General features: G+C 40.3%; 18 protein-coding genes across 18 annotated transcripts; 11 read left to right on the plus strand and 7 right to left on the minus strand.

Moving 5' to 3' along the window:
- Positions 1-11,202: 11,202 nt before the first annotated feature.
- EAF02_001441 (uncharacterized protein) lies at positions 11,203-12,555 on the minus strand (the record flags this gene model as incomplete). Its single annotated transcript, XM_038897489.1, has 4 exons — positions 11,203-11,881; positions 11,963-12,024; positions 12,114-12,257; positions 12,322-12,555. 4 exons carry the CDS (start codon positions 12,553-12,555, stop codon positions 11,203-11,205), a joined length of 1,119 nt encoding a protein of 372 aa, XP_038762464.1.
- Positions 12,556-14,219: 1,664 nt separating this feature from the next.
- EAF02_001442 (uncharacterized protein) lies at positions 14,220-15,140 on the plus strand (the record flags this gene model as incomplete). The annotated part of the gene is made up of 1 exon (XM_038897490.1): positions 14,220-15,140. The coding sequence occupies one exon, from the start codon at positions 14,220-14,222 to the stop codon at positions 15,138-15,140; it is 921 nt and encodes a 306-aa protein (XP_038762465.1).
- An 8,966-nt stretch (positions 15,141-24,106) lies between these two features.
- Positions 24,107-26,444, plus strand: EAF02_001443 (uncharacterized protein). Its single transcript, XM_038897491.1, has 3 exons — positions 24,107-24,489; positions 24,546-24,866; positions 24,917-26,444. The coding sequence occupies exons 1-3, from the start codon at positions 24,464-24,466 to the stop codon at positions 25,164-25,166; spliced, it is 597 nt and encodes a 198-aa protein (XP_038762466.1). The 5' UTR covers positions 24,107-24,463; the 3' UTR covers positions 25,167-26,444.
- A 1,860-nt stretch (positions 26,445-28,304) lies between these two features.
- On the plus strand, positions 28,305-29,324 carry EAF02_001444 (uncharacterized protein; the record flags this gene model as incomplete). The annotated part of the gene is made up of 1 exon (XM_038897492.1): positions 28,305-29,324. One exon carries the CDS (start codon positions 28,305-28,307, stop codon positions 29,322-29,324), a length of 1,020 nt encoding a protein of 339 aa, XP_038762467.1.
- Positions 29,325-30,188: 864 nt separating this feature from the next.
- On the minus strand, positions 30,189-33,315 carry EAF02_001445 (uncharacterized protein; the record flags this gene model as incomplete). Its single annotated transcript, XM_038897493.1, has 3 exons — positions 30,189-30,239; positions 30,475-32,300; positions 32,370-33,315. 3 exons carry the CDS (start codon positions 33,313-33,315, stop codon positions 30,189-30,191), a joined length of 2,823 nt encoding a protein of 940 aa, XP_038762468.1.
- Positions 33,316-33,619: 304 nt separating this feature from the next.
- On the plus strand, positions 33,620-36,204 carry EAF02_001446 (uncharacterized protein). Its single transcript, XM_038897494.1, has 4 exons — positions 33,620-34,215; positions 34,267-34,395; positions 34,459-34,869; positions 34,920-36,204. The coding sequence occupies exons 1-4, from the start codon at positions 33,976-33,978 to the stop codon at positions 36,021-36,023; spliced, it is 1,884 nt and encodes a 627-aa protein (XP_038762469.1). The 5' UTR covers positions 33,620-33,975; the 3' UTR covers positions 36,024-36,204.
- Positions 36,205-36,354: 150 nt separating this feature from the next.
- EAF02_001447 (uncharacterized protein) lies at positions 36,355-36,806 on the minus strand (the record flags this gene model as incomplete). Its single annotated transcript, XM_038897495.1, has 2 exons — positions 36,355-36,435; positions 36,510-36,806. 2 exons carry the CDS (start codon positions 36,804-36,806, stop codon positions 36,355-36,357), a joined length of 378 nt encoding a protein of 125 aa, XP_038762470.1.
- Positions 36,807-37,332: 526 nt separating this feature from the next.
- Positions 37,333-39,000, plus strand: EAF02_001448 (uncharacterized protein; the record flags this gene model as incomplete). The annotated part of the gene is made up of 4 exons (XM_038897496.1): positions 37,333-37,743; positions 37,799-38,286; positions 38,365-38,460; positions 38,520-39,000. The coding sequence occupies 4 exons, from the start codon at positions 37,333-37,335 to the stop codon at positions 38,998-39,000; spliced, it is 1,476 nt and encodes a 491-aa protein (XP_038762471.1).
- Positions 39,001-39,397: 397 nt separating this feature from the next.
- On the minus strand, positions 39,398-40,408 carry EAF02_001449 (uncharacterized protein; the record flags this gene model as incomplete). Its single annotated transcript, XM_038897497.1, has 3 exons — positions 39,398-39,723; positions 39,784-40,198; positions 40,262-40,408. 3 exons carry the CDS (start codon positions 40,406-40,408, stop codon positions 39,398-39,400), a joined length of 888 nt encoding a protein of 295 aa, XP_038762472.1.
- A 444-nt stretch (positions 40,409-40,852) lies between these two features.
- Positions 40,853-44,204, plus strand: EAF02_001450 (uncharacterized protein; the record flags this gene model as incomplete). The annotated part of the gene is made up of 5 exons (XM_038897498.1): positions 40,853-41,334; positions 41,659-42,559; positions 42,613-42,747; positions 42,903-43,030; positions 43,085-44,204. The coding sequence occupies 5 exons, from the start codon at positions 40,853-40,855 to the stop codon at positions 44,202-44,204; spliced, it is 2,766 nt and encodes a 921-aa protein (XP_038762473.1).
- An 874-nt stretch (positions 44,205-45,078) lies between these two features.
- Positions 45,079-47,150, plus strand: EAF02_001451 (uncharacterized protein; the record flags this gene model as incomplete). Its single annotated transcript, XM_038897499.1, has 5 exons — positions 45,079-45,287; positions 45,368-45,630; positions 45,692-46,078; positions 46,131-46,977; positions 47,057-47,150. 5 exons carry the CDS (start codon positions 45,079-45,081, stop codon positions 47,148-47,150), a joined length of 1,800 nt encoding a protein of 599 aa, XP_038762474.1.
- Positions 47,151-47,821: 671 nt separating this feature from the next.
- Positions 47,822-48,379, minus strand: EAF02_001452 (uncharacterized protein; the record flags this gene model as incomplete). Its single annotated transcript, XM_038897500.1, has 1 exon — positions 47,822-48,379. The coding sequence occupies one exon, from the start codon at positions 48,377-48,379 to the stop codon at positions 47,822-47,824; it is 558 nt and encodes a 185-aa protein (XP_038762475.1).
- A 699-nt stretch (positions 48,380-49,078) lies between these two features.
- Positions 49,079-51,202, plus strand: EAF02_001453 (uncharacterized protein; the record flags this gene model as incomplete). The annotated part of the gene is made up of 2 exons (XM_038897501.1): positions 49,079-49,198; positions 49,253-51,202. 2 exons carry the CDS (start codon positions 49,079-49,081, stop codon positions 51,200-51,202), a joined length of 2,070 nt encoding a protein of 689 aa, XP_038762476.1.
- Positions 51,203-57,216: 6,014 nt separating this feature from the next.
- Positions 57,217-58,733, plus strand: EAF02_001454 (uncharacterized protein; the record flags this gene model as incomplete). The annotated part of the gene is made up of 3 exons (XM_038897502.1): positions 57,217-57,304; positions 57,349-57,521; positions 57,624-58,733. 3 exons carry the CDS (start codon positions 57,217-57,219, stop codon positions 58,731-58,733), a joined length of 1,371 nt encoding a protein of 456 aa, XP_038762477.1.
- Positions 58,734-60,340: 1,607 nt separating this feature from the next.
- Positions 60,341-62,036, minus strand: EAF02_001455 (uncharacterized protein). The gene is made up of 3 exons (XM_038897503.1): positions 61,572-62,036; positions 60,594-61,450; positions 60,341-60,541 (listed from the first exon to the last, which is right to left on the minus strand). The coding sequence occupies exons 1-2, from the start codon at positions 61,807-61,809 to the stop codon at positions 61,059-61,061; spliced, it is 630 nt and encodes a 209-aa protein (XP_038762478.1). The 5' UTR covers positions 61,810-62,036; the 3' UTR covers positions 60,341-60,541; positions 60,594-61,058.
- Positions 62,037-63,942: 1,906 nt separating this feature from the next.
- EAF02_001456 (uncharacterized protein) lies at positions 63,943-65,956 on the plus strand. Its single transcript, XM_038897504.1, has 2 exons — positions 63,943-64,183; positions 64,254-65,956. The coding sequence occupies exons 1-2, from the start codon at positions 64,066-64,068 to the stop codon at positions 65,816-65,818; spliced, it is 1,683 nt and encodes a 560-aa protein (XP_038762479.1). The 5' UTR covers positions 63,943-64,065; the 3' UTR covers positions 65,819-65,956.
- A 407-nt stretch (positions 65,957-66,363) lies between these two features.
- Positions 66,364-66,753, minus strand: EAF02_001457 (uncharacterized protein; the record flags this gene model as incomplete). Its single annotated transcript, XM_038897505.1, has 2 exons — positions 66,364-66,522; positions 66,619-66,753. The coding sequence occupies 2 exons, from the start codon at positions 66,751-66,753 to the stop codon at positions 66,364-66,366; spliced, it is 294 nt and encodes a 97-aa protein (XP_038762480.1).
- An 888-nt stretch (positions 66,754-67,641) lies between these two features.
- Positions 67,642-69,109, plus strand: EAF02_001458 (uncharacterized protein; the record flags this gene model as incomplete). The annotated part of the gene is made up of 4 exons (XM_038897506.1): positions 67,642-67,684; positions 67,736-67,875; positions 67,953-68,953; positions 69,046-69,109. The coding sequence occupies 4 exons, from the start codon at positions 67,642-67,644 to the stop codon at positions 69,107-69,109; spliced, it is 1,248 nt and encodes a 415-aa protein (XP_038762481.1).
- Between the last annotated feature and the right edge of the window lie 881 nt (positions 69,110-69,990).

The following is a 69,990-nucleotide window of genomic DNA, read 5'->3' on the forward strand; positions in this document are numbered from 1 at the left end:
AATTAGAAGAACACTAAGCATTAGATTTATCAGATTGAATATTACTCTTTGATAAGGTATTACGAGGAGGCGGTTGTATATCGATTAATAAGATTAATAAAGGTTAGGGACTCTCTAATAAAAGAAAAATATAATAAAAGAATATATTGGAATTATTAAATATGAATTTAAGGAAGGGGAATTATCTCTTTTTTATAATTATATCGATTTATTAAATTCTCTCAAAATCCATTGAATTCCATTCAATTCTATCTCCACTACAAAATGTTGTATACACGGATCGATTGAATCAATTAATATAAATACGCAACCATATAATAATCAAATGACTCAAGCCTCTACGATACAACAATTCGAAGGATTAATTCCCTTATTCGAATATCATTATTTTCTTATAAACGTTTCTAATCAACAATACAACTCACTCTTTTCGTTTCTTGAAAAATCATATACTTTATACATCTCATACTTCTTTATCTGATAATAAGCCTACCCAGCAAATAAAATCACAATAAAATATCGAATAAAACACTTAACCAACACTTACACCACTCACAACCAGAAAAAAATTTTCTTTATTTGTATATAGATTCTCAATATAATCATCAAAGCATTAAACAATCTAAGGAATATATTACAGAATTCACTATATAGTGTAACTTACGGTATTAATCCTAATACTTCTCCGGAGTATTTATTCCTATAATTACTAAAAACTATTTCACTTAGTTTTATTTGTGTACCCTATATATTTAATTAAACAATTCCATTACTGATCAGGGTATATAAAGCAGGTATGATCCTTATGATCACACCTGAAGTCAATCTAGTTTATTATCACTCTATGTATCTATTTCCTGATCAAAGTGATCATTAGACATAGCTATTACCTCCGTGATACTTTATTAAAAAGATTATTACTTTTTAAAAGTTCTTTAATAGTTAGGATAGATCTGAATATAGAATTCTGAGTCGGTGATTAATTGAGTGAGTTTGTTAGGTATGTGTAAAAGTTTCTTGATATATATAATTGCCTGCTTATTAGATTATATTTTTATAGGGGCAAGGGGCTAGTCTAAATACTTTAGATTGTTTATAATATATTTAAAAAAAAATGATATGGTTTCTTAGTGTTGCTATGTCACGAGAGAATATGCCTATATAAACCCAATTAGCTTAATGCTATCGGTGATATCACTTTTAGCGTGATATGCTATATAAGCAGTCCAGCTTGTTATTTTGATAATCAAATTGTTAATAGTAAGCAGTGTAGTCACTATGGCCTGTTTTTATAACTATTAGTTGATATAAGATTGCTTTTGGTAGAATTAGTTCCTTTAGCTTCTCTGTACTGTATCTAGGAGATCACTCCTTATAGCTAGCGGAGAGAGAGGAGTTCATCTCTTCCTACCAGGTAGATTCTGTGTATAGGCGCTTCTGACGAACAATTGTTCAGACCCCACTGATTGTTGATAGCTTGTCGATTGCCTGGTCCATGGGCCCAATTGCGCCTGCGTTTGCTAAGCGATATTATCTAAATAAAAGTTATAGACATTTGATCTTAAGAAATAAGAATTAGACTACTTATTATATATAATCTCGTATAGTTCAAAGATAATTATCGTCTTCTCTATCTTACTATATAGCTCTAATAAGTAAGTTAGTTAAGAGTTTCTATTAATTAATTAGTTTAGATTGAGTCTAGTTATCTTAATTTCTTCTAATTAAATCAGATGTTATATAAATTCGATTAATAGGAAAACAACTTTAGTATATTAATTTCTTTAGAAATCTAATTAATATAAGAAGTCTCGTTCTATAGAATCTAGATGAGTATTTCTATACCTTATATTCAGCTATAAGTTCTTAGTTCTATTTCACTTATAGATTAGATTTGATTACTTATACTATTATATTAAATATACTTATTAAGTTCTTATATTAAGTTATAGTTATATCGAACTCTTACTAGTTTCAAAACTAATATATAATATAACTCTTTCTGAAATACATCTTAAGGATTATTTTTTTTTTTTTTTATTTATTTATAGTCGTTAGTACTTCAATAACTAAAGCTACATCAATTTCATGATATATATATATGGACTCGATTCAATCTTACAATACCATGATACCGTTAATATGCGGTTGTGAACAATCTGTCGCGCCACCGAGCACATCGGATCACAACCCAATCGCTCCAATGACAACAACAACAACCATATCGATAATTGAAGTAAATAGAGATAGCGATATATAGTCTATTTATAAAACAATAACCGATCAATTCTATAAGAAAAACGGAAAGCGACAAGTAACCCTAAAGATCGCAAGCGCGATCGATGTGTACATTAAAACCTTAAGCAAGATAGAACTAAGCTATACTGATGCGCTGAGGTTTGTGTACATCGATGGCATAATCAAGACTATAAGACAAGCTGGGCCTACACAGAGAATCCCTACACCAATCACAAGAGCAACTCCAAAGAGAACTGTTAAATCCTATACTGATACACTCAAGACTGAGGGGGCGCCTCAGATACTGAAGGGCATTAAAACGAGTATGCCCAAAACGACGGAGACAATACAGGAGTATAAATAATGGGAGCAAAACAGTTGCACAATCCTTATAAAGATAGAAAGTAAGTAACAAATGATTGTTAATAATCTTTTCAAACTATGACTAAAGATTATAAAAACAATTCCTGGATTAAGACTCGAACTAATCCCCTCACTTTATTATAACAAAACAGAATGGACCCTGGAATACAAAACGCTAGAGGAATACAAGAACCTTTTGTGAGATGAAAATCGTATACAGCTGATTATCACGCTTAATATAGATGATGCTCAAGCTGCGGAGACTTGGTACAACTATGTTGTACTTTAGGTTCCTTATAACATACTGGGCGCACTTATAATACTCCCAGATACAATTATCTGAAAAGAGATTAAAGTGCAGATAGAAGAGGAACCAATGTAATATAGAGTTTTTAAGTACAGGGTAAACCCTTTTATAGGGAAAGCCAATTGGATTGTTAGTTTCAAGAAGATAGTAAAACTATTCCGGTTATTTAATGTTAGTGAATATTCAAAGCCCCTTGACAGATTGCAACGCCCTCAATTATAACAATATTCCAACAAATGCTAGCTATATTATAACCTGTATGTATATTATCGCTCGGCTCGCTATTCTAGATACAGCAAACTGACTGCTAAATACATCGACGGAAAGATCTATAAGCAATGCCAAAATGATACTCAATATACGGGATACCTAGAACCCTTCCGATCCGTATACAGCAATTACCCAGCAGCACTACGATCAGTCAATGGAAAACTGATCAGGTTTATCTATCGACAAGTGAGAGAAGTCAGGACTGCTGGCTGAAGGGAGATTCAGGAAATATGTAAGGGAAAGGCACCTACTCTAATGCCAGTCAAATAGTTTCAAGTAGTTATCTTCAGACCCCTTGTACCGGGGGCTTGTATTACTGTCTATAAGAATGAATGGCAATTGGTGGACCGATTATCCAAACAGATCCGATTAGGAAAAGACTCCTTCAACAATCCGATTCATACTCCGGGCTGTAATCCTCCATGCTGTATTAATAAAGGGGTAAATTATAATATAATAATTATAACTGAAAAAGCCTTTTCACCTTCTAACTCTAAAATGAATAAGGAGAGTAAGTCAAACACTAACGAAACTGTTTACCATCTTTATATAAGTTGTATAATTAATGTGAACTCAATAGGGGAAAGGGGACTTATGATTGTGTGGGTGAATGTGGGGTGCGGACACTCCAATCATATTATCCTTCTACAGGTTACTGGAAAGGCTGATATAAATATTATCTGTATCCAAGAATCCCGATTGTATAATAATTCAGCAACCCAAAATCATGCTGTATATAATCGATATCAGCTGATCAATATCTGAAAAGCGGCTGATGGCTCTGAATATAGGCCACGAGTGATTACCTATATATGAAAAGGAGGTAACTTAAAGGTTAAATAAATAAGGCAAATTGAAAGTAGGGATCTATTTTGGATCAATGTTAACAAGTATTTAATCCTCAATGCCTACCAAGCCCCACTCGATCCGCTGATAATAGAATATATATTTAGACTAGAGATTATTCTAGGGATTGGTATAGTTATTAGAGGTGATTTCAATGCTAAGTATAATCTGTGGGAATCTAGAATAGCAATTGTCAACCAAAGTGATACACTTGCATAATGAGTTGCCGAACAGGAAATAGAATATATCGGGACTCCTGATGCCCCTATATATACAAGGGGATACATTCTGGATCTAATCTTTCCAATCTGATTATTGCTACAATAATGATTGATAACAATCTGTATAATGGCTTCGATTATATCACTCAAGTTATTACTATCTTGAATAGAGGAACCTCTGAATATGAGCAAATGTATATCCGGATACACAATTCAGATTTACCCTATCTAACAGGTATAATGGCCAACCGCTTAATAAACCTTTAGAACCCGGACCTCCGATCTATTTACGATATTGATAAACTGATCGCTAGACTCACAAGTGCACTGAGTGTTTTTATAATAGCTATAGGGCAGAAAGGCCGCAAACCCTACCGATCATCCCTATAATAAACCGACGAATATAAGGAGGCATATTGAATATATACACAAGTCAGGAGAACTAGAATTGCTAATAAAATGATAATTGCCCAGCAGGACTTACAAAGAATTGTACAAGCATCAAAACAAGCCTATTGAACTAAACGCTTGAATGATATATAGAACAATCAGAAACTATATAAAGTTATAAACTAGCACAAACTAACCCTAGAAGCAAGCTTCAAGACCCTTTTTCTGGTAATCGAAGGCTAGGAGATTACTGATATTAAAGAAAAAGCCAAAGTACTCTTTATAACAATACTCGATCGCTTTAAAGTATCAGATAATCTATAGTACAACTCTCTACAGAAACAGGGCTGCCAAACAACCTTATCATAAAAAAAAACGATCATTGCAGAGAAAGTGGAAAAACATATAATAGGAATCAGGAGCACATCACCCGAAATCGATTGGGTAACCGTTTACCTCCTCAAGGTGTGCTGATCTAATATAAAGAGTATAATACATAAGATTTTCACAGCCTGCCTTAGGTTTAACTATTACCCTAACAAATGGAAACTTGCTGAAATAATTATATTACTTAAGGTTGGTAAGAAGAACAGAATATCCCCGAGATTGTGGAGATTGATTATATTGATATTGTATATTGAAAAAGAACTAGAAAGGTACATCGCCAGTTAAATTGCATGAATGGCTATGAGATATAACGTTATTAGCCTTCAGTATTGCAGAGCGCTATCGAAAAGAGCTGGTATTAATCTTATAGCTGTCTTCACTTATAATGCTGAACTTGCTTTAGTAACTAGCAAAGTGGTTATACTAGTAATAATGGATGTATAAGGCATTTATAATACACTCCTTAAAAGATGGTTCCTATAATGTATAAAGAAGCAGGGTTAGTCTATAGCGCTCTTACAATTCGTTGATTTATTCCTGACTGGGAGATATGTGTGTATAAGGCTTGAGGGGATTATAATATAGGATTTCCTGGTTGTATATGGTATCCCCTAGGGATTGCTATTCTCCTTTATTCTGTATACCCTCTATCTTTCTGAGCTTTTTAATCAAGATAGAGTATAGTGTTTCGGATATGCTGATGATATAGTTATATATCACACATTTAAGGACCTATTTACAAATACATATATGCTTTGTTGAACTATTCGATATATCCTACAATAGGGAGATCAGAATAAGGTCTTTTTCGCTTCGAAAAAGTTTGAGCTATTTTATATATCGAGGAAGTATAAAATTGCAAATCTGGTTATAAGGATAAATCGGAATCTAATTATTATACCAACCCCTCTAGGGCTTATCAATAGAGTACAACCAACCTTACACTAGCTTGGTGTCTTTTTTGATTGATGTCTAATGTTCCTATAGCATATCAAAACACACACCGCGAAAGCTATACATGTTGTATCCCACATCCAATCAATAGCTTATACAACCTATAGACCATCTACAGCCTGCTTGCGAAAAGCGATTATTACCTATGTACTCCCTATCGCCCTCTTCGGCTCTGAAGTATAATTCGATGGGCTATACAAACAATGCCCAAATGCAGGCTATGTTTCGATCAATACCAGGATCAAGAAATATATCAATCTAGTCAGCAAGACGATTCATAGTGCAGCATGGGGAGCTTTACCTATCTACAAAACGATCTCGACGATCATACTCCTTGTAGAAACTGGTCTCCTAGCTGGAATTGTTGTACTAGAGTAAGCCAGACTGAGGTTTGCGTTTCGGCTTCAGACAATGGATGCACAACATTTACTTGTAAATCGATTGAAGCTATGTATTAGGAAGAGAGAATAAAGCATAGATACTCTAAAAGGTCTCAATACAAAACTGCAAAAAATGGGATAGGCAATCCCTGTCACCAAGTATCCCAGACTTTTACAGCCTCATTTCTTTTCTGAATGCTATATCGATTCAACAAATGGTATGAATAAAGAGGATGTTGCAAAAGCATTCAAGGAATAATAGGACTTAATCCCTCAAGAAGATTATTCTGTGTTTTCAGATGGGTCTGAATAATATAACGAATATGGTTACTGTGTGGGGTACAGCTTTGCAATCTATTGTGGTAAGTAACAGATCGATATTGGCTACGGTTGTATACACGAATAGTTGCATGTTTTTGATGCTAAGGCAATTGGTGTGTGGCGGGGACTAGAATATCTCCTGAGCATTATTGATTACCCCTACTAGGGACGAATATGGTTATGTATTGATAGCATCTCAGTAATCTGGGGAATGTGAGGAAGCACTATTACCTCCTTTCAATAGATATACTATAAATGCTATCAAGCGATGCAATATTACAATATTGTAATCAAATGGTCCCCTGGGCATACTGAGATTGAAGACAACGAGGCAGCCAATCGCTTCACTGATTAGGGCACAACTGGGCCACTTGACCCTAGCCCATCCTGCCTTCCTACAGTCAGCAGCTCCTGTTTTGTTTTATATGCCAAATGTTGGCATTCCGAGAATAGATGGTGGAAGGAAAAAAGGGGCCTGATCTCCGAAATATACAATACATAGAAACCGATATATGATATCTCGAAGCCGGAAAGCCTCAAGCTCCTTTGCGAGGTACTACACAGACTTATAGCGATACAGACTGGATACAATGATTTTGCAGTCTATTATATTAGATTCAATTACAAAAATAATATAAATATCTGTATATATGGGATTGAGAAAAGCCCATTGTATTTTTTTCAATGTTTAATCAATAATCAGATGTACAGCAATTAACCGCTTGTATTAAATCGACTTCGATCTAAATAGGATGTGATAGTATATATTAACTGTATTCTGCAAATACAATATAGCTTTACTAACCTTCTCATTAGATCCAGATTCTATATTAGGATATACTCAAACTACACAAAACTATGCGAATTCCAACCTGCTCCAATACCCCGAGGATAAGCTCTCCACCCCAATTAATCTAAGACCTACATCGAATAGTTATAAGCACTCCGAGCGCTTTCCTGATCGATAGCGATCGACCTAATCATCCGTCAACACCCAAATGGTATACAAAACAAAGCCCTCTAAAACAGAATCACAAACCCTTAGACAAAACAGTTACAGAATTGCCATGAGCAATACTGAACAGGGGAATACCAAAGGCAACAAGCCTCTGATTAGCTAACATTACACTACTATAAGCAGCTGAAATGCTAGCAGCCTGTAGGCCCGCTTTTTAGTACATCTAGAATACCCCTTGGGAGGTCAGATATTAGACGTTAATCACTATAAATAAAAATAAATAAATATTTATTTATAGTGATTAACATCTAATATCTGATCTTCTGAAGGGTATTCTAGATGTACTAGTAAGCGGGCCTACAGACTACTAGCGTTCTAGTTACTTATAATAGTGTAATATTAGTTAATCAAAGATTTATTGTCTTCGGTGTTCCCTTGCTCAATATTACTTATAGCAATCCTGTGATTGTTTTGTTTAAAAATTTGTGATTTTATTTCAAAGAACCTTGTTTTGTATATTATTTAGATATCAACAGATAATCGGATCGATTGTTGTTGATTGGGAGTACGCTTGGAATACTTATAGCTAATCGATGCGGATCTTAGATAGATTAAAGTGGAAAACTCATCCTTGGGATGTTGAAGTAGATTGGAATTCGTGTGGTTTTGTATAGTTTGGATATATCCTAATATAGAATCTGAATCTGATGAGGAGATTAATAAAACTATATTATATTTGCAGGATACGATTAATATATATTATTGTATTTTATTTGAATCGAAATCGATTTGATATAAGTAACTAATCATTGTATATCTGATTATTGATTGGGTATTGAAAGAAATATAGTAGGCTTTTCTCAATCCTATATATATAGATATTTATGCTATTTTCGTGATTGAATCTAATGTGATAGGCTGCAAAGTTATTGTATCCAGTTTACATCGCTATGAGTCTGTGTAGTACCCCGCGAGGGAGCTTGAGGCTCCCCGGCTCCGAGGTATCATATGCCGGTTTCCATGCGTCATACCATCTTAAGGATTATAGTTATCTGTAATCTTTATTGTAAATTACTTAGATATTAGAAATAGTCATGAGAATAATAGACGAGGGTAGATTATTATTGTTTTTAATAAATATTATGTATATCACTTAATACTATAATACGATAGAATACTCTCATATCTAAAAATCACACTTGTTTTACTCTTATAACTCTTAGATTCTATATAGATATTATAATAGCATTTACTTCAAACTAATAGAATCTGTCTATTTTATATTAGATTCTATAAAGAGACTAGATTCTAATTATTTCAGATTATATTCAATCTAAAAATCTAACCACCTGTTTATATACAGGAAATAACAAGTCTTAAATAAGAGCTATAAAAAACTAAGCTCCTTCGCATTTGTTTATATCGTAGGTCATGAGCTAGTATATGAGTATATAGTATATAAGAGGGAATAGACTAATATTAGTCTATTATGGGAAGCTGGCTCGTATTAACAACTAAATAGCTATGAAACACGTGATTTTCATGAAACAGTATATGATATTCTTATTTTCTTTTTTTTATATTCGAGGGGGAAAGGCCTTATTTTATGCTTTTTCCTACTAATCTAGCTTTTCACTTTCGTTTATTTCTCGTAGATCTCTTCCTAATCCGGCCATTCCATCAAATAAAGCTTTTCTTTCTTATTCCTTATTCGATTTCGCTAGTACTATGTCGATCTTATTACGAATGGATTGAAAGAACTAATAAAGAGCTAATAAAGAATTGATTTTCAGGCCGTTCTGGGCTAAGAGCTCTCTTAAGCGACGATTATGTGATTTGATCATGTGATCCTGTGATTCGCTCTTAGTATACTATATGAATATAGAACTATATATATAAAAAGATATATTATTATATTATTTTTTATATAAAAACAATAGTTTAATTAATACAATATAATGTCTAATATACGTAATCATTCATTACTCTTATCTTAGTTTAAGACTAACTTAAACTAAGCAATTATTCTTATATAAAAGATGAAGAGATCTCTTGAAAATCTCTTTTCTCTTTAGCTTTCTTATTCTAGTTCATTTGATCTCTATAATATGCTCTAGTATATAATCGTAATATATGATACCTAATCATTTAAATTCAAATTATCTACTTATATTTATATAATTCTATACAAAATCTATTTGTATCGGTTTAAGAAGGATACGAATAACGTAGAATTTAAAACATAGGCTCTGATTATTAGAATATATTCTGTCTGAGGAGCTAGCTAATTATAGAAAGAAGTAAGTTTTAAATAAGTCTTACTATGAGACTATGTTATATGGATATATATATAGTAGTAAGCTATCAGGAAACAATCCCTGATACTGTGCCTTTTGGACAGATTGCGTGTGTGGCGTAGTGGTAAAGCTTACAACTCCTATTGTATCCGCTTACGTAAACAGACTAGCTCCTTTAATATAGACTATAATAAGTTGAGATTATTCTTTTAGTTCTTATTTATAGAATTTTAAAATCTATTATAGAATCTAAAAAGTATAAAAGTAAGATGTTTTTCAATTTTAGAGCATGAGAGTAATTTATCCTATATATTTTGAGGCTAATCCTCTCGCTTGATATTTTGTAATGATCAAATAACTTGAAGTTATTTACCTTCTTTTATACAATTTTCTATCTTCTATAGATCTAAAATCAATGAGACTTAATTTAAAGAGTGTAAACGATCTCTATTCATTACGTTCAAAAGAGGAAGATCATTTCTAATACATTAATACTAATATAATAAAAAATTGAATAGGATTGATAATAAACAAGTTTTGAAAATTCTATTCTATAGGAGATGTAAGATTAGATCAATGAGAAGTAGGGATTTACTAGGCCGGAGAACTGAGGATTATAGAGTAGAGATATAGAGAGAATAGAACAGTAGTATCTTTTGATTATGATTATGGAAAATTCACTTGTACATAAGAAATAAAAATAATACTATGGATTTCATCTGATTTTGTAACCTGACTGCTCATTGTTGAAGTGATTACTGACTTCTGTACAATATATTCAATCGAGATTATTGTCCTAGTTACTAATACAGAGTTACTTTCTCGTTGACTTATCATAGCCATTATATAATATGTACTTGGAATTTCTCATTTAAGAAAGAAAAAAAAGTCTAGGAGAGGATAAACGAGGATAGAATCTCTTTCAAATCCAAGTTGAAGTTAAACAATGGAAATCCTAGAATATTCGGTCTAAGACAACAAAATGTTGATATCTAAAAGTAAAATTGTATATTTGTATAATCTAAGACGAGATCGTAGTCTCGAAGTATCACTCATGCTTGCATCTCTAGACATCTCTTTGCTTTATATCATACATAGTGAAGAGAAACTAAAGTATACAAAAAGAAATTCCCACGGCACAAGTATCCGGTAAAGATCCATGTTTAAGGTTCACTTTAGACAACGAGAAGCTCACCGTTATTCTGTGTTCCAACGCTCCAAGCCCGACCCTTCAAATTCAAACTAAAAATGATAAAATGGCTACAGTTCCTTACCCTTGAGTAATATAGTCTTCCCCTCCCGTGATTAGATGCTCCAAATTTAGCCTCGCACTCCGAACGATCATACTTTTCATTCCCTTTTCCTTTGTACCTTGCGCATCTCCCTTCTTCAAACTATTGACACTACTATCCTTGTCCATCAATTCCACCGGTTTATAATGTTGAAATAGTTGAGGTTCCACTGAAAAACATTTCATGTCTAAATACCCATCACGACAAAGAGACGCAAGTGCATTATCGACAGGAAGATTATTACCGCCTTTTACCGCAGCCATGAGAATCTTCTGAGCTCCACGATAGGAAACTGCATAGCCCAAGGTACATTTAGGAGCACCAGCTTTATGAACTATACGCGTCTTTTCGGGATAATCTGCGAGGGTTTTAAGATATGGTTGAGAGGATTTGAGAGCAACGGTTTCGTCATTGTCAATTCTGTAGAGCTCGTCCTTTTTCCCTTTGTGGAAAACAGAGGGAAGCTCATCACCACAGTGACCTGGCCATAATACGTCCCAGTCATCACCGTATGGGGAATGTTGACGTTGAGAAAGTGGGATGTGTGATAGAGTGCGGATTCCCTTGGCGAATTCGGGGAGTTGGGTTCGAAGCCGGATATCCCAGTCAACGTCGTCTTCCATAATCAATGCTGAGGCAAGCTTGTTTTCTACGATTCTGTGTAATAGTCATGAGGATTAGCATCGAATCATTCGTGTGCTCAAGCAATCAAACTGATAGTAGATAGTATATACATACCTCCGTATCACATTCATGTGACCCCGCCAAGGACCCATCGCCCCTCCATTCAAAAAATGTTCCTAGGTCAAAGCGTCAATCCTTAGTTCTAGTCCCCTTGTCCCAATGTGTAGTAAGTATCGGGTGCTGTTGTAGAGTATATTTCACATACCGGCGGCTTAGCCTTATCGACTACTTCATCGCCTTTAATTCCATCTACAAATTCTACCTCAAATCCCGTCAGAGAAGCAGACAATACAATCGCATCCCGTTTGTCTGAATGTTCGCTCAGCCCTATGACCACTACTTTCTCAAACTAGCCGGTTATTGTGTTAGCAAGCTATTTCGCCCAATAAAAATTGGAGGAGGGTGATATTTACACCAAGCGTCGCATTACTGGCTCGACCTATCTCTGAAATGGTGTCGGCCGGTATAAGCTTCTTATCGGAAGTGGCGGAGACGTAGTTGCGGCTATCTGAAGATGACTTATCTGAGTAGTCTAACCATGTTGAGGATTTTGGTGATTCCTGGCGAGTTTGGAATGAGATAAGAGTAATGAACACGAGGGCGACAAGCACGCCAAGAAAACAAGGGCGTGAGCTTCGGGGAATCATGACTGTTCTACTATTCCATAGGCCGATATTGGTTATGAGGGGTACATAAGATGATGATTATCGAAAGGTTACATTGGAATGGGAGTACGCAATGTTGAAGAGAATAGGAAGGTCGAGGACAGACTGGCCGAACGAAATTGCCCTATTTCGTGATTCAGCTAAGGATTTTGAAGAAGGCATTAACCTTTTTGTACCTGGGCGGCTAACGGGGGTAACCCAGACGCTAATCACACCAAATGCCTATCATTTGTTCTGTTTGAAACGTGAAGCACGTGAATTGATAAATTAAAGAAGAAATATGTGATCCGGTAAGCTGGTACCGCATCAGGGGCTGGAAATTGCCATCACATTATCGGCTCGGTTAGCGCTCGCTGTTTAATGCCCCTGTCCAGTATTTCTTCGAGTCAAGGGTCCCAAATCAAGAAGATAGAAAAAGAATGATTGCAGCGTGACAACATGAACAATACAACCAATTGTAAGTGATGTTGAAAGGTCTATGCCATGTTCTGTAAAAAAAAATCACGAGGATTACTGATTCCCACGAATCTGTCTCAAAAAGCTACGAGGATTTTAGTGAAAGGAAAAACTCCAGATACTCCCTTGTAAGAGTTGGGGCCATCGCTCACCACACAGGTAACGCTTTTCCGGCTAAAATATAGGATTATTCACTTTTTTATACTCTAGCTTATTCACTATAATGAAAGACAAAATTAAAAATTACACTATAAAAATACTCAGAACTATTGGAATTACTCAAAAAAATATATCGTTTATTTTTAAATGTTTTTATAATAGTATTTTTAAAAGGTTAAAGTTGGAAATTCAAAAAACTTTGAAAAATTTGCTTATTTTGTATGGGAAAAGCGTTACAAGTTAAAAATTCTGAGTTTTTTCAATTAAAAGTTTATATAACTTTTTAATCAAAATGTTTAAAGATAAATTAGACATTTTTATATATATATAATGATTCAAATTATTCATCATCGAGTTTTTATAATTTAATATCAATAATTGAATTAATTATACAGTATTTTAGTTTATATGAGAAAACATGAATTTTGCAGGGATTATATCACAAAACGTCACGGTGTGCGGTGAGCGATGGCCATAACTCTTACATCGTCCGGGGTTGAAACAAATCCTGCAAGATGGGGTTAGTCATGTGACTTGATCTTGCTAAGACGGGGCCAATTGTATTGTGCTGTGTCTATGAGGTTCGCGCTTCACACTATCGTAGCGATTACACCGTCCAAAATTAGTATCCCTTACGATGATCTTGACAGGGTCCCGAATACCTTACACTCCAAAGTCCTTCCATGGATCGGAGATGTCGTAGAGTTTTCGTTCTCTTCAATTATTGTACTCATCGCACAAATATTCTCAAGATAGTATTGCAGTCGATGATACATTGAGAAACGCTCTTCTTTCAAAAGCATGACACAGAGTTGGACTTTTGAGGCTCCAGTCAACGTCACTGCAACTTCTCTGGTGAACCTTACGTAGGCACCTCACACGTTCAATGTCGCCAAAAATGGAGATTTTCTTTTGAATCTATGGCTTCTGCGCGCCGACTCAAAAGACAACACAGTAGTAAAAAAAATACGCACCTTTTCTTCTTGCTGGTAAGTTATACCGATTCACTTTGTGAATTAATTACTAAAATCATGAAAGGCAATCAAGATGTCTATAATTCTTTTGTTCTATGGACACCTACAGTCGATGATATCGATTTCAATGTTCCAGCCGCCGGAATACATCAGCTGGCATGGGAACATAGTTCAAATAATACAAGTCTCAATTCATCAAGCACAAAACTTGAGGCGTGGTCAAGGGGATTCCATATCATATCGCCGGTCTCCTCAAGCACCTCATCTCCCACCCCATCATCGACCTCATCAACTTCAACAGCTTTTACAACCTCAATAACCTCAATAACCTTAGCAACCTCAGCAATCTCAACAGTTGCAACCACCTCCACCACCCCGATAACCTCAACCATCTCCCAAGAACCCGCCAAACAAAGCGCCTTCCCAGCCGGACCTAGCAGCGTCCTTACCATCGGGCTAGTAGTCGGAATTGGAATCCTCCTCATAATATTATTCGCCGCTTCATTCTGGGGATTACGAAAATATCGTTGGGCAAAGAAAAACTCATCCCTCAAACTACTATCAACACCCCCCGACTCACCATCATCACCAAATTCAGAAATGTCTTACAACTCCCCATCCACCTGGATACTTAATTCAATACCCCATGAATACTACGCTACACCTACAAACTCAGCACATGGCCCGACACCACACGACTACTATTCTCCATCTACAAATCCACCACCTGGCTCAATGCCCACTCCAACACAACACGAATACTACGCCTCTCCTACAATTTCCTCACCCGACTCCTCACCGCGTGAATACTACGCTCCGCCCACAAACTTAGAACCAGTAGCTCGCGCTGAATTACATTCATACCCTGTTCCGTATCCGATTCCCGCGCCGGCGCGTGATAGGTCTATGGATAAGTTTCTACCAGGAGATGTAAAACCAGCTGAATTACCGGATAATGTTAAGCGAGTTGAGATGTAATGAAGTGTATGTGATGAAGCGGGTGGTGGATGAGAGATAGTGGGACGAGAGATATAATATGATGTATATATATAATTTGGATAATTGGGCGAAAATGAAGGAGTATCTTCCTCATGTGGATGGAGATATGGTGTGGGTATTTTTCTTCTTATGTATAAATTGGATTATGAGATGGTATTTATCAACTCTGACTAGGTTAATTGGGTTTGTTTATTTTGGTACAAGATACCATTCTGGGCGGTATTTTATGAGTGGATTGGATTATACACAAACTGGGATATGGAAAGTCGGATCGAGCATCTTAAATGAATTTCGATACTTCTTATACGAATATTGTCAAAATGATTTATACAAAATTAAAATAATAATAAATTGTAAATATTTTGAAAGCAAGTTAATGGTGATCTCTGATAATCAGATTATTGTTTTCGAATGTATATCAAATAATCTAATGAAATTCTCTTACAAGATCGTACGGACAGTAAAGTGTCTTCTCTGTATATCAATCCATTGACTATATATTTTACTTTCCATTTCATTCACAAACTTCAATCAAACATCAAGAAACTTCCTCCATATCCCATTCAAACTTCAAATTCGAAATGAACTAAGATTACAACACACGCATCCGATCAGAAACACAGTAAAGCAAACACTACATATCCATCCCATCACACCCTTTACTAACACAACAGCTCTTTCGATCCCACAACTCGTACTATCTATGTCCTCACAAAGTATATCTATCTTACAAAGCCCCGAAAGCGTTTCTTTAGAACTCCTAGTCATCTCTTATCCTTTACGCATATTCGTATTCACAGCTCACTAGAGGATTCAACAAGCTATCTATCTAATATCGTCCTGATAATCACCATCGTCTGTTACTAGTATTTTATTCTATCTTTTCTATTCTATTCTATTCTATTCTATTCTATTCTATAATCAGATTTTATCTGATCAATATATACTAAATATCCATTGAATAAAACTAAATAAATAATAAACCTACCATAATAAATTTCACTAATATAGATAGATATTTAGATATTATATCAATTTATATTACACGTCTGAAGGTAGGTATTCAATGATATACTTACAATTCTCTAAATCTCAATTACATTTAGAGATAGTTTTCTTTTATATCGAAAGCTTTCTTATATCAATAACTCACCTTCTAGTTTACGAACTCTATATAGATACCTAGATATCAAAAGTTGCGTCTCTCTTCTCAATCAATTTAATCTCATATTCATTCATTCATAATATCTCAATTCAAGTATTAATAACAAACTCGCCTTTCCATCCCACCCTTCAACCCAGTATAACCTCAATATAACTCAATCCTCAATCTCTAATCCCCAAGTATAAAATCTACAATCAGTTATATATCTATACTCATCTCCAATCTCAAATACCCCTCAATCTCTTCATTCCTATCCTTATATCATATAACTAAAATCAATTTCTTATCTTCTTTATTAAAAATCAATATAATATACGACAAATTACTCTCATACTCTCCAAAAGTCATTTAATTACTTTTATGCTTTAAAATTGAGTAATGATTTATTCTCATACTCTTTATATTCTATAGTATAGAATCTATAAAGAAATAATGTAATTAGAATCTATTCTTTTTAAACTAGATTCTATTTATAGATTCTATTTTTCCACTATAGAATCTATTCTCCTACAGTACTAGGCCACTTATACTTGACGAACCCCACTTTTATACTAAAACACATATATTTCACTTTAATATATTGATAGAAATATTGAAGATTTTTATTGAAAGAATTTATAAATCAAATTTCATACAACAACATCAAACAAGGCCCACGAGCTTATAACAACCATATCTACGGATATCCCGAAATCATATTATACAATACATACCAGCGCGATCGCTGTAGCGCTCCGAGCTGCTTGGCTCGAGAATGCTGTCGCAGCAGAATTAGAGAGGGCCGGCGAGCCAGCCGTTACCTACAGGGACAGCAGGCTCCCCGATCGATCTCGATAACCGCTCCTCAACCACTACTCCAAAAAGAGCATGGATTAATAACAAAAGTGCTGATTCCTTTTCAAGCTTATTCGAAAGCAGCCAGAATATTATTAAAATAGCTATGAAGATAGTTATTTAGAAGAAAATCGATACACAACGGAAATGCATTGCAGATAAAGCTTTAGTACTCATCAGCTTCAAAACGATCCTTGTATAGTTCGCAATGTAATTTGTGGAACAGAATCTGAGCCGACTAGCAAGAGAATTGGTACGCAGAGTACTAACAATCATCATAGATAATACAAAAGGGATCTTCAATTCGAAGCTAGCAATAGAAAGTGTAAAGCTAACTACACAAACATATGCGGGGATACTTCAAACCCTCAAAACCGCAATTGCTACTCCCTCCGGCTCAACTGTAAAAACAGGGGCTGCAAACAGGCCCAAGCAGGTGATTAGTGGAGCACCAAGATTAGAATGCATAAACAAAAAACTCTTCCTCCAATTCGACAAACAAATCAAGATGGAGTCGTCCTTATGGGGGATCAGATAGACATTAGTAAAGGCAATCCCAAAGATTGCTACTCTAGGGGCTAAAGCTATTATAGTAATAACATCCACTCGAACTGGATGAGCAGTTACAGTTTTCCCAGAAGCCCATATAGTCCTTCTTGCAAACAAGCAACAGGCTATAGCAGCTACTAAAGCTACAGATCTTGCAATCAGTAAGCCATAATATACATATATAGCACCAGGGGTCCCGATAATCATTACCAATCTTCTGGGAATGCCCACAGAGATTGGAGAAAAACAAATGAGGAAAGAAATCTGGTATCAGATAGGACTATATCCAGTACAGGTAGCAAGATCCAAGTTCAAAGCAAATAAGCAGAATCAGATCACCTGGATATTATCCTTCCAAAAATAGCCACCTCGTTGTAATCTATTCAACGAGATCCGAATATTCCCAGCAAGTAGAAGATGAGCCTTAGGAAGACACAATCCAGGGTATCAGTAATACTGTAAAAGCTGGAAATGCAAAAGAGAAGTGATATACAGAAAGTATGCACACCCGCTATCTACTTATAAGCCAACCGGGGATTGTAATCACCCAACACAATACACAGGATACTGCGAGCCCTTCCTAGCGGACTATAACAATTACCCCACCAAGCCCCAACGGGTAAACGGCAAGATAATACACCCAAATCGAAAGCAGATTCAGATCATCCAATGAGCAGGAGAGATTAGTACTATTATTACTTCAGCACCAGCAATAACAATTCAAATATTAGTGATAATACAAGGAAAGAAAAGGAAATCTAGAATGGATGCAGTCTCCCGACACAAAGATAACAGCAACTCAGAAAGCGATACTGAAAGAGAGCAAGCAAACAATATCTCAAGAAGCTCAATAAATAAAAAGCGGGATACGTAAAGTCAACATATTACTCATAGTAAAGCAATAAAGATCAACAAGAATCTCAACCTTAAAGTTCTAAATAATCAGACTATGACTAGAGAACATAATACAACAATAAAAGATCTATATAAATAAATCGAATCTGCTATCTATTGCCTGAATAAATATACGGAAAAACCTCGCACCACATACAATAATATTGCAGCGAGTATTTGAGGAAAAGATCGATATAATATATATACAAAAACCCTAAGTATTCAATACATACACTCAAACATATAACAGATATCAATGCCTATCCCCAGTGACCTCCTGAAGGGGGAACGGGATGTGTGAGGAAGGGCAGGGACGCCTATAAGTAATGATATATATCAGAACTGAGACTAGACTACAAGTGCTACAATTAGTAGGAGAGGAGTATAGAGACTATATATGGCTTTTTATAAACAGAATTAAACTACTAAACCTATATAAGGAATCAAATACCTCAGGAGTCCTGGAGATAATCCTTAACCTAATACCAACTGGGGACACAATCATTGAGGGAGATTTCAATGCTCACCACACACTATTCAAGCCAGGTGTGAATACAGCGTATGGTAACAATCGGCTCGCGGAATGGTCCAGCGATAGAGGCTTCAAGTTTACGAACATCCCGGGTCAAGCGATATATAGAGCAGGATACATAATCGATCTAGTCTTTTCCAATATCCCAGAAATATATACAGAAGTAAGAACTGATATGTATTACAGATCCGATCATAATACCCTCCTCACCATTATACAAAAAGCAAGCTCAGCACCAAGATCCTAATACGCGTATCGCATCAGGGAGGAAGATCTACCTCTGTTTCAAAGAATGGTATCAGTTAACATAGTGGGAATCAAACGGGAGGTACAGACAGCAATCACAAGTATAGCTCTGGATTGAGCTGTCGAAAACATGCAGAAAGTATTATAATAAATAATCAAAACGATAGAAAAACTGAATCAGAAGATAGAAAAATCAGCCCCCTAGTGGATACCCGACTGTACAATCGCTTGAGATGTATATCTTCGGAACTGTATAACCAATAGCAATTATTTTACAAAATATAGAGTATTCTTATTGTACATATGATAGGCTAAAAGAGGGTACTAAAGGAAATTTCTTAATAAAATGAAATCAGATTGAAACCTATATAGAATAATTGGATGATACAACCTGAGCCCTATATATTGCTCTCCACTGATTATAGTAAGTGAACACACTATTACATCGAATGAAGAAAAGGCCGAGCTACTACACTTAAAGATTCTGCAGTGCTTCAAAGTTATCGACAATCTCCCAAACTCCAGATACAATTAAAATAGGGAAAAACTATCCTGGGGGAAGCCTATCTTTATAAAGGAAATGGAATGTAACACTATAGGGATCTTGAATATATCCCCGGGGATAGACTGGATCACAATGAGATTACTAAAGGCTATCTAAACGGAAATAGGCTTAGTTCTATATACTATTTTCAACAAGTATCTACAGCTCAATCACTTCCCTATAATATGGAAGCAAGTAGAGGTAGTTATACTACCAAAAATGGGGAAAACAGATCGAACATCTTTACGATCATAGCGGCCTATCGCCCTCCTCTCCTATATTAGGAAGGGCCTGGAAAGGATTATAGCAAAACATCTAGCATGGATAGCTCTAACACAAGAAATACTTAGCCCACAATACTGCAGTACTCTTCCGAAACGATCGGCTATAGACTTAATAGTGTCGTTCGTTTACAATACAAAAGTAATGCTCAACAAAGGCTACAAGATCACAATGGTTACACTAGATGTACAAGGAATGTTCGATATTCTACTTAAAAACAGATTTTTGAGACGAATGAGGGAATAGGGGTTCCCATAGAATCTGATCGCTCTAATCGACTCCTTTTTAACCTAAAGGCAATTCAAAATTAGACTTAATAAAGCAATAACTGGCTACAGTACAATGGAATACAATATCTTACAAAGCTTACCCCTCTTGTTAGTCCTATACATGCTTTATCTCGCAGAGTTACTCCAGCAAAACTCTAAACTCCGATTCGGGTATACAGATGATATTTGTCTATACCGATTATCAGCAAGCATTCAACAAAACGTTGTAATGCTAGCAAGAGATATGAAAAGCATATTCCGTTGGGGAGCTAGGAACAAAATAATCTTTGTATTCGAAAAGATGGAGATGATCTATATAATATGGCATAAGCATTCCATTAATCCGGTATGCGAAATAAACCGCGATTATATTATCTCTCCGATTGCATCAGGATTGGTTTTACAATAGCTAGGCATATAGTTTGATTGCAAGCTCATATTCAAACAACATATCGAAACGCGAGCAGCCAAAGGCCGGAAATTGGCTCATTATATCCAAGGGCTAGCCTGGATCACAAACGGACCCCTAGCAGTATCCTTATGGAAAGCAGTGATCACTTACTTATACCTAGCTCTATTTTATAGGGCAGAGGTATAATACACAGGACAAACAAAAACCACTAAACAGCATCGAGATAGAACATTAATAGTAGTAAGCATCTGATTAAAAGGAGCGATTCTAGCTATCAATAAGATTTTATGAATAGCAATTAGAGGAATCCTCCCAGTCTAGCGAACGACCCTGAATACAGTGATAATGAAGGATAGTGCTCTCCCACCAGCAGAAATAGTACTAGAACAAATAAAATGGAGAGTAGCTCTTTATGTTCAAACTATTGATCCAAAATACTCTCTTTATTATCAAGGGATAAGAGCCACCTACTCCTCCGGCAGCAGGGAAGGCCAATTATAGTTAGCCAGAACAAAGGTCCAGGTAATCAGCCAGTGCCTTCCTTAAATTAAGGAGACGACTTTAGTAGGGCTCTATTACATATTAGGGTATTGAACAGATCCCATTAGAGGTCTTATGAAAGAGATAGTGGTAGAACAGTTTCAGGAATAGTGGAACAAGTGTATATATAATCAGATTATTATATTCTCTAATGGATTGGAATAGATCGATAAGGATAATAGGCGAGTAGGATATGGATATATTGTATATAGAGAACAGACAGTAGTATATAAAGAAAATAATGGATTACATCATAACTCTCATGTATTCAATGCAAAAGCGATCGGGGCATACCAAGGCCTCCAAGTAGTGATCAGAAATATCACTGGCATAAAATAAATGGAAATCTGTATGTATATCGATAGCATATTGATAATATAGGGAATAAGAGGTACAGCCTCTATTATATCATAATGGGCTTTCCTCAAATATCATAAACTGATGTAAACACATTCGATTCAGATCAAATGATCATTAGGCCACACAGAGATCGAAGGGAATAAGTGTGTGGATGTACTCGCTGATAAAGGGACAAGAAAATCAGCTTCAGAGCATACAAATCGACCTATAGTAAGCGGTATCCGCTTTATAGCAAAAACTGTTATGGAATCGGTAGTACAGACGTGGTGGATCAAACAGAAATCAATGCTCTCCAAACAGTATCAGAAATAGAATTTAAGAAGTACAAACAAATGCTCTAATAAACTAGAACTCTTACAAGCTACTCTCTACTGCATATTAGCGATTCGCTCAGTACACAGCGATTTCGAAAGCTATTACCGATGATTTAAATATAAGGAAGCAACGATCCATTGTTTATATAGCATATACAAATCCCTCGAGCACATTGTGTATTGCCACAAAATCCTTACGATCTATGAAATCTGGCCCCCAGATATCAGGCCCAAATACCCACCCTGCAACCGGGCGGCTCAAGAATGACTACTGAAACAGCTAATACATACACCAGTCAAGTTCGCTGAATTTATTGCTATAACAGATTTCTACAGGAGCATATGCCCTAGAACACTACCAGAAGAATAAAAAGAGGAAATGGAAATGGATTGACCGATCCAGGTGAACACAAATACAGAATAGGAGGCGATCGATATAGCAAGGCTATAAAGAACAAAATCGATATATACAATACTCTGCGCTGCATTAGAATACATATAAAAGCTACCCTTACAGAATAAAGCAGCTTTCAATCAAAACATTATATAAAAGATCGGAAAGCGCGCACAGAGGTGCTCAGAGGATTGGAGACAAAAGCGCAAGTGCGTTAGCTATCGCTTAGAAGGCTACTGAGGGTATTGAGACCTCATTTTTAGGAGAGGGGGATCATGTAAATTAGAGATTATCCCGCAGTTAGCCCAACCGTAATGCCCCCTGGGAGGCTCGCCTATACGGCCCGGTTGAAAATTACTAATAATAATAATAATAATAATAATAATAAATCAAATTTTTAATTTTAAATAAAAATTCTTGATTGAATAATATAAAGTTGGATTTGGTTTTTAGTTTTTTTGTGATTTTACTGATAAAATACAGCTAAAATACTATTGATTGATTTTCAAGCTTTTTTTTTTCAAAACAAAAAAATAATAAAAATAAATTTCCATTTTTTTTTGGAATTCTAAATAAAACGAATAAAAGAGATTAAAAGTATTTGATTGTTATTTGAATCAATTATAGTCGATTGAAATAGGTGAGTTTTAGTATAAAAGTGGGGTTGGTCAAGTGTAAGTAGTCGATGACTGTATTGTAGAATCTATCCTAAAATCAATAGATTCTATCCTCCTACTATAGATTTTAGTCTCCTCTTATAGAATCTATTCTTTTCCTATAGAATCTAGTCTAAACTGAATAGAATCTATTATAGGTTCCAAAAAGCATAAGAATAAAACAGATATAAATTTTAGGACATGAGAGTAATTAAATCGCATCTAAAGGGCATGAGAGTAACTTGTCTTATTATACAAAATTATTCAATTTGATAGATAATACTAATCCTATAATATATATTCTACACATCCCAATATAAGAAAATAAGTACTAGATAATACATATAATATTTTACCTACCAAAAGGCAAGAAAGAGACAAAGAGATACCAACGCTATGCGAAATAAATACTCAAGAAAACTACACAACTATACAACTGCACAATCAAATCCATACCAAACATACCGCCCTTTATTACGCCCAAAGACATAAAAGAGAGGCTATATACACATAATATAACAAGGCTGGGGATATCAACCCCCTTAAAGCAGCGCCCGCATTCGAAATTGGCTCGAGTCCCAAGCAGCCACATCACAGGAACCTGATAGCGGGGTATGAGGCGACCATGAAGAAACAGATCTATTGAGATTGAGGCTCAGATTGAGGGGTAATCCGACACCGAGTGGGGAAAGTTTTAGATGTTGTGTAGCCTCATGAGGTGGTAGTACCTACCTACATCTGCGTGGTAAGCTTTCACGCCCGAAAAGCCTTCCCCGTATGCCACGTGTATTGTCCGCTATAGTCACGGTTCGATTAATAATTTGTCTCAAACCTCGTATTTCAATAATTTCTGGCGGCTACAGGTGATATAGTGACGTATCGGTTTAATTCATGCCAATGATATGAATACTCATACGAGAAGCTTTCCTTCCTGAATCGTACTCAAAAACCTTCTCGCTATTCGTTGTCATCGAAAGTCTGGAGTGTCTCTCCCGTCCAACTAGACAGCCAGCATTCTGACATCTTATTCAAAACACATCCATAGCTACCACTCGATCATGCCGTTCACTTGGGATCAGGACTCGAGGTGACTTACTCGGTACTGCTGGATCAGATACGTGGACAAGTTATCTGTGTATTCTCAGACTCGTTCGGTGGCGAAAAGAGGGATAATGATGAGTGAGGGGCAACCAAGTAAACTCTCCCTGAAGTATTACTATGTCCCCTCGATATGTTAGAAAGGAAAAAAAAATACAGATACTGCTTCAGGTCTATAGTGTCTTGGGCACTTGTGTCTGATTTCACCTAACCATGACTCAGGCTTCGAAGGAGTTAATGTACTGATACTGAGTAAAGTCCCCTCCTTTGCCAGCAGTCAGCTAATATGGACTAGGAAAGACTCAGAAGAAGAGTCTGCTCGCCATCACCAACATCATCATCACCACAATCATGCATCTACATCCACCTATGCCTCAGTCGTCAACTTTGCCTCAGTCATCAACTCTGGCCCAGCCACCAAAGGCTTGACCACAAAAGCCGTTCAATCTAGGATCTCAAAGAAGTACGTTTGCCTCCGCCATGAGAGCGTCAAAATACTAACCTGTTATAGGAACGAAAAATCGGATGATCAACATCATGACCACAATATCTCTACAACTGCTTCGACAACTAGTAGTACAGTTAGAGGTATTAATCTGCCTCGTCCTTCACATCAGTATTTATATAGCAATCCCCACTTCCAAATTAGATACTGACATAAAATAGAAAGAAGAACTTATTTGCTTGCCATCACCACAGCCCGGGACAGCAACAATATGAAAACCATCACTGTGACAATGCATTTGCAATAGCATCTACTTCTGCTTCAACTACCAACAGTTCGACTATAAGAGGTGACCAATCCTCAACTTCCGAAGAAGTAATCCTCGATCCTGGGTCACAAGACGAGCAACTAGCAGGTGTTGGAAGCTGGGTGGAAGAGTACAACGATAGTTATGGTGGGAAATATCTATAAGAAATGGATTTAAGCGACGCCGAGAAGCCAAAGGAGAGGGAAAGAGAGGATTGGATTATGAAGTAGAATGATGAGATTATGGTGCTGATAGGTCATTCCTAATTTGCTATGATCCTATCATCTCCAAAGAAGCATTAGAGTAGTGGGATGAAGTATTTTGATGGCGCTGGTGGTCACAAGGTTATGACTCCTGAACGTCAGCAGCTTATCAATCAGGAAAGCTACTACTTTTCCATCACTCGGTGTGTTCACTTTGGGTGATGATGATATCTGCACTTGCTCTAGAAAACTTCACGGGTTATCCTTGACTCGATATCATAAAATGCATCAACCCAATAGAGCCAAATGAGAAGATCGAGCTAATACCTCCATGGTGAGACATGAACCAACCAACCAAGCTGTAGAGCCCACGATGTATAATTTTTCCATTGCTTCATCTTCACAAATCTCGATACCAAATAGTCATATATCTCTCCACGGAGAATCTCCACCGTGCACCCCCAACCCTCCACCCCCACGCACCTTTCCACTCGCTTCCCGTCGCATAATCCCGGGCACTTACGGTTACACATTCGACGCGGAGGAATAAATTTCCGGTGGTGGAGAGTTTTCCTGATCTGTTCGAATCTCGAATCTCGATGTCTCGAAATGTCAACACTTTCCACACACTTCAATATATTGAATTATATCGTCAAGCTCAGCAAGCTGCGGCAAAGAATGCGATATCGCATGCGTAATAGGAGAACGATAAATTATCGGAAGCATGTTAGAGTGATGAACGGATTGAGATGATTGTGGGAAATTGATGGCGCTTGTTAATGATGAATATGAATATGAATATGGGTATGGGTATGGGTATGGGATTGTGGGGAGCTAAGTTGGATAGCTATTTAATAGGTGAAAGTGGATTGGGTGATGTAGTTTGACATGTGTGAGTGAGCTTGAGCTTTGCTATTTTGGTGTAACGGAAAGAAGGTACGGTAGAATGATGGAAGGGCCGAGACTGTTTTCAGCCTTTGATATCTCCCTGCCTAGTCGAAAGTTTGATGCATGAAGGAGAGATTTTTGTCTGTCTGTCTGTCTGTCTTGGAATTTAATTTTGGAAGAGAAGATAGAGAATAATATGTGTGTGATCTATTTGTAGTGAAGTAATAGTGAAGATTGATAATGATATACCTATCTAGGTAGTGGTAATGAAAAGAAAATGAATCGCGTTGACAATCGTGTCTCATGTCTCATGTTCAAATCACGGGAGAGCGGAGACTAAAGATGCCGCGTTATCCCCATCGCAATAGGAAGGGATGTGTCATTGGGAGTGGCGACGCTAGATCATTTCGAGTATAAGCTACCCCGCATTTTTGTGAATCTCTGGTACCAAAGCAAAGGGTTGCCAAGTGAGACGATACAAGTGGAATTATGGATCTGTTTTGATATATACTAGGTATATCTAGGAGGAGTATACGAGACGAGTATGTATATATGAGGTCTGAGTGTGAGTATAATATAAGTATGAGTGTAAATATAAATAGTATAAATATGAATATAGATAGGAGTCTAAGTATAAATATAAGTATGAGTATGAGTGTGAGAGTGAGTGTGAGTAGAGACTATTAGAGAATAAGTACGAGTACTAAATATGCAACTACAAGACCATGAGATTATCTCATAGCAACTTATATTAACATCCTAAAGAGAAACATCACCATAAATCAACCGATCAAAAAGATAAACATCAATCATGTGGCTATGCAATAAGGATATGCTTCAATGATAACAAGGCTAAATTCATCGTGTTTTCTTTGTTGTCCCTGTTGTCCCTGTTGTATGACATGAAGAATCTCCGAAAACAGATAACGATGCATCAAGAAAGTACATCAGGCTGAGAGAGATCTTTCTATATCCCCCATTGGGTAGGTGAGTAGATGCTCTCATATGTATATCAGACCTTTGAAGTATCACCTCGGGAAAACAAGAAATGAGAAACCTGAACCCTGGCACTCTACTATATCAACCAACAATGTTCTAATTCGCACAGAACATCAAGAGGAGAGGAGAGAATCAACACTCGCATGAGCAGTAGCAGTAGCATCAATATTAGCATCAATATTAGCATCAATATTAGCATCGACATTAGCATCAAGACTAACTACAATCATTTCCTCCTTTCCCATGAGAGCCAGAAGAACATCCTTTACATCCATCCCAGAGCAGGTATAGCATCATCATCATCTCATCAAACTCAATCCCTTCTTCGCACCAAAAAGTGCCTTGCAGCCGCAGCCAAACAAAACAAGATTCAATCAAATCAAACCTTCGACCCCGCACCCAATAATTGATCCTACCACTCTTGCTTCACTCTCCCAAGTCGGCCAACGGGAACTCAACATCACATCATCCAACCAATGCGTTGAACCCATCAATCCTGGAATACTTATTGATCATTGTCTTGTCGTGTTTGTCTTCCGATACATTTTATTTGATTTGATTTCCCCTTCTCTCAAAGTCACCAGCTTCATTTCTCAACATCATCTCACAGCCACATCGTAAACGACGTTATCTGAATCTTGTCTTATCAGCACAGGGCTGTACACTATTGATATTGACTAGGGAGACGATCGACTGTGCATATCGACCCAAATACTACCAGCCAAGCCCACTTTCTGTCCCAGAGGTACGCGACGGTAATCCGGTTGGAAGAATCCGGTACACGGAGCATTTCAAGTGAGTAATCGATGTTTCTCTATTGTTCGATTTACTTTACCAAGGCTATCTACCTGACCGCTCATACCGATTTCGCATGCTTCTCGCAAACTTCCCAAGGACTTCGTTTGTTTCCGGACTAATGCCCCATCAATCACACGTCCGTTCATATGTTTGATGACGCCTGGGTCTTTTACTTGGGTCTATGCAAATAGTCCAATGATATGGATGAGATTCCCCAGAGCCCACAAGAATCAAGGTCGTTCTTGGATACCTATGTACATATAAACACCATGTCCCACGTCTATTCTTCCATCATGAAAGATATAGAGTCATTCGGGCTAACAATTCACGGCTGCCTACAGAGCAAGAAACCTGCTCAATATCATATCAATCTACCTTGAATTCACACACATCCCCTTTATCAAACCATCCACAATGTCCACCACCAACTCCATCAAGCAAGCTGCCGAAGCAGCGCGAAATAGAACATCAGAAGCAATCGAAACTACCAAACGACTTGCCGACTCTGCCAAAGCAGATCCCATAGCTGTCAAAAACGATATCCTCCACACACCGTTCATGCGTGCCGCTCTCCCTTTCATCAACGGAGGTCTCGCAGGCATGACAGCTACCACCGTCATCCAACCCATCGACATGATCAAAGTGCGTCTCCAACTCGCCGGCGAAGGAATCCGCACCGGTCCCAAACCCACCCCTCTATCCGTTACCCGCGAGATTCTCGCCTCCGGCAAAGCACTCGACCTCTACACCGGTCTCAGCGCAGGCCTCCTCCGCCAAGCCGTCTACACCACGGCGCGTCTTGGCTTCTTCGATAGTTTCATGACGACCCTCTCCGCTCGCTCAAAAGAAAACAACACCACCATCGGCTTCAAAGAACGCGCCGCAGCAGGTCTCACAGCTGGTGGCTTGGCGGCCATGATAGGCAATCCTGCAGATCTCGCTCTGATCCGCATGCAATCCGATGGATTGAAACCACTAGCCGAACGCAAAAATTATAAATCCGTCATCGATGCTCTCACATCCATTACCAAATCCGAAGGCATCACTGCTCTCTGGGCTGGGTGCGCACCCACGGTTGTGCGAGCCATGGCTCTGAATTTCGGACAGCTGGCATTTTTCTCCGAAGCCAAATCACAACTCAAGACACGCACGGATTGGAACCCCAAAACACAAACACTGACCGCTTCAGCCGTCGCCGGTTTCTTCGCCAGTTTCTTCAGCCTGCCATTTGATTTTGTGAAGACGAGGCTGCAGAAACAGGGAAGGGGAAAAGATCGGGTTTACAAGGGAATGGGAGATTGTTTTGTGAAGGTGGCCAAGGAAGAAGGCATGATGAGATTTTACAGAGGGTTTGGTACGTATTATGTGAGGATTGCTCCGCATGCTATGGTTACATTGATTGTGGCGGATTGGTTGGGTTTTATGACTAAGTAAGTGGGTGTGGTGTGTGTGGCTGGGAGTTGAGGAGCGGAGTGGAATGGCGAGAGGGAAGTGGGGCGCGGTGTGATGTTTGAAGAAATGGATGGGTTAATGAATGAATTTTTGGTCTGGTAGCATGGTTTGATGGATTGCTTGGGATGGAACTGGAATTGCTTGATGGGATGGAATGGAGTTACAAGTCAAGTTTAGGATACCGATTTTGGGGTTGGATTTTTCTCATTCAGCACATTTGGATCAGGTTTAGGAATCAGGGTACTCGGGATTCTTTTTAGTTAAGGTTAGGGATTCAATGCATTTCCGACTATTTATAATTACATTTATCGTCTTTTTGGTTCGTCTCCTTAATACGTTTAAAGATACTAAGTATATTTTTATACGTCTTGGAATGAGATAGAACAGGACTATTTTTAATATCCACATCGAGTTTGTTCAGGATAGATACATAAAGTATCCAAATATCAAGTCAGCTAATGTTCACATAGTACACATTATTTCGTCTAATTTCCATTTCACTATTCCATACAAATCAATCGAGATGATCAGTACAGAAAACAAAGATACCTAGATAGGTAGGTAAAATTCCCGCGATTCTCTCCACTTTCCTCGCATTCCCGCGCTCATCCAGCATCCACCAGCCGAAGAGGTATTCGAAAGCAAGAAGGCATCTATCATACACCTCATAATTAGATTCTCCATCAAATTAGACCAGCCATAGAACGCCCAGCCGCCATACTGAAATTTTTGCGCCCGCTACCTTATTAGTTGATCATTTAACATATCATATGCATGGTTTTCCTAATTGTTCGCAAATATCCCGAAATACCACCCCTTCGCCCCATATCCCAGATCGATGCCCTTTCAACCCTGCGTATCCTTGATTGCGATGAGAAGATCTGTCATATAAGTGGCCTGTTTAGATTGTATCGAATTAGTATAGTGAAAGATCAATAATTGTGAGAAAGATGCAGATGAGTATTCAGCACTATAAGTCATAAAGATATAAATTGTCTCCCCACGACCTTGCGGTCAATACGGATGAACGAAAGTTATGTGAATTTGTTTTGATAATCATGTGAGAGTTGACAGACAAAGAAAAATTTGAACCGAGACGGGAGGTTGAAAAGAAATAGAGAAAGTAGCATACCAAAATCTTATTATGCGCATAGATAGCGAATAATCTCGGTTCCACCGGCTTGAACAACCGATCAACCCAGGAAACTTCACCCTCCTTGAGAGCCGCCTCTTCTGCTTCGGTCTTACTGACATTCCTTGCCAAGTTTCGGAGAACGAGTACTGCACTGAGTGGAATACCTGCTGCATCATTATGCTCATCGACAGCTGTGAAGTGGTATTTGAAGCTTATACGAGGTGGCTGGACGATGTATGATGGCTTGTGTTTCTTAGCTGGTGGAGGACCTGAAGGTTCTTGTGATTCACGTTCGCTAGCAGGGGTACGTTTAGGAGGGAGATGAACTTTGATGTGAGTAGCGGCTTCTGAGAGCTTGGTGGCAGGAGAGGAGCGGAAGCGAGAACATGTATCCCATGCGCAAACATATTGTTGATTTGAGGTTGAATTGACGTATTTGTTGTCCGCATTAAGTTGGGCTCCAAAATGAGTTTTGAGAATATGTTGATAACCTGCTTCAGGAGTCATGTAGAATTCTCCACAGGGCTTTCCGAGATGGGTGCGCCACAAGCATTTGGTGTATGTCTCTCCTTGTAGGTCCACTGGCTCACTGCGGCATCGGATGCCTTTAATGATGAATTTTGTTACTGGTCCGTTTTGAACTTGTGCATTCGCTTTGTCGCCAAAGGTCGTGCTCACATTCTTGATAAAATCTGCAGCAGGTAGAAGTGATTTTGATGTTTGTGTAGCCAAGTAATTAAATTGTTGTTGATAGGCGTGCCACAAGGCAATTTGTGTGATGGACTCATCGGGATCTTCTTCGTAGAGGCAACGTAGCCAGCGTGAACTGCGCTCTGGTTCTTCAAACTTGGCAATTTCCAGTAGTAAATCTTGTGGGATAGGCGCAATCTCTGAAGGTGCAGGCTTTCTGTACTGAGTTCCAAGGTTGAACTCTTTTTCTATGATGCGAGCGCCATGCATAAGGAGTCGTGTCAACTGTTTGACCAGTGGCTCTGCTTTTACCTCTGTGATAAGGTAATCCACATTCTCAACAACCGCGGTGTACTGATAGAGGAAATCCAAACAAGCATGGGCAAGGTCTTCGTCATTCAGCAAGGTCCAATCAATAATGTTTTGTACAGCGGATGCTGGCACACCCTTAAGGAGATTGTTCTCTTCAAGATTCATTGATATTCTGCTGATAGCTCTCAGGGAAGTCAAGATAGCGCCTCGGTCGTGTGAATCCAATTGTGCGAGGAGTGAAAGGTAAAGAGGATCTCCGACCTCAAAGTGAAGATACTTGGTAAGCTGTTCGGCGATATCTAGCGCGTAGTGTTTTAACTCTACAACAGTGCCGGAATTGGGGAGGTTCAAGGCAATGGTGAGAAAATCTCGTAGAGGTGCAAGTTCAGATACGTAAAAGGCGTTTTCCTCTAACATTACCATATTTCTCATTGTTAATGCCGCCTCGTTGATCTGAAGAAGAGTATCACTGAATTCTTCGGTTTGAATATTATCATCAACTGGTAGCTTAGCTAAATGTTTGATTCTTTCCAGTATATCTGGTGTGCCTTCCAGACCGTTGATTGTGTCAGTGGTAGATATCATGTCGCCATCTTCTGTGTAGGCTATCTGCCAGTGAACATCGTAAAACAATGAACTGATTTCGAGCATCTTTTCTATCAGGGCTTCGGCAAGACCTGGAAATCCTTCGAATTTGTATTTGTCACCACGTTCCATGGAGATTTTAACCAGATGGTGTAGAGCGTAATCTTGCTCAACTTTGATGCCTGATCTCAGAGAACAGAGGCAACGAACGTAGATGTTGGGTCCATCAAAACCAGCTTCGCGAATCATTAGTACCCACTCTTGAGACGGAATAACAATCTCAGAGGAAACATTAGAAAACTTACTGCCGGGTAACATCATCCCCCTTGGAATTGTACTAGTTTTGGCACCTTCTGCGGCCGCAGCTGCATCTTTCAATGCCTTCTGACGTCGCGCAAACTCGATGGGGTTATTTCCAGGTGTAATTATAGGTCGCAGTGTCAATGGCATCTGGAGTCGAGGTTCGTAATTTGTAACTGCGAGAGACATATTTTCGGTACCAGAGGAAGGATTATGTGAGAAGGGACCACCAACTCGTGGCATGTGATGTTGATGCGAATGGGAGGGCGTTTGGTGTTGAGGTAAGTGGTGCTGTGGAGTTGGTGGAGGGTGGGAAGTCGCGGAGGGATGTTGTCGAACTTGTCGAGATGGTTGGGTATCGGGTTGAAACAACACCCGCTGTGGGGGAGCTTGTCGTAGACCTCGAGTCATTCTGCCTCCAGATCCAGGTGTCTCTTCACTTCCATTTCTATCGCGTACAGGTGTACCATCATCACCAGAAGCCTCCGAATTCTCTGTACCAAGCATGCCCGTCTCTCTACGAATCGAGGGTCTGAAATTGTCCATCGTCCGAAAAAGAAGCCCCCCTCCTTTAGCGGTTGTATCTTCCAGGATTTCACGGGGAGGTGGCACCTTGCCATGGTACGTTGAGATTTCATATGCGGCGAGGTATTTGTAATATGTTGTTTTGAGACTAAATGCCAGCGCAGGTAAATTATTAGCTCCCAAGTTGAAATCTGAACCAAGCTTTCTCCAGGCAAGTTTTTCATCGCTGACTTTATCGTAGCCACCGCGCTCAATTACAGTATTGTAAAGGTGCAATAGATCGATTGTCTTAGTTCCAACTCGTGGTTCAGGATCGAAATGCGTGCCTCTCTTTTCATGATAGACTCTAAGTTTTGCGATAAAATCCTCATATTCGGGAGTATGAACGATTGAGGTATCGTGGTGAATAACTCTTGGGGGCGCCATCGTAATATCCTGCCATGCGATATTTATGGCGATCCAATGGTTGTCCGAAAAGCTTCTTTTGATGCGACAATTAAATCAACGCGTAGAAATTGCGACGGCGACGCGATCGGTCGTTAGAGGTTGTGAGCTCCGGATTGATTTTTGGGTGAGAAATGTAAGTATGCCCGAAATTTAAGGTATTAATTATTCTACTTGACATGAACGCTAGGTAGAGGACCGTGCGTTGTATGGCCGAAGTTCAGTGGCCTGTGTGTGGCATGATACTTGCCATATCTCCAACTCTGAACAATCGTCCGTACCTTCACTTAATTACAACAAACTGTCTTCAGTTCAATTCCTTGAAAAACTTCAATCGAAAGGGACAACTATCTGAAAGGAATCCGATCAAAATCGGTTGATACAGGGACAGCGACACTGACATGACTACCATCCTAAGGTTGTCAATGTCACCATTGCTATCATTCAAACATTGATCTCAAACTGACAAATTCCCGTTACTGACTTCCATAGTATATATCATCCCAAAGTCCTCTATGTTACTTCTGTTCTATTCTTCCTTTCTTTCTTATCTCCCATTTCTCTATTCTTTTCTCAATACATCATTTATGCAGTCATTGTCGTTTATTTTCCCTTCAAATATCCTTAAATTCATAGTTCGAGATGTCTCGTTTCTTTTCTCAAGAGTCTCTTACTTCCTCACAATCGCAACTGAATTCGTCTATCGTTGTTCCTCTTGTCAAGTTCTCATGCTCTTTAACCAATCAAGGCGATACCACAAGTGCTCAATGGACTCACTATTCGAGAAGTGATCTTGAACTTGTGATTCAAGAGGTGCAAGTTGGTGGTTCAGGGAATGGAAGATACTTATCAATGAAAGTAGTGGCAGGCGCTGAGTATCTGGTATGTGATAAATCTCCGTGCAAGGCTTTCAATGTTGTAACACCTTTCAAGGAAGAACAGAATTTAAACGATATCGTGAGGATTTACAAGAACTTCGTTTTATCTCCAGGTAGTGAGGTTCCAGTGAGAGTAGTGGTTAAGCCTCCACTTCTCGCATTGCGATACCCAAAGCTCAATGATGTAAGTTAAGAGCGCCGCAAGTTTCTTTCTTCCCTTTCATAGCAGCTGACATTAATTCTTTAGGTTCGTAGGTTGCAATTCAGGTTTCGTGGTGACTCGGACTTCAATCAGGTTCTCAATATCTTGACAAACTTGGGTTTGACGGCAACAGAAAGTTTGTCGTCAGGGCCTGTCTTGCAATCCAGTCCACCAACTGCAGACTCGACGTCTTCGGGAATATCTAATGGATATTCTTCAGCTGTAGGTTATCTTCCTTTAACTCCAAACAGCGAATTCAAAGTTCCCATGCGGCCAGACTCAGCTAGTTCTATACTTCAGAGACCGAGTAGCTCTTATACATCCCAATCCGACAATCACCTCTACGTCAGACCGCAATCTGCCATGTCAATATCTTCATTTATGCCTCAGTCTAAACCATCTTCCGAACCACTCAATAGAGCGCAATCATTATATGTTTCTCAGTTCGAGCGAGAGGTATGTCCTGTTCTTTTCATTTTATTTAATTTGATTTTAATGTTCAATAGCAACGAAAAATTCAATCCTCAAACTCTCTGCTGAATACCTCAGATAAGGTGCCTGCAAATGGTAATGCACACGTGAATCGAATTTTTTTGCCAAAGGCCGAAGAATCCCAACGTCGGTTTTCTACCTCGCCTTTCTTCGAAACACAAAGGAAGCATTGCCTGCCCGATAGAATGACTTCGCTCTCTTCTGTCAACGATCCACATAATTCAAGAAATAAAATACTTGAAAGTGCACTAGACTTTTTCAGTCCAGTCGAAGATCGTTCACCGCCTCGTTCGACCGAGTATCCGTTCTTTGGTGCACCAGGAAAACGCCCAATATATCTTCCAGCCGAGAATGATATTTGCCTGGGCCTTCCTATCCCACCAAAGCGACAATTGCCATTTGCGACTGTGAAAGAGCCTTTAAAATCCAAATCTGTATCCGTAGCCGATACCAGTAGACCAGTTCAAGCCCCACAACAGCGAAAGCGACCCCTTGAAGAGTTCATCGGGGAAAGCACGTCAAATGGGAGTATCACGCCTGCTAAAAAGCCAGCAAAGAGACGTGTTGCAAGTCGCAAGGGTACTACGCATCTACCAGAAATTAATGACCTATCAAGTAAAGCTTTTCCTTCAAAAGACAGCTCAGCAAGTGACACCCTTGACATCCAAATGCAGACAGCAAAATCGCCTCCTCTTGAAGCCAGGAGGATTGCAACACCAATCGCATCAGATAAAGCGCTATCAAAATTGCAAGCAGAAAGAATCGAGGCTAGACAACAGTCCGTACCAACTCTAAAAATGGTGAATAGATCTACTCAAACTCAAACCTTTTCAGGTCGAGACCACACAGCGGCTCTCAAACCTGCTTCGAATATCTCTGCAGTAGACCTTCAGTCGACACGACCGACAGCCTCTGTATTACAGGACGATTTGGATCTCGTTGTGTCAAGATACAGTTCAGGCTCGCGGGTAAATCTGGCGCCAAATTACAACGATCTCCCCGATGACAAACGGCATAAAATGCTCAACGATTTTATAATCAAAAATTTAGAGAATGATGACTTTCTCAAATTAGCGGAGGATATGGATGTCTCTTGGCGTAGGATAGGTCTCACATGATAGTTGAGCTTTGTTAGGTTAGTGTGACAATGGTCAGTGGTGGAAGAAAACGGCATTTGGCTAACAGATGGATTTGATGCTTTGTTTTTGCTGGGTACGGGTAGCACAAAATGCAGTTTTAAGATTAGCTAGATATCTGTAAATCTGTGAATGATTTAACACTACAGCACTGATTATCTTCCGATAAATTTACAGAATTACATAACAATACGTAACAATACACAAAACTCCTCGTCTGTATCTGAGCCCAGCCCAAGTGTGCGCCGCTATATACTTTACATCGCGACGAACTGGGTAGTCCCAAGATCGATCAATTCCCTCAACCATCCCATTACCATTCCCCACCAATAGCGTATCGAAAGACTCGTGTAAAAACTTTCCCTCCTGTCATACTCCATACTTGGGCCGTTCCCTATACGTTTAGCGTTTATGCCATATAAGTATATATGATTGAGAGAAACCTCGTATAGTTAAATGCTGACTTACCGCATTCAATGAGACTCCTGTGAACATCAGCGTGATGAAAACTCTTTCTGCGCCATTACTTCCATTTGGCCGCTCTGCAGCAATCAAATGCCGATTTATAGGTCGATAATTTGGTATTCGATACTGATCTTGAGGCCAGGACGGGGGATTATCGACGTTCTCTGGTATATTTGAGGTATTCGGCGGTACTATCATATCATTCATTCTCCTATCGTCACCAGTGTGATGAATGTCATATTCGGCCAGTGTCTGGCGGGAAGAGATGGTAATGGGATTATCCGTTATTGTGGCCGACATCCTTTCGAAAACGAACAGAACGAAGTTATTGCTACGATAGAGACTTTTCCCTGGGAGATAATGAAAGCTATCCAAGTATTTTTCGAATTAGTCAGTGGGTGTGCGGACTGACGGGACACTACAAAAAGTTGACTCGTGGATATCTTCTTATAAATTAATTTTTATATCATAAGAATTATCACAATCATTCATTAGAAATGGAACAACCAAAATGTGGAATTTGATGTCAAACAATTGAAGAATGAATTTGTTTGGAAAAAAAATAAAGAATTGAGAAGTGTTCCGTCAACCCATGCACCCACCGACTTGTAAAACACATCATGTCTTGAGCAGTGAATCATTGCAATTTCGGGCAAACTCCTCCCCACCCTCCACATTCCGCCAACCCCTAGACCCTCCCCGCATCTCGGATGAGGAGTATTTTGATTCCCGTAAACTTTATGATATCCATACTGTATTCAATTTAAGATGTATCATTACATAACCCCAAAATAAATTTGTAACATTTTGCAGGACTGGTATCAACATGGCATCATTCGGCATAGACAATCTACGAGCATCTGTAATTGATGGTAGATCCAACAATGTTAGATACAGACAAAATGAGCTTCAGAGTCTCCATAAAGCTCTACGAGACAATGTCGACAGGATCACATCAGCAATCTCAGAAGATCTCTTCGGCCACGTTCGAAAAATCGATACTGAAGTCCTATGCGTTTTTTATCTTGCTTCTGACGTTATCCGGAGATCCTATCAAACGCTTAAATTCAAGGAATCGATAAGCAACGAATATAAGGTTGCCAATGGTATAGATTTCTTGTCGCGTAAAATTGGAAAGGGATTGGTAATCATTCGGCCGACGACGCATACAAGATTCTACTCAATCATATGTCCGATAGCAATTGCTATCGCCGCCGGGAACTGTGTCTGTTTAGAGGTACGTGAAAAGATTTCTCTTGATAGCTACGAAATATATACTGAGACATGACTAGCTTGGGGACACAACTTCAAAAGTTGATAGCATCTTGAAAGAACTGTTACCCCAAGCCTTAAACAACGACACATTTTACATCTCACCGAGGAATCTACAAGACTCCTCGATCCTTGAATCGGCACTACTAGTCGATCAAGCAAGCGATTCTTCAACCTCGAACATTAATCAACTCATCTCAAAATCGTCAAATCGAACAGTTGCAGTTGTTGATCGAACAGCAGATATTGAAAGTGCAGCCAAATCTATTGTCACTACTCGATTTTCTTTTCAAGGAACTTCGGCATACAGTCCCGATTTAGTCATCGTCAATGAATTTGTCAAAAGTGATTTTATAGAAGCTTGTACGAGACACGCGAGCAAATTCTTTTCCTCTAATAGCAGTACCCAAAGTAGACAAAACGATGGAATTTCTGCCACCAAAAAGCACTCAGGGAAGCTGAAAACAAAAAGCAAATCTCAACTTTTGGATCCAATAACTTTGTTCTTGTTGATGTTGTGGATAGGTAAATATATCAATGTCTATGCTTGTTCCCAGCAATCAAAACGTCAGCTAAGATAATCCAGGGCATCGACCATTACAGAGATGAAAATTAGCGGCTGCAACCTACTAATCATGGGAACTACAAGTTTATTGGATGCCATCATGACGCAAAAATCAAAGTGAGTTCACGAAGTTCCGTCCACGACGCTAGAATAAAGTACTTATAAAATATTTCCAGATCTCCATTACTCGCCTTGTACATATTTTCAGACCTGTCAACCGCAAAGTTTCTCGCTCAACATTTCAATGCCAGCACCAGTTACGTAAACCACATTCCACTGCACCTCCTCGTTGGACCCGCTGCTCCCTCAACACCACTTCCAATTCCTGCGTTTCACAAATATAGCGTGGAGATATTTTCATCTTCATGCCCACAATATACCGCTCTTCCGCCCGAAGATTTCTTGCTTCTTAATAAGGTTCTTGCAGGGGGATCAGAGGGTCATGAGCTTCTCAAAAAGACTCGAGAGAGTGCTGTAAAAGCACTGCCGGAAACGGGTCAGGCTCCTGGTCATGCCATTGGGTTTTTTGAACAGGGAATTTTGTTGGGTGGTGGTTTGTTTCTGTCGGTTGTTGTCCCGACTTTAGGTTATGTATCTTGGGTTGGAGGGAGGTCTGCTTGGGGCACCATTTGGAGGCTGTGGGCGGATAGAGCTTGAGTGATTTTGAGATTTGTAAATGTGAGTTCGGTTCGTGTTCAAGGATGGTTGTTTTGGACTGTCTCGTTATTGAATTCAATCTTTGGATATATAATGCGAGATAACCCCCTGTTTGCAATTTATAGCGGACTAGGAAAGAGATCTCGTTTAGTGGGTTCCATGATAGCGACGCAAAAATTCTGGAGGATACTTCCGATCAATAATAGCTCGACAATTTCCTAAAAACTGAGAGAAACTATTCTAGGATGTTGAGTATCTCAAGAATAAGCACTCATGTATAGCAGACAGTATCTAATAAAGTTGAATGACTAAATTTTCAAATTGGCGAACATACTGCATACAGATCACATAATTAAAAGAAGGTTATCATAACATTCTCTTAGAAGCACTAAGAACCCTAAACTTTACCCATTATCCTCGAATTTTCAGAGCCCCAGTCCCCAAAGGTATACTGGCTATTACACATATTCCTCAGCTCCCAGTCCTCTGCCCCCATCACAGCGGGAGTTCCCCGATCTTCAAAATCTCCACAGAGTCCTGCCACAAACATTGCCGCCATAAAATGATCATCTGTTCCATGCGCATCACGGTATTTGGGTAATTTCATCAACATTGTCACTGCTCTTCGCAATTCTGGTCCGGAGTTCTTGGTCATTGCATCTTCGAATTCTTGGCGGAATTCGAGCATTGCAGCATCTGGGGGGGATTCCATGGCGAAGTTGTCTATAGGGGGTTTGTGGTTAGCTCTTGGAGATAGGTGGTGGTAGAAGATCGATTCTGTACCTCGATACATTAACATCTGAAACCAATTATTTCGATACAAATTATGTACCGCACCTCCCGTCCCGATGAAGAGTACATCCTCTTTCCTTAACGGTCGTAGCGCAGTCCCTACCTTAGTATGATAATGAGGATCATATCGCGCGTTCATAGAGATAATAGTCGTTGGCGGGCATCCATCCGGGAACATTCGTATGAGGATTAAATAGGTATCATGGATCCAATCAAACTTATCATTGAATTTCGCTTTGAACCCATTCTTCTGCAAAAGTTCAACACAGCGAGTTGCCATGGGAATGTCAGGATTTAATTTGTATGGTACGTATTTTGAAGGGTGCACGTAGGCTACTGGAGATTTTCCGGGTGTGGGATTTGAGGCAACTTCGATTTCGTTGCCGAGAGTTGCCCAGTGTGCTCCCTAATTAGTGTTACAACTAAATACAGGATACTGGAGGGTATTCGAGGAAATTCTGCTACTGACCATCATTACCACGTGTTTTATCCCATTTGCTAGAGCTTCGTCGCCGCATTTTTTCCAATATGTTGCACTATCGGATTCTTCGCCAAGCATCATTGTGGAGCCATGAGAGAAGAAATGAACAGGAGTCAAATTCGTCGCTGGCGCCATTTGTACGGATATTGATTATTTTTTCTCGAAGCTGATTATACCATTTGTCAAATTCGACATAAATTCTGGTTGACTCGGTCGTTTATGGTTTTCTATGAATAGGGGGTGAATAATGGATATATGTCCTGGAAATGCGGACTTTGAGAGCCAAAGAAGTGGGGCCGGCATGTTGTCGATCAATCTTAGGTTGTATGAACATACCTTCTTTCCCCGCACATTACAACCTCCACTACGGCAAGTAACCGGCAGATCGCCCGCTTACACATCAAAGTACCTAAGCTTAACCTGGAAGAGGCCGCGTGGTTGTCAAATCTGAAGAGGGACACTGAATGAGATTAAAGAGATCAGATCTCTCCGTATCCAACTCCGCCTCCACCTCCGCCTCCTCCTTCAACTGTCACTAAGACGAGACGACAAGCATATGGCTCCTCTCCCGCGCCAGATATGTCGGATCATTCAACCTTTGACAACGGCAGTGATGCACTAAGCATTCTAATCGATGCAGCGAGTTCAATTGGGGCCGACCGACAAACGCATCCGGGATTCGCTCGGTCATCGCCGCCGATGCCTCCAGCACCAGCCGTGAACCAATGTCGAATATGTCAACGAACCTATGAACGAGGGGACCACCTCACTCGTCACATGAGGTCACATGAGAATTCTCGACCCTTCCGGTGTCAGCGATGTCCAAAGACTTTCAATCGCGTTGACCTTCTCAATCGCCACGTTGCCACTCATGAACGTAATTTGGGTCAAAGCCGCCCAGAGATTAGACGAGCAGAGAGAGCTGGAAAAGCATGTATAGCATGCGCAACAGCAAAGGCAAAGTGTGAAGAGCGGAAACCGTGTTTGCGATGCCGAACAAAAAATCTCGTTTGTGAAGTATCCCAGCAATCTTATAAGAAAAGATGTGTTTCGGGTGTTGCGTAAGTTTATCACTCACAAAGCCTGGAGCTTGGACACTACTCCATTGTCTTCTCCATCATCACCGAGATGTACGCTTTCCCATAATCTGGACTGCAGTCTGACAATAAAAAGCTTTAATTGTTTGGATTCAATTGAAAGATTCAGATCATCTCAGTGGTTGAGATCGATCTATTTCAGTAATCGAAAGCTTCATTATTATTCGAATATCTCGAATTCAATTTGCTAGTTCGGATTGTTGAGCAATTTAGCGCCCCCCGCCGCTTCTCTGAACCCCTTCCACAACTATTCGGAGTGACTCGATGCTGACATACTAGTCGGCATAGGAAAGAGCCACGTGACTCTAATCCGGAGCAAGACTCTCTTCCTCTAGATTCTGTGATACAACCTTCGAGCATATTAGATCCTATTCTACATAGCAATGATGGAACTGATGATTACACAACCACGAGTTCCTATCCGGACTATAGCGCCGAGAATGCAGAAGCAATACTGCAATCTTCTTTCTCCTTATCTGCACTAAACTCGGACAAGGAATCAACGGAATTCAATTTTGTTCAAGACCAACTACCTTTCGATAATCTTTCCAATGAAATGCTTTTCTTTCCTTCAACAATTTTCAACAATCAGATCTCAGACTTCAGTTTTGAGGACTTTAACTTTCAGGAAGAGAATTTCGAATTTACCCCGATGGTTCCAAAACGTCTTACAGTCGACGAGAGTACTGTCTCTGGGCCTTCACGAAAGGTCAATGATTCTAGAAGGGATGTTGCTCGAGGGCATGCAGCATTTTCCCGCTCGCCTTGGCTATGGACGCCAGCTTCAACCGATCACATTCTCAGGGATCGGGATAATTTAGCGGTTGATGAAGAAAACATATCTTTAAATCTCTCCCCTAACGGTGCAAGGCCTTATGAACATTTCTCTATAACATCTTCCTTGCGAGACAAGATGTTTCACCTCGTCTCCACGACTAACAAATATGCGAGTGGTATACCAAGTTTTCCTTCTTTAGATTTACTGAATTGTACGATTGAAGCGTTTTTCTGCCAGCAAAGCAATCAAGACGATAATTGGATTCACACCCCAACAATATATTTAAAAGATGCCCAACCAGAGCTTTTGATTGCCATCGTGGCTGTTGGATCCACTGCCATCTCCTTACCTGCTGTATGGAGAATGGGACTGGCCCTTCAGGATGTAGTGAGATTGAGTGTATCTGAATTGGTAATATCATCCTTTTGGAATCCAGGAGCCGTGCTAATTCTATTCCAACGCAGTGGGAAAGGGCTAACAGTAACACTCGAAAACTCCAGCCACTACAAGCTTGGATGCTTTCCCTCGAGCTTGGTTTATGGAGTGGGTTTCAGAGAAACATGGAACTAGCCGAGAGTTTCTCGCAACCTTTGATCACGGTAAATGATTCATCATTTTTTCCCTAAATAAGGTGTCCATTGCTTTAAGAAATTCAAATGATTCAAATTCCTCGTATTATTGAACTGTCGTTTGGACTATTGAACTCACTTGTCTGGGGAAAAGTCGAAATTAGAATTCAGGCTGATTGGTTTAGATGATGCGCCGTGGTGGAATTTTATCAGCCGCTTCAGATTCCCAGAATCTGATACCAAACCAAAATGATACCGGAAAAAGCCTGGAAGCAAAATGGCAAACTTGGGCACAAAGAGAGTCTTTCAAAAGGTATGTTTGGATACATTCATGAATACTGCAGCCGGCTTACCTTTCATTTTTGAGATTGTCTCTCAAACTGTTTCAGCATGACACTCGTGCTTCTTTAGCCCTTCAAAAACCCCCACTGATTAACTTTACGGAACTATCTTTCTCAGTACCCGCATCTCGTGAATTATTTCTAGCTGAATCTGCAGCGGATTGGAAGTCAGTGTACCTGAAAAAATCTCATTCATCGGTGGTCCCACCACCTCGCTTGATCGATATTATGCACAACTTCTGCGGTCTCGAAGATCTGGATGAACTTTGGGACGTAGATCTGTGTTATGAAGCAGCGTTGAATGGCTTTTGGGGGCAAATATGGGCAATCGGAGAGTCAACCCGTTTTCATGGTATTGATGGAAATAAAGACTCTGTTCATCGGCTATGGATAAGTACTCAGCAGCGAGAGCTTTATCGTGAAGTCGAAAACTTTCGAGATCGAATTTTAGGCAGAGCAAAATTACCTTCAGGACTTAACATCACAGCCGAATTATTTCTGCTAGCTCTGTGTGTTTCTCCTGATGAGTTACAGCGATTCGCTGGTAAATCCGGCCAAGAAGCAGCATCTCAGAGTTTGAAATCATTAGAACGATGGTATACAACGGAAAGTGCAAGGAGGGCAATTTGGCACGCCGGACAAATCTTTCACTGGGCTTCGTTGATGGCTCCGGCTCAGTTGCGGGATTTCTACACCGTTGCCGTCTACTTTGCCAGTCTTACCATGTGGGCATATGGACATCTCTCAAATAGCATCGCCCGCGAGAGTAATAATGAGACAAAGAAGACTCGCGATTCCCCTCAACCAGAGGTTAATCTTATTGGTCCCGAAAGTCGCGAGACTCGGTCATTCATATCCAGTGGTCAGGGGACGCCGATTCTAATTCTGCCACCTCGAAATTCAACGGATATCAATGCTATCGCCGGAATGTCTGAAACCGACGACTTCGATTTGAACAACGAAAATATCCGACTCAGTAACCCTAATGAGGTGCTTAAGATGGCGCGAGATCTCTATCGAAGCAACTTTCCAATTTTGGAGGAACCGCTTCCGCCTCTGGTGGAGAATTGTAGCAATTTAATGAGGGATCTTAGTTGTGTTCCCGAAAGTCGATTTTCTAGATGTGCTAGTCCGACAGAGAAATAAAAAACTGATCTGAGGCACGATGAATTGTTTGCTACTACGCTGGTGTAGATGACCCTGTTCGTTGGGTTGGGTAATGTCTTCGATAGCCCGAACTGCGATCCAACACTAAAAGGGTTTCGAATTTCAGGTTTGTTATAATTGGGGAAGACATTATTCGGGAGATGCAAATCATTTAAAGAATCCATATTTTCGACACCGTTTAGTCTTCTAGTCCATACTGTTGAAAATCTTGAGGTTTGGGAACTAACTATGTGTCTCTCAACGTGTGCTCCTAGGAGATTTGCGGTCTTTACATCCAGGAAATTTCCCGTTGGACAAATATTAGATTACATCTGTAGCTTTGGTGATTGTCAAGATCATTGTCATTCAAGCAGTGTATCAGGCAAAGCCAGTATGATGTTGTTCGTCCTTTCAGGGATTCACCGAATGCCAAGACCGTGAATCTCTCAGGAATATACGGTAACTACACTTGTTTACTCATTGCGGCAGGTGATCGTGCACATCTATCACAAATCGGACATAGATTTGTACTAAAGTGATTTATCTGCGCCATACACTGAAAAAAAAAGGGACCGGCCCAGGGTGCGTGCTTGCATGAGCCCCTGATCAGTTAGTCGCCCATAGCGTCATCCCGAATGGAATCTCGCGTCCGCCATCACTCCCCCACATTCCGCAACCTTTCCATAATATCCAGCTCGGCATTTAGCTGCAGCCCGGCAGGGACTTTGCTAACACTCGAGCTACTAGTGACGGCGATTTTAGTGATAGGAAAGACACCGGGCCCTAGAAATACAACAACTGATGTTTTGAACAAGTACATCTCGATCACCTTGGCCGAAGAAAAATATCAATCATTAGCGAATCAACATTCACGATGACCACCACCAATAAGATTAGAGATATTCTGGAAGTCATTGAAGACAAAGAGAATGGATTGATATTTGAGAAAAATGTCTCCATTCCATTGAAAGCATCTGATCTTCCAGTGAGATGCAATGTCTATAGACCAATTGCTCCAGAAGGTGCCAAATTCCCTGTCCTTGTGACATATGGACCTTATGGAAAAGACATTCCTTACGATAAGTGAGTATAGACCGTCAAGCATCCTTTCACATAAATTATAATAGAGTAAACCACGCATACTGATATTGTCGTCCCGAAAGTTTCTTCGCCAAATCCTTCAGCGAGGTAAACCCTGAGCACAAAAGTAAATATAGTGCTTGGGAAACCCCAGATCCAGTATTCTGGACTTCTAAAGGATATGTGGTTGTGAGGGCAGATGAGAGAGGACTGGGCCAAAGTCCTGGGCTCTTAGATACAATGTCTCGAGGCACAAGCGAGTGTTTCTTTGATGTTGTTGAGTGGGCATCCGAGCAACCTTGGTCTTCTGGGAAAGTTGGACTTTTGGGAATCAGTTATTATGCAGGTATGCTATACCGACCGATCAGATTTTAATCTTGTCTATTCCGTGCTGATATATCATATAGGCAGTCAATGGCGTGTTGCAGCTCGTAGACCAAAGGGTCTTGCGGCTATTATACCATGGGAGGGAATGACTGATTATTACCGTGATCGATGCAGACATGGTGGAATCCTCTCAGATGAATTCATCCGATTTTGGTGGAACAGACAAGTTACTACCAACCAATATGGTCGACCTGGACGTGCAGCTTCGAAATGGGGCGAGGATACCATTGAAGGGGATTTGGATGAAGAGACGCTTCTTAAGAATCGTAACGACCAGACTATCGATAACGTAAACAATCGCTTTTTGGATGACGATTATTACAAATCAAAAGATTTTAATCTGGAGGACATTGAGGTTCCGGTTTTATCGGTAGCGAATTGGGGAGGCATTCTGTTGCATCTTCGAGGTGAGTTCACGGATGTGAAGATTATTTTGATGGTCACTGATGGAAGTTATAGGCAATGTGAATGGCTACATGTGGGCAGGTTCCAAGTTCAAGTATCTCCGTTTCATTACTGGACGCCACGATCTTCCCTTTTACTACAAAAAAGAAGTTGAAATACAAAAATCGTTCCTCGACGCGTTTCTCAAAGATGACGATAAAATTGGCTGGTCTACCCCCGGAAAAGTCAGCCCTGTCAGCGTGATTCTTCGAAAAGGAGATGTTGGTTACAACAATGCCGAAGCAGAAACTAAACATGAACGAAGAGAAGAAACAGGATGGCCATTAGCAGGAACACAATATACCAAGTTCTATCTCACACCAGGGAAAACACTTTCCAGAGATCCGTCAACATCAAGTGCGGACAAAGTTTCATATGATGCGTTGGGAACTCTCAAAAATCCAAAGCTTGTCCAATTCACAAACGCACCATTCGAGCAAGAAACAGAAATTACCGGGCATATCACCGCACATCTGAACGTGTCCCTCTCCCCTTCTCCATCGGCAACCGCCCCAGAGAAAGACATCGACATCTTTCTGACCCTCCGCCATATCTCCCCCTCAGGCGAAGAAATTTTCTACACCGGCACAGCAGGAGATCCGGTTCCACTAACCAAAGGCTGGCTCCGAGTATCTCTCCGTAAAATTGCGGAGACCCATCCGCGGAATCTACCATACCAACCGTATCGCGAATATCGCTCGGTTGATGTTCAGGAAGTTAAACCTGAAACTAGTTATGCAGTGGATGTTGAGGTGTGGCCTACTAATGTTGTGGTAGAGAAAGGGGGAAAGATTGTTCTGGAAGTGAGTTCCGGGGATACTCAGGGAAGTGGAATTTTTGCTCATGGGAATGAGAAAGATAGGTAAGTTTCCTGTTTTGATTGATTCCTTAATCCTCTGTCGTTTAGAAGAGATACACATGTGCTGACTTTGGAATTGTAGATCTGTAGATAAGTTTGCAGGTAAGAATAACATCCATTTCGGTGATGGACAGGAGAATTTCGTCACATTGCCTATTGTGCCGTCAAGATCATAAGGGTGTAAAAATACCTAGTTGTCATATAGTATTTTAGAACTGAATGTTTTATGAACTTCGATGGTTCAATTCTGCCGTAAAAAATTGCTCTGGAGAAGCGTAGACGATTAAAGGTCAAGTGTCATTAGTCTTCCATGTTGCTGTCCGTGTATAAATCAAAATGTGCAATTTGAACTGAAGATGGAAAAGCTTATTTGCGATCTCATGTCCTCTTTTATTGAAGGCTAAGGGCCTTTTAAATAAGTTTAGGAAATGTTCCTTGGTCATCATCTATCATTTCATGAACATCTCACGAATTTGTGTCCCAAGTCCTGAGCCTTGAAGCAAAAATAACTGATATCTATGATATCCCACCGGTATTTTTCTCAATATAAGATGAGGATACTTATCGTCCAGAAGCTCCAAGATTAAGCAACAGTGAAAAATGGGTATCACATAGAATGAGTACACATCCAATTTATGAATAGCAGATTACATTGGATGAGATCAACTTGAAAGTCCATCATTGATTCACAAATCATATTATGCACAAAGCTGTCATCGGGTGGAAATCTCCTGTTCTTAATTCGATAAAATTGAAATCGGAACAATGTCCACTGATGATAAAGGTACACACAAATGTTTGTATTGCGGAACCTTCCATCATGATCAGGTTATCTCTTCACGAATCCTTAGCCACTTTTCCTCACTCCATCCATTCCACCCAAATCCTCCTTCAACTCCTTCCCATCTTCCCCAATGACCGGCTTTGCCTCAGTCAGAACATACAGCATCCTCGCCCACTCTGTCTCACTACAGTTCCTCCAAGCATGAGCCGTAGCTCTCTGCACACAAATATCACCTCTCTTCATGATCCTCTTTTCACCCCCATCCAAAACCAACTCCACTTCCCCCTCAATAACCACCCCGTAATCCAAGCTTGTAGTTCTATGCATCGGTGAGAGATGCCCAGGTTCTATATCCACAACTCGGAGAACGGTGCCTCCTGGAATGACTAGGCCTGGTGGAGAAGATAGGTAATTCGTGTAGCTTGATATGTCTTTGTTGGAGCTTATTTCTACTGGAAATTCCGAGGTGCAGTATCCCAGAAAGAACTTGGCGCCTTTCACAGCGGTCCAGGTAGATTCTGAGGATAGGGAAGAGGATATTATGGCTTTGCCATCACGGTCATGGTCGGTGATGTGTCGGGAAATGTTGGGAAGTGGACTAGGCTTTACTGCATTAACCATTTTGGCGGTTACGGAGTGTAAATTTTGATCTGGAAGGATGAGTGAAGTATGTTGAGATAAAGGCTTGGAAATATTAAGGGTTGAGTATTTTTATATGTTTTTCAAAATTGTATCGTGATATTACTTCTGTAAGGCCGAGGATAGGAAACTGGATGCGTGCATAAGTACCACCTACAGCTAAGACAAATGCCGCAAAGAGGAACAAGATAGTCCAATAATAATTTAATTAGATTCCACGCTCAAATCGAGATACTAAAAGGGCTACGATAGTCTTTCCGTGATTATTCCATCCGAATTCAGTAATTGAAAGAATGTCCGCATGTCGTTAAGGAGGGTATGTGGGGCCGAGTGGAGGGTGACGATATGAAAATTACAAAAACGAAACTGCCAGTGGGTGCGGGGCCCCATAATCGACGGTGAATCGAGACCACATACAGAAATTGGTCAGAGTTTTTAAAGTAGGCGCCAGTCACGCTACAAGCATTAAAAATAGATACCTGTATCCCGGCGGAAAAGCCAGAGAACGGACTTCCACGGACATTGTATGTCCATGAATGAGAATATACATATCTTTAATTGTCTGATTTCTCGGGATCACATTGACGACAATCATTAAATCTCACATCTAGCAATACCAAAAAGCGAGTTCACTTCCGAAGTGTTTTGATCTCCATACACCATAGAACCTCCAAATTAACGATGGCTACCAACGACAATATTAACGACCAATACAAACCTTTAAAGGTATTGATAGCGGGTGGTGGGATTGGAGGCCTCTCGGCAGCGATTTTTCTGCGGCAAGCAGGACACATTGTGGAAGTGTGTAGAAGTCCCTGAATTTTACTCAAGATACCGAGACTAACTAATAGATAGATATTTGAACAATCTCGCTTCGCATCTGAGACCGGTGCAGCAATACACGTTCCCAGCAATGTGAATGGCCTGTTAAGAAGATTTGGTATGATACCAGAGGATCATGGCGCAAATCAGACAGAGTGGGTAACGGAGTATCGACCGGATGGAGAGTTGGTATTTTCCAGAGATGTGAGGGGTCTATCAAAGGTCTTTCCATACCCTTGGCAATTGATACACCGAGTAGACCTTCATAATGCACTGAAAGACATTGCTACTTCTAAAGAAGGCAAAGGAATACCAGCAGTGCTGCATACTCGAAGCAGGGTTACGTCTGTTGATATTGAAACTCCTTCTTTAACGTTGGATGATGGATCTACGCACACGGGCGATTTCATAATCGCTGCAGATGGCATCCATTCACAGATCAGAAATTTACTGCTGAAGGATCTTCCACCCCCAGAGCCATCTGGAACCAGCGCTTTCAGATTCTTAATTCCAATCGACGATATTCGAGCAGATCCTAAGACAGCACATTTCGTTGAGAAATCTGGACAACTGCTTCTGCTATACGGAAAAGATCGAAGGATAGTTGCGTATCCATGTAGGAACAATACTTTGTTGAATTTTGTGGCAATGCATCCGGAAGAAGAAACGGAAGCTAGTTCAGAAGATTGGAGTCAAAGCGCATCTAAAGACTCCCTTTTGAATTGTTTCACTTCATACAAAGAAGATGTCCAAGCTCTGCTGGCCAAGGCTTCCTCTGAAGATATTAAACTATGGAGTTTACTGGATCACGAGGAACTGGGGAAAGAGAATTGGGTTCACGGGAAAGTGGCACTGCTCGGAGATGCAGCTCATGGATTTCTTCCACACCAAGGACAAGGCGGTGCTCAGGCGATAGAAGATAGTGCGGCAATCGGGGCTTTGTTTCCATTGGGCACTCGATCGTCTGATATTCAGCAACGTTTGAAGCTATACGTTCAAGCCATATATAATCGTGCTACACTCGTACAAGATTTTACTCGCCAAGCTACATTTCAAACTCCTCGTGGAAAACATGGAGGAAAGGTTATAGATCCCATGCAATTTACGCAAATCAACTTTTCCCATGATGCTTACGATCATGCGCATGGAATCTTGATTCGGCATTTGAACAATAACGCTCTTTATCGGAGAATGCCAATGTCCTTTGGGCCTAGCCCAGGTCCAAGACAAGATCTCAACGGCATACAACGAAAGCCCTTGGATGCGACATACAAAACAAGCTATATCACCTTTAAAACATACAAAAGCTATCTAATGACTCTTCTGCCATCCGATGATTTCAAAATTGGTACGGAGGGTATGTGGGCAACTGCCACATTCTCTGTTACACGCTTGGAAAATCTAGAGTGGCTCGGAGGTCGGGGGTACTCAATGCTGGGGTTATTTGTTCATGATATCGTACAAAAGAGTTCCTCGGGTAGCCATTCTGGTGATTCGGCTGAACTGAAAGGTGATTTCCTGCCAGTTCTGTTCGAAAATATGGCCGATCCAATCATCACTGGCCGAGAGGAGTTAGGGTTCTCGAAGGTGTTTGCAACATTGGATGAGAAAGCTAGCTCAGAATCGTCGTTCATATTGAGTGCTGGTTGGGAAGGTACCGAATTTTGTCGCCTAACCTTGGATGACTTGGAAGAGGCTCCAAATGCTGAGTCTGCTCTACAAAGTCCGGTTTTACACTATAAGGGCATTCCATCAAGTATCAAAAAGGGACAAGATGCGGAGTACGCGACAACTTATCCTTCAATACCGACAGCGGAAGGAGAGAGGAGATGGAAGGCTGGGAAGGCGGAAATTGTATTCACGGATCTGGAAAATGGGGAACTGGATATGGCGTTCCCAACTCTAGCGAATATAATCAAGGGATTAAGGGGTATCAAAATTGTGGAGGTCATAAGATCGGGAATTCAAGCTTCAAAGCCTTAATTCAATCTATCATTTTTAGTTTTTTTCAAGTTATTTGTATCGGGGTCTCGTATTGCTTGTAACTCAGGGGAGACATCAACGTCATCTTTTATAAAATGAATACAATTGTCACATTCAGAATGATTCCCTTCTATACACAAACTCTAACTGGTGCCGCACAATTATTTTGAGATATTTGAGTAAACAGATCAACATACAGATAAAAATCTCAATTGCTTTTGCAAGGCACTTAATTTGTTAGTTTGAGAAATAATACATCACGTTCATAACAGCAATTCTAATCTATAACTTATGTATTGTATTGTTAGGTCTTGAAAGCTAAGACATTCATAGAAAGTTTAGAGAGAAATGAAATGTATTTGGATTGGAGTAGAAATAAAGTGTTTGGATGATTACTTTATCAAATGAGTATGTAAGCCTGATTAGCTGAGTTCCAGGTCAAGCAGAAATTGCAATAAAAGAGATAAACAATTTAGGAGAATAATTTATAATAGGAACTAGCATTTAACTTATTTGCGTGATTTTTACCCCTGTGTACCCAGCACAATGGAGCAATGTGTAGTATACCCACCATGATCTGTGCAGCAAGACGATTCAGCCCCGGATTACCATCACAGAGTTATCCCAAACTGTGTTCAGCCCTCTATCGGAAGCATAATCTGAACTCCTTATTTTACACATCTAGATAAGAGATAACACATCCATGGCACGATTGAGTTCACTATGTTGCATGTCTGGGGACAGATCGATGGCACGATAGAGTTTTGATCGCCACCGAAGTAATACAATATAAGCTTAGTAAAGTCCAGTCATCAAGGCAATAAAAACAACGGTATTATGACATCATTAATGCATGGAAGATGAGAAATGATTCGACATGGATCGACCCAATCCATTCACTAGCTAAAAGCGAAGAAGCACGAATAAGTTAGGTCGATTGTTACGAGTGAAAGTTTTTTTAACCGAGGAGCTGAGCTGGAAGATTCCAACAAGACGGTACTGATACAGCACATCCATGATTCGATGATAAACCCCTCTACTTCGAATGACAAACGTTAGATACACTTGGATCTATTCCTCGCAACCTATGCAAGGGTAAATTTATACAAGAGAAGAGTACTAATCCACTACATATGAAAGCTTTCAATGCTCGATGGCGCAAGCATGTTTCAGATGTCGATAGATAATTTAAACGAATTTCGATCGTTTCAACGAGGCCCAATGCCTCAGATAACCGTACTGGTTACACCTCTATTACTACCTTAACAGATGAAAAGGGACGCTAGTTACCGTAGCTAAAATCGTATCGTAAGATGTTCAAACCTAAGCTCGTTGGGTAGACGTTTAAATTTCGCTAATTTTAAGCGGTGTTGTGCCGATAAGGGCCTTAGGAACAAGGTATAGACCTTGTGTATATCCTGACCTAGCTTCCTAACTTTGATAAGATTAGCCCTCACTATGATGATAATAAGACTTTATACTTCGTGACCTTTTCAGTGGGTCGCCCGAGATGCCTAATTCTGTCACTGAGTCAAGCAAGGTTGCAATGATGCAAGATCTCAATGCGCTGCCATCATCGGGTATGAAGCTTCTCAAGAAATTAAATCAAGCGTCAATGTTATACGATATTCACGTCTGCTAGTTGTTACCAGACGTTTCTTCAAGAGTCGAGGGACTGATAACAGGAGTATTCTGAACGAACTTTCGACAAGAATTGACACATGTCCTCATTATAATAGAGCAATTAAAGAAATTTTACGCGTCTGAAAGGAGGCTTAGAAGAAAGAAACATATAGTAGAATTTGCTTGCCACTCTGATTGTCTACTTCGCATCAATCACACTTATTTTAGCAAATATCCTGTCCATTTCGTTGCATGTCTGAATCCACCTGTCAAAAGATTAAAGAACCAACTAACTTCCTATTCTATTTCTAGCTCGCCGTATCTAGCCTATCAAACTTCAAACAGAGATAAAAGTGCAATGTGTTGCATATCTGAGTCCACCTGTCAAAAAATTAGAAAGTCAACTAACTTTCCGTCCACTATCTCGCACCTATCAAATTCCAGATTGAATCATTACAGTCTTTTGTTGCATATCTGAATCCACCTGTCAAAGAATTAGGAAGTCAAATAGCTTTAACTCAATCTCTCTGGCCTATCACATTATAATAGAAATACAATAACGGTATGTTGCATATCTGGATCCACTTGTCAGAAAATAGACAGACAGCTAACTATTAGCTCATTATCTTGCACCTATCAAGCTCTGAGTAAAGTTATTACAGTCTGCTGTTGCAGGTCTGAATCCACCTGTCAGAAATAGACCGAAAGTAAATCTTTAGTTCACTATCTCTCACCTATCAAATGCTAAATAGATACAATACGGTCTCTTGTTGCACATCTGAAAACCAATTTCTATAAATAACTACAGACTTCTGTGGTTATGTATACATCCCAGAATGACTTGTAGATCTGAAGAGCTTTGGATGCATACTTAGCTAATAAGAAGACTACCAGCGTCTAGCTTACTCTCCATATATAGACTACTTCCCACCAATCACATTCCCAGAAGACAAAAAAATGTGTTTTGTTGCAAATCTGAAATGAAATTTCTATAAATAACTTCAGAATTCCATGGTTATGTCATGTATTTTGGAGCAACTTGTGGATCTGAAGAAGTCTGGGTGCATTTTTAGCCAATAGGAAAATTACTAGCATCTATCTTGCTCCTTACTGACTACTCTACCAATCATACTCTCTCGAGAGGGAGGGAATTGCGATTTGTTGCATCTCTGAAATATTATTTCTATAAATAACTTGACTAACTGAGGGATATCTTATCATAGTATGTTGTATGGATGGAAGATCTGCGAAAGTCCTCCTGCGTTTAGGGTTAGATATTTCTTGAGCTAATACTTGCTTGCAAGCATACCCCAAGTGCTATCGTTTTTCCTTCAACTTGGAAATCAAGATACTCTGTCTACATGAAGTGATGCCATTCAATTTGAGATATATCTCTTTATAGCCACAAGGATAAAGGTCACATAAAATCCAATTTGGCATTCAAAAGCTCACGAGACAAGAATCATATAATAGCAGATAATCACTACTGCATTTCTTCCTTTGCAATTCTTGTTAAATATCAATTATTAAAGCTTCTTACTAAATTTCATGAACTCCATGAATCCTACAGAGCTTCAGGCCCTCCAAAATACAACATTAGTTTGTATTATCATACAGGCCATGAATAGTATCACAAAGCTCTGCTTCTCTCCTATCAACGAAAGAATAGTGATCCCTGTGACGCTTTTGAAAAAGAAAGGTAAGAATCCTCCAAATGTTGATAAGTGTAGGCCTAGATCAACTAAAAAATTCATATCACTCAAGGTAGAAAAAGCGCGAATCATCGTGAACGAAGCTACAGTGCGGGGGAAATTTCGACTTCCGACTGCAACACCTGGCCAAACTAATCAATGCAATCCCAGAACAGCAATCAATCCAAATTTCTCCAAGGAGTCTCATCACTGATATTTATATTCACTCGTTGATACAGCCTTTCAACCTCGTCGATTGATATATGTGTATAAAGCTGAATCAAAACTCGCTTAATCGAAACAGAATCTCACAATCATACACATCGAGACGGACTCGTTTTACACACAGCACAAGATTATTGGAATCAAAAATTTAGGAATTAGAGAAGAATACCGATGCCTATTTGGTTATACTATAGTCTAAACAGCAATTTCATCAATTCATTTTCTTCTACGATCTGATCTCCTACCGGTACACTTGCTTGATCAACTGTAAATCTGAAAAATTTCCCCCACATTTTAGTGCAATTATATGCGTGTGGATTTTGAGAAAAAATAACACTGCTCCGTGTCTTCGTTGACGTAACTATTCTTATTTTTTCTTTATTACACGGGAGATACTTTCATCTCTCTATAATGGAAATATGCCAACAATGGTATCGTTACATATTTGAGCGCAGCGAAAATGTGATCGCCAAATGATTGGAATAGAAAGTCATACCACATCTGACATATTCAATGCTCGTATTTCATATAACATTTTCATTAACGATTCATATTTGAACAGGGTTAGGCTTAGGGTTACACATCGCAAGTTCCTTGTCTAGTCGTCATCGATTGACTGCGGATCGAACCATTGAGAGATATCGATATGGGCTCACTGTACGATTTGTTGGTATGGGTCTTCGTTTCCGAATTCGTCAAAAAATGCGACGCCTGCAAAGTCTATTCACATCCTGTGCTAGATAGGCAAGAGCGTTTCCTAACAACGTACTTTGTTTTTGACGAACTGACTATAAGCCTATACTCTGCCTGGTAGCGAGTATAGATTTGTGATATGCGATCTCAATATTCAATTCTGCCTTAAAATATGTATCTTGATTGAAACCCAAACGCATAATATCTATGGATGAAAAACAGTTTTTGGGTAGCTGTAGAGTAGGGTAGCTTTTGTTCTGTCTCTACGAAGGTACATGTGCGAGTATTACTTGATTTCATCTGCTTCCGAACCATCTATTACTCAATTCGCAACGCTACTACAACCTCGTGTAACCGGAGATGCGGTTTCTACGTGATGAGGGAAATATGATGATTTGATCCATCAATGGCTCTTAGTGCCACCCAAGATTGGCATTCACTGGTGCAGAGAAATGCTAGGAATACGAAATGAGATCGTGGGAAATCTATGGTGAAGTGCCAGTCAAGATAGCATGAGATAGAATGAGATTTCATCTGATTCCACATAATTCGAAAGAAGCAAAAGAAGTTGAGGATGGCAGTTTCACAGCTTAGGGGTAACTAAAACTCTAGTACAGAATGGAAAGAGCAATTGTCTTATTTTGAAGCGCCCACCGATGACTATGGCACCTGTGAAATCGCCTCTGCGAAAATGGGGAAAGTATCAATTTAATTCAATGAAAATAGTACAAGTAGTCGGTGGGTATTTCTCTTGCGATTAATAACAAACTACGAATCACGTGCAAATTTGGCTTCTCATTGGAAGACAAGATGCACCAAATAAGCTTGCGGTAGTAATCTTTCGCTTAAATTTGTTAGAGTTGTACTAGTTCATCACTTGAGTATCCTCTAGTTCCCCAACACTCCGTTTCGAATCCTCGGAATGCATAGTCAGATTGTACAGTATGTTTCTTCATGATATGATAATATGATTGATCTTAATAACTACAATGTTGCCCATCCCCTTTCTTCTCGTTTTTGAATCACAAAATTTGACACAAAATTGGAAAGAAATACATACTTCTTGGCGGGAAAATTGTGTTGGGTTTCAAGGTCGCCGTACTAAGCGAGAAAATGGGGGGGGGGGCGTACTAGTAGGACAGTGAACGTTGATGACTTAGTATTGAATGAAAACCTAAATTTCGACAATCGACCAAAATCTTGTCCAATGAGAAGAAGATTGAAATTTCTTCAATATTATACGTTCGATGACCCGCGCATTGAATTAAAAACGAATACTCAGCAAAGTCTCGAGCCCTCAAATTTTCCCACATCTGAATACTTTCTATCCTCACTCGTACAAGTAGACATATTTGGTACCACCTTATCACTAAATTATCATTTCTCATACAGAAAAGTCGAAGTCGACAACCCCTTAGAGGAGCCATAAACTCAAAGTAGGTACGACTACATCACTTGATGCACATCTGCCCCTTCCCCCTTTGGACTAGAGTTCCTCCAATGTTCAAGGTTAACGTAGAGATGACACATCATTAAACTAACTAATTGAAAATCGAACTACCTGAGCGCATCGAGAGAAAACTTCCGCACAATTGTTCTTCATCACCATCATCATCATCATCGTCATTCCCCACAAACAAAGAAACACAAAATTTTATCGTTCAAAAAGAAAAGACATCACAACGCATAGAATAGAGCTTCAAGAAACACAATACAGTCGAACAATCACAAACAATACTTAGAGCGACTAGCAATCGCCAGAAAATTTTGCACCTCGACAAAATGGCCGACCAAAAAATGATTCAGCGCTGCCAGCTGAGCAGCGCCGCAAATTGCTTTCTCAACTCTCACCGCGAAGATGACGATACTAGTAAGCTTTCTTGTTCAATCGTAAGACCACCACTAATTCTCAAGGCTCCGTTTCCATGAAACATCCTACGGCTGCATACTACGATGGTCACAATTGGAAATCGGCTACGTCTGTTGCGAGGGAGCTCGAGCATCAAAGACATTTCGTGTTCAAGGAAATTCAGCGCATGGAGACGCAGATAAGAGACTCGGTTGAGAGAATCCATCTTGGTTATCCAGTAAGTCATACCTGCATATCTCTTTCGATTTGAGCCTTTGTCGCGATGATAGGAGAGATGGAAAGGCCTAACGATGATACAAACAAGCTGACGAGTTACCAGAAGGCAAGGAAGGTAGATCCTACACCCAAAAAGCAGGAGATTGCACAACGAGGCTCTGCCAGAGCTGCCAATGTCCGCGCACACTCGCAGACACCCTTCATTTTGAATCCCGGTCCAACCCGCTATTCCGAGTGGCCTAGCCGCTTTGAAAATTCTCACCTCTCCGAGCACACTGGCAGGTTGGGGATACCAGTATATCATGAACATAGAGACGTGCAATGGAGCGGGGAATATTTGAAAATGATGAGAGTAGGCGCTCACGACAAGGGACGCATTGATCAACGATATTCCGTACAGAATTACTATGAGCATGTTTTAGATAACATCCATACGCTCGATCGTTCTCGTGGAAATGGGTTTGTTTTGAATGAGATGGCTTTATATTGGTCGCAAAAATTACCAAGAACCATGGCAGCAATAAATGATGCATTCCTCCATGGAACAAATGATAAGAGGATGAGGAAAGCCCAGAATACATTGTCCAACCTGAAAAATATTTATAAACGTAACCAGCTCAAGAGAAAACGAGTTTCTGGGGCCAATAGAGGTGCGAAGAAAGCGCAGAGAATGGCCAATCTCCTCGGAGAACTTAAGAAGTCCCCGTTCCTCCGGGAACAGATTGAGCAGTTCGAATATATAAAGGAAAGAGGCGGGGACGCTTATTTGGAAGTTAAGCATCATTTAAGTGCGGTGCCTGGATACATGTCTCATGAGTTTAAAAATGAGCGTCTGCCGGTTAACGGATTGTGGAACGGGATTGGAACTGGTAATGGAGTCAAACGTGAGCGCACCGGCTCCGTATGGTCTTCCTATGACCCTTATGGTGTGTGTAGCTCGTTGAGGATGGTGAGTAATGCTAGTAGTGACTTTCAAGAAGAGTACGTCACGAAGGCGACTTATGGTCCACCAACTTCGATACATACAGTAGATAACGCGGCCGAACCAATGGAGGAAGAGTCGGATCCAGACGAGACAAATTTGGACGAGTCGGATGTAGAAGATACATATTCAGACCAGACATATTCAGACGAGACATCTTCAGACGAGGATTTTTTCCCGATGGATTTAGATAGGCCTGAAACAGAGGAGAGTGAAACAATGGAAGACTAATAAGATGAGATTGAGAACGGGTATGAGCAACAAGAGGTCCCCAATTCTGCGGAAAGGCAACTGACTTGGCTAGACGCAGGAATTTTTTCGGGGTTTTGTTGACACAACACTCAGTTCTTGTTCCCCAAAAATGATCAGGACGGCGTCCCATCAACATCGATTGCATATGAATCCGGGTCGAGTCGTCACCGAATGAGGTTTATCCATCGCTTTCGTCCAGATTTTGTGAATTCGTTTTCGCAAATACCCTAGAATGTATCTTTCAAGGTCTTCCTCCATCGTTCAAAACATCTCTCAGAATTAGACTTTATTCCAACGCGTCTTCGGTATATCAGTCCTCCAAACCGAACGGCAAAAGTCTTTATGTATCAGAAAGACATATATACCACGACTATCATCGCGAAGCACACCTCTGTCTCCTACAATCCAAATACATCCGAGAAATGTCGAATTTAAGAACGCACACCCTGATATCTCACGCACATATCTGCAGCATGGTTTCAATCTTTAACATCCGAAATCGAATCTGCCTGAGGCTGGATCGGTACATGTAGTGGAATCCACGCTTGCTGCGACTCATGCTTTGGTTCCGTTCGATTCCCAAAAATTTCGTACATCAAGACGTCAGCCCAGGGCAAAGCATTGCCAAAGATTGGCTGTGATATATAACCTGGCTTTCGAGGAGTCTCTCCAGACATCAACATTCGAAAATATCGAGTACTCAAATTATTACTCGACAAAAGCTTCCAAATGTTAGCCAGCTTAAAAGAAAATTCCGGCACAGCTGCTTGAGTTCATTTCCCACAGCATTGGCACAGCGGATTCTCTGTGGCTACGAACCCGGATTATTGTCAAGGTTATCGGCCGATGAGTTTTGAAAATCGAGTAATACAATATAATAACATCGAATAACCAGTCAACCGGAGTGCGAATGCTCGACGCCGTTTTCGAACTCGGGGGTTGTTGGAAGCTCTTTGATTCTAAAAGGAGCTTTTGTGCTAGTACTGTCGATCTTGATGAGTTGCCACGAGTCCAGCGCAGATTATCTCTAGGAGTATCATCGATCGGAATCTCGACGAGCTGAATTCCAACAATAAAAAAATAAGATGCCGGGCAACGCTTTCCTCTGACACGCTTGAATATTTGGAGAACCTCTCAGAGTTTCTCTACCACCTTTGGAAGTTCAACTGAGAGAGAAGGATAAAAAGGGCCGCTTAAATCTTGGTTGAGCGTCTGATGTTCTTGTTGTAAAAACATAGACTAGGCACAAAGACTCAAGTCTCGCGGCTTTCAGGATATAGAACGATGTTGGTATCATTTGATCCGCTTAATAGCCGCACTCTAATTTTCTTTGGAAAGTAACAATTTGTATTTGGATACTTAAGAGATACAATTTGGAAGTTATCGTCAAACAAGTTAGAAGAGAACTCTTCTCACGAGACGCCGATGCAAAAAGGGATCAACCGTCTTACCACTTTGTTTTGTATATTATTGATTATATGTTGGAAATGGTTTGCAGGATTTAGAGGGAAGTGGATATTTGAAAGAGAGAGCTGAGTTAGAATGTCGGAAGAGGTTAGAATTTGATATTTTACAAGATCTATCGAGCGAGGAGGGCTTATAATAGATCTTTCCATTTTCCTTTGTCAATAGGCGTTTGTGTAACTGGAAAATATAGCAATGAAAATACTTCAATATTAGGTGGCGGGAATTTGTGTAGTGATGACAAATGTATGAGTGATGTGAATAAAGGTGTGATCGAAGTATCGAACTCGTCTAACGTCGTGGTGATTGCAAGATAAAGTAAGCTGATGATATTAGGATCGTGATAATGCTCGGTGATGCAAGGAAGGTACATACGGGTTGATTGATGGCTGCGATACAAGCTGATCTGGAATAGTGTAGGAGGCGACATGAAGATAATGGGTCCGGAAAAGCTGAAACCTCGTCGAAGATGAAAACAAGTGTTGTATACAAAATGACCCCGTTGATGGAAAAGAAAAGAGAACCAGTGGGAATGTAACGAACAATCTATAAATCATACTGCTCAAAACGGACAGTGAAGAAACGGCAAGCATGTAAGAGCAAAACAAGCCGGCATCAACTAAGATAACCGGTAACGATCAAAATAAACGCATGGCAGAATAGAATTCATTCTGTGGGATATTTGTTCTGCTCATAAGGTCTGGTCCACTAACTATCAATACAAGTAGCGCTTGCTAGTTCATTATTCATCTTTCGCGTCGGTATCATACAATTCCTTCCAAATCGGCTTCCTCGCTCGACTACAATCTCCCCCGAGTATCATCATACAGCACTTCCAAATTAAACTTTGCTCTCCCCGGCACTCTTCGCGTCATCCACGATTTTGTCTTCCGGGGCAAACTTCATGCTCACACTATTGACACAGTGTCTCTCATCGGTCGGTGTCTTATATCCTTCACCTTTAAATACATGTCCCAAATGGCCTCCGCAATTTGAACACACAATTTCAGTTCGCTCCATACCCAAAGTACTATCTGTATGTCTTGTTACGGCGCCAGGAATGTTATCGAAATAGGCGGGCCATCCACAACCAGATTTGAATTTGTGTGAAGCTTTGTATAGAGGAGCGTCGCAGCCGGCGCATGTGTAGACACCGGAGTCGGGCATGTGCTTGTCGTATTTGCCAACATAGGGAGCTTCGGTGCCTTGTTTACGGAGGACTCGGAATTGTTCTGAAGAGTGTTAGATGAGGTTTGCAGATCAATTGTGCATAAGACTATGGAGGAAGAAGAGTATGGTAGGAGGGGGCGAGGTAGACTAGGTGGGTGGCAAAGGGCGAGAAGGGAACTTTACCTCTTGAAAGAACAGCTTGCCATTCTTCGTCTGTTTTTTGCACTGGATAAGACATTTGCTGAGAGCTTGAAGTACCAAAGAAAGATGATAGAAATGGGATGGTTGGCATTGATCTCAGGACAGTTCCTCGAGTGATGGGTTGAAGAGCTTTGTATTGTGTTGCTGGGAGGCGAGAAAGAGTATAATTGCTGATTGTATAGAAGGTACGGACGAGAGTTGGGAACGTTGGAATACGCATGAAGGATATTTATAATATTTTTTGAGGATATATTTGATATTGAGGTATGACAAATTGGGTGATATGTAAAAGGGCAGTGTGCAGGGGAAGCTCAGTCTTATGTGGAATCATCTATTGCTTTGTACGCTCGCGGGGTTGAACGCCACCATGACGGATTCTTAGCGAAGAACCATCACCGAGAAATTTTACAGACACCGGTATTTTGGCAAGGATTGTATTTGGGGCTATGGATTGATTTGCATCATGCATCTCATCATTAGAAATCTTTAGAGGATGGTGAAATTTGTTGATGTGAGGTTAATGAAGAAACTACTATTTTGGTAATGTGGGAACAACATTTTCTAGCGGATTGGGCTCACATGTTCAACCTGCAGCTGCACATCCTGACTTCAGCTCAAGCCATAGGTATATAAGGAATCCGTACCTATGGAATCATCTTTTGGTGTTGACTTCGCATATATGCATGGGAAACAATACAGGGTTATTCTAGGGGTGAAGTTGTGTATTCTCATTAGATGTCATGTGGGAATCAAGACTTGATGTTGATGAATACGCGTACGCGATGTGATATGATATGAAGAAACCTAACAAGTGATGTACACTGAATCCTTGTCAGGTTTAGTTAGCCAGAACCAGAGTTGTTAGCAAGAGACTGAATGGATCTACTAGGTAGAGCTACCATTACGTCGTACTTCTAATTGGCAACTCTATCTTCATTGCGATCGGATAAATGGAGGGAATATCATAAGGGAAATCAACCCCCAGAACTAGATATAGAGGGAACATTTGAAGTCCAGATGTTATCCCTAGGTAGGGTGTTCGTCAAGCTTTGTCGTCAATATGATATTGGATATCCAATATACAAACGGTTAATGTTATATTATATATATCTTCGAAACCCCCTCAAAGATGCTCTTCAATGCATCAACAAACAAACTCTAGTCTCATAGAAAACTTGACGCGAGTTTACCATGATTGGTTTATGGGAGGGAAAATTCTTTCTAGTCCATTTCCCGACGGTGAACTATGTAAACCACTAGAAGATCGAGCTGATCGAGGCATCAATAACCTGGAAGTGACTGATTGATCTGTCAATAATTCTAGGAGTTTTAGCCCCTCCTCCTTCTTCTTCCCCCCCTCCTCCTCCCACTAGATGCTTGTTGGATGATAGGATGAGAGACCAACGATTGCTCTGCATACCTGATAGATGGATGTTCACAAGGTCGAGTGCGGCACGGGAAAGTGTCAAGTAGGTATGCCATGTAGATGACTACAGTAGCCATAAACCAAGAACCAGATTTCATACCGAGGATGCATTACCACCAGTGGGTGCACGGACTCACGGGATAATGTGACAGGAAAGCACAATTTCATATCAAAATAAGTGATCATAATAATTTGATTAAAATTCAGTTTATTATCAAATTCTTTTGATATTGAGATATATAGTTTTTTAAGTATGAAAAAATGATTGATTTAAAAGTGATCCAAATTAATTGAGATTTGAGCCCAAAAAACGAATAGTACGTTTTTTTTACCAAAAATTTTGGTAGGGGATTATATATTCTTTTATGAAAATATCAATGTTGAGCTTTTCAATACAATTCTGAGATTATATAAAACATATATGCTTTAGATTTATATCTCTGATTTTCAAATAAATTTATTGAAATTTTGAATTTTAATTGAATTATCAAAACAGCTCTTTTTGGTGTGAAATTGTGCTTGCCCTCTTCAGTGTCCCGTGAGTCCGTGCACCCACTGGTGTACTAAGGTCTCTCCAGCTACCGAAGTACGGTTATTTGTAGGTATGAATCAATGGCATTACCTAGTATCCAATGAAGCCTTCCGAGGGCGTGAATCGACTCTCTTCAAGTGAACAAAGTGATTAGCATAGCTGCTAGGTAACATAATTACCCATAACCGTAATATATGACGATCCAATTATTCAATTGTCCGATTGCCCAAATCGTCTCAATCCGTACGGTACCAATCTTGGGCCTCTCTCGGTAAGGTCATAATGACTTTGTTTAGTGGAGACGCAAGGCCGAGCGAGCTGTTCAGGCCTGTGCTGCGCTTTGTGTGGAATCAAGAAAGCTCCTTTCAGAAACATTTCCTTCCATTCCTCAGGACACGCGACATACTCTTCCAAATCATTACATACAATCATTGTAATCGAAATTCTTTGCCAGAGGAATATTCAATTTCACTTTCATTTTCATTACACTTCACTTCACTTAATTTAATTTCGCCAGGATGTCGCGCAGGCCAGCAAATCCTCAGGCTGAGCGTATTGCGCAGAACACCCAAACGATAAAGAGTCTCTTGAAACTCGAGTGTAATAAAGTCTGTTGCGATTGCAAAAGGAATAAACGTAGGTTCCATCCATATGCTTCCATTCATTCTATGAAGTCAAGAGCTGATTATTCACTCCAATCCGTTAGATCCAAGATGGGCAAGCTGGAATTTGGGGGTTTTCATGTGCATAAGATGTTCCGGAATACATCGTGGAATGGGAACTCACATCAGCCGAGTGAAGTCCGTTGATTTGGATTCATGGACAGACGAACAGGTACAAAGCGTATTGAAATGGGGAAATGCCAGAGCAAACAAATATTGGGAAGCAAAGTTAGCCCCGGGCCACGTACCATCCGAAGCCAAAATCGAGAACTTTATCAGAACGAAATACGATTCGAAGAGATGGGTTATGGATGGACCAATTCCGGATCCCTCAACTCTGGACGTCGACGGAGATGATGATATACCCCTTGGACTTGTCAAGGAGAAGCACAACCTTGAAAGATCAACATCACAAAGGACCGCCCCACCTAGTCAAGCCCCTGCCCCGATCAGCGCCCCTCCTCAACAGGATCTCTTTGGTGATGATTTCGGACCACCTCCGAGAGCGAGTACTGCCGGTCCGGTACCTGCGAGACCTCCACCAAAGTCAGAGCCGGCTCCCCCAAAGCAAACAAAACCGGCGGATTCCCTCTTGGGCTTGGACTTCTTCGGAACTGAGGCTGCTCCTCCTAGCCGACCCTCGAGTACAACACCTGCTCCGGGTACTCAGTCCAGACCTGATTTGAAACAATCGATTCTATCGCTTTATGCATCCGCTCCTCGTCCTCAAGCGCAACAACAGACATCGCAAATTTCACATGCATCATCTGGATCTTTTGGTGGTATGCAAGCGGCACCCCAACAATCGCCACAGCGCTCTACATTTGGAGGTATGAACGATGCATTCAGCAGCCTAAGTTTTTCAAATGCAACATCTCCTCCAGCTAAGACCACAGCTTTCTCCAACTTGGGCAACCTCTCCAGCCACCGATCTACAGGTTCCGGAGCTCAAATTTCTTCTCCACCCCTTAGTGGCGGCGGATTCTTTGATTCAAAGCCAAAAGCAGCCGCTGCGCCTTCTCAAGTGTCTCGTACATTCAGCTCCACGAGTGGGTTTGGAGCCTTTGACTCGGCGCCAGGACAATCACCAGCTCCGCAGTCCACAAATGCAAGTTCCTCGTTAGGAGATCTATTCGACTTCTCCACTCCCGCTGTACAAAATGTTTCACCACCTAAACAAACACTCGCTTCGCCACCTGCTCAATCATCAGTCTTCAATCTTCAAAGCCCTACGGCAACTGCACAAAAATCTCCGCCAGCAGCACCTGCTATGAGCAGCGCTTGGGGCAACACTGACGCATGGGGATCAAGTGATGCTTGGGGCAGCTCTGCCAAAACCAGTCCATCGCTCACAAAAGCTGCCCCATCTCAAACTAACGCTGGGGATTTTGGTAGCTGGGGAGGTCTATCGAGTCAAAGTATAGTACCAGGTACTGGAGGTAGTTTTAATACAATGGTTAGTGCTCCAAAGGTGACAGCGGATGATGATTTTGGAGGTTGGAGCAGTGCGGCCCCTGCGCCGGCTTCCAATGCGACTTCTGGAGCTGGGAAGCCTGCTGGAGGGTTCTCATCGGGTGGTGAGGATTTATTCTCCAATGTATGGGAGTGAGGATGTTGAAGGATACAGTACGATGTGAAGTGGGAGATGAGGGCAAGAATTTGCGGGATATATGAACATGGATGAATGGATGGAAAATGACATGAACATAGATATCCTATGAATGACAGATAATTCAAGGCGCAATTTAAATTTGATGCGTTTCTATACAATTCTCGCGTATATTCATTTCACCCCTGAAAGCAAAACCAACCATGCTACGAAACATCGCCATGTATCCTGATCCGTTCAACCGTAATAGTATATGCAACCAATAACGCCCGTTACGATGCCACAGCCGCAGTTTAATATATCTGCCGATGTCTTGCCCATACATATAATACAATGATTTCCTTTCGTGCTCTGTCTCAGTCTCTGTTTCCTTCCCTTTGTTCCCATATCCCTCTTCAAGCGCTATTGAGTTTGTACGCTCAATGTTAGATACGTTGCCATTCTTGCGCTGCATCCTACAAATTCAAAAATTGACCTTGCCCATGCCTTTCAGGTTTGATCTTCAATTTCCTCTTTTCCATCATGTAAAGCTTCCAGCCCCTCATCTAAACAAACAATCCCCATAAGAACCACAAAACCATCACGCACCCAATGATCATCCCGCTGAGCTTCAAGATGGCGACTTTATTTCCGGAGGAAGCCATACGGCCTAGACGTGAAGCGGATCCTTTGAGGGAGGAAGACATGCTAGAGAAGGTATCGGACTATTCGTGGGATACATTAACATCTGTTTGTTGGCTATGTGGGCGGTAGAAGGCAAGGAGAGGCGGGATGGAATAAGAAGGGAAGGGAATACATACAGTATTATCAATAACATCTTGCGCTCTAGCATTGTCATAGATATCCACCGTAACGCCTCTCAATGCCGACACTTTTGCAGATAGTTCATTGAGACGAGAATTGTTTTGACGTTCGCGCTCGTATGCGTCCGACATTTTGAAGGGTCGATGTGTGTTTGTGAGGGGAAGAACGTGTTGGGTAGAGCAGATGAAGAGGTGAGGTTCTGAGACTATGATGTCTGTGTTTCAAATCTCGTGGGTTCGCGTGGATGGGAAGATGGATGGCTTTCTTTGTCTGCAAGAGGTGATACCCCAGTTGATTATTCGTGGTTTTTTTATTAATTGTGTAGTGCGATTAATCCTCGTGTGACAAGTATCTAGTTTGGGAAGTGAAATTTACTTGAATTCATTCATGCAATTCGTGAAACGTACTGAGAGTAGGTACCTATCCATGGATCCTAGATAATCTTGTCGCAACCATGTTCATTTGTGATTACCTAACCCCAAAAGGTCCAAGGCTGAGGCTGATTCGACACAGCCACAAGCTCGGCTCTCATTCCGTCCGACAGGTGATCATTTATCAAGAACGAACCGTTAGTTCAATTCATTGCGCACAAGCTTAGAATTATTCCACGACGTCAACGGCTCGAATCTGATTATTTTCGCCTGCATACAAAGATTGAAGTATAGAACCTTGATCGGATTCTTCGGAACTTGTGTATTTGATTTCTGAGAATTCGCAAGATCAGATATAGGAATAGATATCTTCATATATTCCTAATCAAAACATTCTGGAGTTTGAAGTGATTTCATACTTACAGGATAAGGCGATAGTAAAACACCCCACACTTTGTCACCGAACATCCTACGCTTAATTCCTAGTTCGCGAACGCAAGGAGATACATAACATACCTACATACCTACATCCCTAATACCTACATACCTACATACATATCTAGCCAGACGAACCGACAGAATAGCTTTGCGCAAATTCATTACTACTATCGTTCAAAGATCTACCTTACATAGGTATAATTCTTCAATATGCCTTTAGGAATCAATAATCCGCTTCCTTCGTCTATGGCGTGTAAGTTATTGCATTTTGTCAATCGGCTGATATAAGATCATTCAATTACAGGTAGAATATCCAAGCTGACATCTATTCTTTTACCAGCGGAATGCAAAAAGTGTGGAAAGATTTTGTCCTCATTTATTGATCCACGACAAGCTTTCGGACCAGATAAGATTATTCCACCACATGTTCTCGCGCAAGCAAAGGTTTATCCTCCCTCCAATATATTCCTTCCCAGCCACCAACTTCCCGAACTGTCACTAACACTTTCCCTCAAAACTAGGGCCTCGCAATCGTTACAGTTCTTAAAGCTGGTTTTATCGGTTCCGGTCGTTACGGTAATGGTGTCGTTATAGCTCGTCTTTCCGATGGTTCTTGGTCCGCACCCTCGGCAATTGGTATCGGTGGCGGCGGAGTGGGTGGACAAATCGGTTTCGAGCTTACAGATTTCGTTTTCATTCTCAATGATGCTGCAGCCGTGCGCACCTTCTCTCAAGCTGGTTCTCTTACATTGGGTGGAAATGTCAGTATTGCCGCTGGACCAATAGGACGAAATGCCGAGGCAGCCGGAGCTGCCAGTATGAAGGGTGTAGCTGGTGTTTTCAGTTATTCCAAGACCAAGGGACTCTTTGCTGGTGTCAGTCTCGAGGGAAGTGCAATTATCGAGCGAAGAGATGCGAATGAGAAATTGTATGGAAGAAGATTTACAGCCGCTGAATTACTTGGAGGCGCAGTCCGAGCACCACCAGCAGCGCAACCTCTTATGAATGTGTTGAACTCGAGAGCTTTCGCGGGCCAGAATCCCGATGATGGAATTTATAACGATAGCCCTGTTTATGACGAACGACACGATGATGTAGTTTGGGAAGGCAGGAGAGGAAGTGCATTTGGAGAAGGTACACAGAGAGATCGAGGCGCAAGCTTAGGACATAGTGACGATTACGTCAATCCAAATCGTCCTCAAAGAGCAAGTACATGGGCCGATGATATTTACGACAGACCAACCAACGGAAGCAGGGCTAGATCTGGTAGCGGATTTGATGATGATTATGTGTATTCTGATAGTCCCCGTGCAGCTCCAAGTCAATTTGGCGGTAGTGGAAAACCAGGACCAGGTAGACCTGCCGCGCCGAAACCAAAATTTCAACCAAAGACAGCTAGTTTGAGAAGCAATGAGGCGGTTGCGCAATTTACATTTGATGCAGATCAGCCAGGAGATTTGGGATTCAAGAAGGGAGATGTTATTACGGTAACAAAGAAGACTGAGAGTACTGAGGATTGGTGGTATGTTTTCGTTTCTCTTTTGCTCTGGAAATAGTTTCCTGAGATCTTAGGTGAAGAAATGGATAGTTAAGGCTAATTTGATGTTTAAATAGGACTGGTACCCTCAACGGACGATCAGGCATCTTCCCCTCGAATTATGTCAAGATGAGGGAATAAATTCTATCGATGAAACACGAGCGAGAGTCATTTCCTACTCAACTACGCATTTTAACACACTCTTAACCTCGACGGCCGGGACAATACTCTTGATTCGTTTCTGGCATATCCTTGATTTCATATTCTAAACTATGGGAGTTCTCGGAGGTTTCATTTGCATTTCCTAGGGGTTTATACTCATCTCTATATCTATCTGTTCTGCTAGCGAATCCATTTTCATCTTCTTTTACCTTTTTCATTTCTCATACCTTTCATGTACTTTAGGAAGTACATGGTTGTGGATAGAGCTTGGGCTCAGGCTTTAGGATGCGGAGGAAGAATTTGCGAAACAAAGAGTACGGCGAAGGAAATTCCTTGGTACATAGTGATGAGGAGGATTATGGGTAGGATAATTGAATGTGGATATAGGAATAAAGAGATGAATTGGGGAAGAGCTGTCTTGGGATGGAAACGGTTGGTTTGGATTGTGGTTAGCGAAATATGAATAAAAGTGGTAATTATATGATCTTTTGTGAGTTGTTGATATGTGAAGATGCGAGTCAAGATTGTCTGGGGGAGTTTTTGAAGGTCAGTAGATGGATTTGTGAGGATGTTCTCTAGTCATTATCAAACTCGAGTGAATTCTATATCTTGGTGGTGAGTACCTATGGAGGTGAAAGTAATATACCAACTTGGACTTTAGGTGCAACTAATGATTCACAGATTCGACATTGTATGTTCATCATTCACTACCTATCTTCCCCGAAATTCAACTCGTCGAGTGGTCTGTTTGTAAATCTCTTATTCTTTTATTCTTATTCCTTTTTCTTATGTGGTTATATAAGTCTATCTTGTGCTGTTTGGGAGGTGGGTATGGGGTATGGGTATGGGTATGGGGTATG

The sequence above is a fragment of the Botrytis sinoallii genome (genome assembly GCF_014898435.1).
Source record: "Botrytis sinoallii strain Bc 23 chromosome Unknown BSIN_002, whole genome shotgun sequence".
NCBI classification, from domain to species: Eukaryota; Fungi; Ascomycota; class Leotiomycetes; order Helotiales; family Sclerotiniaceae; genus Botrytis; species Botrytis sinoallii.

Coding starts and splice junctions, on each gene's coding strand:
- EAF02_001443 (XM_038897491.1), top strand. CDS start 24,464: ATGACTCAGGCTTCGAAGGAGTTAAT. Junction 24,490..24,545: donor CAGGCTTCGAAGGAGTTAAT/GTACTGATACTG, acceptor AATATGGACTAG/GAAAGACTCAGAAGAAGAGT. Junction 24,867..24,916: donor CTGCCTCGTCCTTCACATCA/GTATTTATATAG, acceptor GACATAAAATAG/AAAGAAGAACTTATTTGCTT.
- EAF02_001446 (XM_038897494.1), top strand. CDS start 33,976: ATGTCTCGTTTCTTTTCTCAAGAGTCTCTTACTTCCTCACAATCGCAA. Junction 34,216..34,266: donor TGGCAGGCGCTGAGTATCTG/GTATGTGATAAA, acceptor ACACCTTTCAAG/GAAGAACAGAATTTAAACGA. Junction 34,396..34,458: donor GATACCCAAAGCTCAATGAT/GTAAGTTAAGAG, acceptor TTAATTCTTTAG/GTTCGTAGGTTGCAATTCAG.
- EAF02_001455 (XM_038897503.1), bottom strand. CDS start 61,809: ATGCGTATTCCAACGTTCCCAACTCTCGTCCGTACCTTCTATACAATC. Junction 61,451..61,571: donor GCAAGCTGTTCTTTCAAGAG/GTAAAGTTCCCT, acceptor AACACTCTTCAG/AACAATTCCGAGTCCTCCGT.
- EAF02_001456 (XM_038897504.1), top strand. CDS start 64,066: ATGTCGCGCAGGCCAGCAAATCCTCAGGCTGAGCGTATTGCGCAGAAC. Junction 64,184..64,253: donor CGATTGCAAAAGGAATAAAC/GTAGGTTCCATC, acceptor CCAATCCGTTAG/ATCCAAGATGGGCAAGCTGG.